This window comes from Zea mays, chromosome 6, assembly GCF_902167145.1.
Source record: "Zea mays cultivar B73 chromosome 6, Zm-B73-REFERENCE-NAM-5.0, whole genome shotgun sequence".
In the NCBI taxonomy this organism is placed as follows: Eukaryota; Viridiplantae; Streptophyta; class Magnoliopsida; order Poales; family Poaceae; genus Zea; species Zea mays.
The window spans coordinates 166,951,419-167,006,784 of NC_050101.1; the positions used below are offsets into that span (position 1 = coordinate 166,951,419).

Here is a 55,366-nt window from a genome sequence, read left to right on the forward strand (position 1 = left end):
TTTCGGCAGCATAGCGGCAGGAAAAAGATTATTTGGACGAACGAACGGACGAACGATCGAATGATCGGACGAACGAACGATCGGAATTTCGGCAGCATAACGGTAGGACAAAGATTATCTGGAAGAACGATGAATAGGGACTATGAACGAACGATGAACGATGAATAGGAACTATGAACGAACGATGAACGATCGAATGATCGAACGAACGAATGATCGGAATTTCGGCAGCATAACGACAGGAAAAAGATTATTTGGACGAACGAACGAACGATCGGACGAACGGACGAACGAACCATGAACGATCAGACGAACGATCGAACGATCGGACGAACGAACAAACAAACTAAGAACAGGGGACAAACGATCGAAGAACCACCGAACGATCCATGTGCTAGTGTGTGCTTATGTGGAACATGGAGTGGGTGTGGGTGTGGGGGGGAGAAGAGTTGCCATGAAATGGCTTGGGGTGGGATGAGAGGAGGCCCTTGCCCCTCTATTTATAGCCATGGTGGGGGATTAGGGGGAGGGATGAGAGGATTAGTGGGAGGATGAGAGGATTAGTGGGAGATTAGCATGTATTTGTCTTGTATAAGTGAGATTAGCTTGTAGAGCTCACCGTATGACACTGGAGGCATACATATACGTATGAGCATGAAGAAAGTTATGAAGAAAATATTTATAGGGACTTGAAAAAATGATTCTAAAGGTATTTCTCAAGAGGAAAATACTTGGAGATATATCGGTGGAATATTTGGACAATATTTCTGGAAAGAACTTGAAGGGGATTACTCGGGAAATATCTAGGCAGTATTTCTGGAAGAATTTGAGGGGGTCACTGGAGAAATATTTGCAGGATATTTTGAGGAGGATTTTAGAGAGAATATAGACCACTATACTTCATTTGTTGACATCAACTCGCAAACAAACATTTTGAAATGAAATTTGAAATTCATTTGGAATTTAGAGCAAGTTTGAGAAAATTTCAGGATTTGAATTTTTGGGATGCTACAGTTGAGGTGACTCCGGGGAGTCTGGCCGACCTGCCTGTCTCCCCAGAGCGGTCGCTCGTGCCGGCTGTACAGGAGGATGATCCTCGGGCCGTTGTGACGGCGCACGGGCAGGCCGTCCCTTCGGCGCCCCGGGCGCCCGAAGTGGGAACGGCGCCGAAGTCGGCAGCGGGGCGAACCTCGGCGGCGCCTGCGGGGACCGAGGCCCGAGGGGCCTCCCCGCAGGCACGATTGGCCTTGGTCCGGAGCGGGTAAGTATCTGAGGATACCTCTGTTCTGGCTCCTTCTTCGTGTGTCCTGATCCAGCTTCACCTTTTTCCTCTCAGCAAACGGAGGCACGGTTCAGCCGGTCTGGCTCCTAGGAAGGCCCTTAAGACTGTGTCGGCTTCTGCAGCCAGTGTCGCACCGCGCTATGCCGGTTGGCTGGCCTCCGCACAAGACGCCCTCAAGTGGGGGCCCCAGGCGGCACGAATTGCCATGGGGCAAGCCCCCCAGGCCGACCCCTCCGTCGGGCGGCCATCGTGCTGGGGGAGGCTGCTGGCGTGGCCGCGGCCCTGAGTCCACCTTACGCGTTGCCGGCGCCGGCCCTAGCTTCTGCTGAGGCCGTTGCTGTTTTGCCCGTGGAGCCACCCGTCGCCGCCGATGCTGGGATGGCTGAGGTGCCGCTGCTCGAGGCCGTCTCCGACCTTCCCAGTCTCAGGCATAAGGAGGGGGCGACCGCCGTTGCCGAGGTCGGTGATTGGAAGCCCACCCCCTTAGCCGAGGTGGTACCCGATGCGTCGACTGCAGGGGGTCTCGATGCCTTGGAGGAGGGGTGCGCAGAACCATGGCCCGTCTTAGGGAGCGGCAACCTCATCCCCGCGTGGCACGATCCCAACGAGCAGCGTGGGCAGGGGCTCCAGTTCTGGACCTGTGGTGCCTCGAAACCCCTCTTCATCCTTGACAACGAGCGGGAGGAGCAGTCTCGGGATGAGCTCCGTGAGTATGCCGAGGCAGCGATGGGGTCGCTTCGGTCGACCGTGGAGATCCTTTCTAGGGACGTTCCTAGGGTCCTCCAGGTGAGGGTTTCAGGCATACCTTTCGCGTGACCGGGGCATTCTTTGCGACACCCTGCTTCCCTTCTTCAGGATCTGACGGATCTGAGCACCGCCAAGTCGTTGTTCATCCGTCACGAGACTGGTGTCTGGGGTTCGCTGCGGTTCCTGAGGGCCGCTCTTGCCGAGGCTACCGAACACCTTGCCCAACGGAGCGCCGAGGCGGCGGACCTCCGGTTGCTCTGTGATGAGCTGGAGGTGGAGGCAGCGGCGGCGCGGGCAGAGGCAGCGTTGGCACGGATGGAGGCGCAGCAGCGGCAGCTGGAGCTTGGTCAGTCATTGGCGAGCGGGACCAATCTCGGAACCAAGCTGCCGAGGCTGTAGGTCGGGCCGAGACCCTTGGGGGCCAGCTAGCCGAGGTGTTCGCTCGGGTCGGAGCCCTTGCAGAGAACCTGGTCGTGGCGGTCGGGTCTGCCCAGTCTGCCCAAGCCGCAGCCTTGGAGCAGCGTGCCCGGGCTAAAGGTATGTTTCGGCCGCTTTGTGACTTTGATTCATCTTCATTCTTCAACTCGTGTCCGAAGAATTCTGTTTGGTTGTTTGCAGAGTTCGAGACAGCTCTCAGCGAGTCCGTCAAGGCTCTCGCCCAGGCGGCTGAGCAGAAGGAGGCCGACCGCGTGGCCATGTCTGAAGCTATCTCGGCCTTCTGCCAGGTCTTTGGCCTCAATGACGTCCCCTCGGGTAGCTCCCCACAGAGCCGCCTGCGGGCCTTGGGCGGCCGTGTGCGCGACAGACTCTGCGAGGCGCTGCATCACGGCGTTAGGCGGGCCTTCGCCGTGCTCGCCTCCCACTATGACGTGGATCTGGAGCGGGTCAGCAGGGGTACTGTCTACCCGACGAAGATGAGGCTGCCTTAGCCGAGGTCCAGAGGCTTGACACGGCCGTCGCGGGCCCAAGCGCGGTGCTGGCGTCCTCCTTCGAGGTGGAGATCCTTCCGCCCGTGTCGCCGTCCGAGGTCGGGCCAGATCTCCCCGAGGGTGGAGGTGGCGCCGAGGGTGGAGACGAAGCCGAGGGTGCCGCTCCTCCCGCGGGTGATGCCTAATTATGCTGGAGCAGTCTGTTTGGAGCATGCATGTGTCTTTCGTGGCTGCCGAGGCCCAAACACTTTGTTGTCGTGTTATAAAGATGTGTTTCTTTTCCTCTCGTTCCGAGTATCCGGACTTGTTCGTCAATAGCAAAATCGTTTGTCCGAGTAAGAGTTACTTTTCGCGTAAGGTGATGAGTGAGGTATCCGTATCCCGGAGGCGTAGGAGTCTCTCGGCTCGGTTGGCCTTGCCGCTTACGTGCGCTCTTACTCGTTCTGCTGTCGACGTAGTCGGAAAGCACGAAAGTCATTTTGGTAGAAAACTTTTCCGAGGAAAATTTTGACGCAGAGGGAATTCCCCCCTTCTAGCCCCCGAGGGAGGGTCGGGCTTTGCCGAGGCAAGGCTGACCCTTCCTTGATGGTTAGACTTTATTTGTGTATGTATAGAAAACGAGGTGTATGAACGACTTGAAAACATCTTAAGGGTAAAAGCGATGTAGCTGTCGTATGTTCCAAGCGTTGCTGTAGACCTCGCCTTGATTGTTGGCCAGCTTGTATGTTCCGGGCTTCAAAATCTTGGCGATGATGAATGGCCCCTCCCAGGGAGGAGTAAGCTTGTGGCGCCCTCGGGCGTCTTGCCGCAGCCGAAGCACCAAGTCTCCCACTTGGAGGTCTCGGGGGCGAACCCCTCGGGCGTGGTAGCGTCGCAGAGACTGCTGATATTGCGCCGAGTGTAGCAAGGCCACGTCCCGAGCCTCTTCCAGCTGGTCCAGTGAGTCTTCTCGGCTGGTCTGGTTGCTTTGGTCGTCGTACGCCCTTGTCCTCGGGGAACCGTATTCTAAGTCTGTGGGCAAGACAGCCTCGGCCCCATAGACTAGAAAGAACGGTGAGAAACCCGTGGCTCGGCTTGGCGTCGTCCTCAGACTCCAGACCACCGAGGGTAGTTCCTTCATCCACCGCCTGCCGAACTTGTTGAGGTCATTGTAGATCCTCGGCTTAAGTCCTTGCAGAATCATTCTGTTGGCACGCTCCACCTGCCCATTTGTCATGGGGTGAGCCACGGCGGCCCAGTCCACCCAGATGTGGTGGTCCTCGCAGAAGTCCAGGAACTTCTTGCCATTGAACTGGGTGCCATTGTCGGTGATGATGGAGTTCGGGACCCCGAAGCGATGGATGATGTTGGTGAAGAACGCCACCGCCTGCTCGGACCTGATGCTGGTTAGGGGTCAGACCACGATCCACTTAACCGGCTTCGATGCCCTTAACCAGAGACAATGCCCTTAACCGGTGATAATTCCCTTAACTGGCTTCAATGCCCTTAACCGGAGAGAATGACCTTAACCGGCTACAATAGCCTTAACCGGAGACAACGCCCTTAACCGGTGACAATTCCCTTAACCGGTGACAATTCCCTTAACCGGCTTTGATGCCCTTAACCGGAGACAATTGAGAGCACCTAGAGGGGGGTGAATAGGTGATCCTGTGAAACTTGAGACTTAATCCACAAAAACTTGATTAGGCGTTAGCACAATAATGCCAAGTGGCTAGAGAGGAGTCTCAACAAAACACAATAACCACAAGAGATCAATCACAGAGATGGCACAGTGGTTTATCCCGTGGTTCGGCCAAGACCAACGCTTGCCTACTCCACGTTGTGGCGTCCCAACGGACGAGGGTTGCACTCAACCCCTCTCAAGCGGTCCAAAGACCCACTTGAATACCACGGTGTTTTGCTTTGCTTTTTCTATATCCCGTTTGCGAGGAATCTCCACAACTTGGAGCCTCTCGCCCTTACACTTTGATGATCACAAAGAAGCACGGAGTAAGGAAGGGATGAGCAACACACTCAAGACAAGAAATCACAGCAACACCACGCACACAAGTCGCAACAAGAGCTCACAACACAACTCAATGAGTTCACAACTCAACTAGAGCTCTAATTGCTATCGCAAGGAATCAAAAGCGCGGAATCGATGTCTTAGTGCTTAGGAATGCTTAGAGAATGCTTGGTCTTCTCCTCCATGTGCCTAGGGGTCCCTTTTATAGCCCCAAGGCAGCTAGGAGCTGTTGAGAGCAATCCGGGAAGGCAATTCTTGCCTTCTGTCGCCTGGCGCACCGGACAGTCCGGTGCACCACCGGACACTGTCCGGTGTGGATTTCCTTCCTTATTTGGCGAAGCCGACCATTGGCAGCCTAGGAGCCGTTGGCGCACCGGACAGTCCGGTGCCCCCTCCCGACTGTTGGTTCGGCCACGTGTCTCGCGCAGATCGCGCAGCCGACCATTGGCCCGGCCAACCATTGGCTCACCGGACAGTCCGGTGCACACCGGACAGTCCGGTGAATTATAGTCGTACATCGTTAATTCCTTCCCGAGAGCGGCAAGTTCGCCTGAGCCAGCCTGGCGTACCGGACACTGTCCGGTGCACCACCGGACAGTCCGGTGCACCCAGACAGAGCTGGCTTTGACTGAAACAAGGCTATCTCTCTCCAATTTGTTTTCTCTTGTTTCCAGCACTTAGACACAATACATTAGTCTCTAAAACAATGTACTAAGTCCGAGAAACATACCTTTATACTTGATTTGTACTTTGTCCACCATTTGACACTTAGGCACTTGTGTTGGACACTAAATCACCAAAACACTTAGAAATGGCCCAAGGGCACATTTCCCTTTCAATCTCCCCCTTTTTGGTGATTTATGCCAACACAACATAAAGCAAATAGAGCAAGTACAAAATCAATTTAAATAAGATCTCAAATTTGTTTTGAATCATATTTGGCATATATGGATCATTCTTTGCCACCACTTGGTTTGTTTTTGCAAATCGACCTCAATTTCCTTACTCTAAGTCAAACACACTTGTAGAGACATAAAGAGAGTTGTTCCGATAGAAATTGATCACAGTATCAAAAACTCCCCCTATTTCCCATAATCCACCATTCTCCCCACAAGAGACTAACTTTTGATAATAAGAAGCAAATTAGAGTATTTTGACAAACAAAAACTCTAACTCTACTTTTTCAAAATTCTCAAGTGGTAGTTGATCCATTTATTGCTTTAGCCTTATTTTCTCCCCCTTTGGCATCAAGCACCAAAACGGGATCAATTTTGGCCCCTTTAACCCCATTGCCTCACCAAAATCTTCAACTAAGAGTAAAAGGCAATAAGAGTACTAAGATGAACTTGGAATAAGTTACCCTCTCATCGGAGTGCAGTGGAAGTCTTGCATGGTCCAAGTCCACCTTTTCCCTTTCAATCCTCCTTCGAGACTAAATCAAGCAAACTCAAGCACATTGTTAGTCTCATAGGGTCAAGTTGTAACACATCTCCCCCTAAATATGTGCATCACTTTGCAACAGACTTGTGAGGTCCGGGGAGTGCTTGTACAACTTGAGCACCATAAATAAGCAACGAAATGCATAAGGAACATGATCACCGGCATAAACACAAATATGCTATAAATCAATCCAAGTTCCGCGAATCTAAGACATTTAGCTCACTACGCAACTTGCAAAAGGTCTGCTCATCTAAAGGCTTGGTAAAGATATCGGCTAGCTGGTTCTCGGAGCTAACATGAAACACTTTGATATCTCCCTTTTGCTGGTGGTCTCTCAAAAAGTGATGCCGGATGTCTATGTGCTTTGTGCGGCTGTGTTCAACAGGATTATCCGCCATGCGGATAGCACTCTCATTATCACATAGGAGTGGGACTTTGCTCAGATTGTAGCCAAAGTCCCGGAGGGTTTGCCTCATCCAAAGTAGTTGCGCGCAACACTGTCCCGCGGCAACGTACTCGGCCTCAGCGGTGGATAGGGCAACAGAAGTTTGTTTCTTGGAACTCCATGACACTAGGGACCTTCCTAAGAATTGGCACGTCCCCGATGTACTCTTCCTATCGACCTTACATCCAGCATAGTCGGAGTCTGAATATCCAATCAAGTCAAAGGTAGACCCCTTTGGATACCAGATCCCGAAGCAAGGCGTAGCGACTAAATATCTAAGAATTCGCTTCACCGCCACTAAGTGACACTCCTTAGGATCGGATTGAGATCTAGCACACATGCATACGCTAAGCATAATATCCGGTCTACTAGCACATAAATAAAGTAAAGACCCTATCATAGACCGGTATGCCTTTTGATCAACGGACTTACCTCCTTTGTTGAGGTCGGTGTGTCCGTCGGTTCCCATTGGAGTCTTTGCGGGCTTGGCGTCCTTCATCCCAAACCTCTTGATCGAATCTTGTGTGTACTTTGTTTGAGAGATGAGGGTCCCATCCTTGAGTTGCTTCACTTGGAACCCAAGGAAGTAGCTTAACTCATCCATCATCGACATCTCGAACTTTTGAGTCATCACCACACGTGGTCGGGGTACCGTTCATCCTCGAAGCCAGGGGGTTGCTCCACGTACACCTCCTCCTTGATTGGCCCGTTAAGGAAAGCGCTCTTCACATCCATTTGGAACAACCTGAAAGAATGGTGAGCGGCATATGCTAGCAAAATACGAATGGACTCTAGCCTAGCCACAGGAGCAAAAGTCTCCTCAAAGTCCAAACCTGCGACTTGGGCATAACCTTTTGCCACAAGTCGTGCCTTGTTCCTTGTCACCACCCCGTGATCGTCTTGTTTGTTGCAGAACACCCACTTGGTTCCCACAACATTTTGCTTTAGACGAGGCACCAGTGTCCATACTTCATTTCTTTTGAAGTTGTTGAGCTCCTCCTGCATGGCCAACACCCAGTCCGGATCTAGCAAGGCCTCTTCTACCCTGAAAGGCTCAATAGAAGAGACAAAGGAGTAATGCTCACAAAAATTAACTAATCGAGACCGAGTAGTTACTACCTTGCTAATATCACCCAAAATTTGGTCGACGGGATGATCCCTTTGAATCATTGCTCGAACTGTGGTTGGAGGTGCCGGTTGCGCTTCTTCCTCCATTACATGATCATCTTGTGCCCCCCCCCCTTGATCACATGCCTCCTGTTCATCATCTTGAGTTGGGGGTTGCACCATTGTTGAGGAAGAAGGTTGATCTCGCTCATCTTGTTCTTGTGGCCGCACCTCTCCAATCGCCATGGTGCGTATTGCGGCCGTTGGAACTTCTTCATCATCTACATCATCAAGATCAACAACTTGCTCTCTTGGAGAGCCATTAGTCTCATCAAATACAACGTCGCTAGAGACTTCAACTAAACCCGATGATTTGTTGAATACTCTATACGCCTTTGTATTTGAGTCATAACCTAACAAAAACCCTTCTACGGCTTTGGGAGCAAATTTGGAATTCCTACCCTTCTTCACTAGAATGTAGCATTTACTCCCAAAAACCCGAAAATACGAAACATTGGGTTTGTTACCGGTTAGTAGCTCATACGACGTCTTCTTGAGAAGGCGATGAAGGTAGACCCTGTTGATGGCGTGGCAAGCCGTGTTCACGGCTTCCGACCAAAAGCACTCGAGGGTCTTGAACTCTCCAAGCATCATCCTTGCCATGTCTATAAGCGTCCTGTTCTTCCTCTCTACCACACCATTTTGCTGTGGTGTGTAGGGAGCGGAGAACTCGTGCTTGATCCCTTCCTCCTCAAGGTACTCCTCTACTTGAAGGTTCTTGAACTCGGACCCATTGTCGCTCCTTATCTTCTTCACCTTGAGCTCAAACTCGTTTTGAGCTCTCCTTAGGAAGCGCTTGAGGGTTCCTTGGGTTTCAGATTTATCCTGCAAAAAGAATACCCAAGTGAAGCGAGAAAAGTTATCAACAATAACTAGTCCATACTTACTTCCTCCTATGCTTAGATAGGCGACGGGTCCGAAGAGGTCCATATGTAGCAGCTCTAGAGGTCTTGATGTGGTCATCACATTCTTGCTGTGATGCGCTCCTCCCACTTGTTTACCTGCTTGACAAGCTGCACAAGGTCTATCTTTTTCGAAATGCACGTTAGTTAAACCTATCACGTGTTCTCCCTTTAGAAGCTTGTGAAGGTTCTTCATCCCCATATGTGCTAAACGACGATGCCACAGCCAGCCCATGCAAGTCTTAGCAATTAAACATGCATCTAGACCGGCCTCCTCTTTTGCAAAATCAACTAAATAAAGTTTGTCGTCTAGTACACCCTTAAAAGCTAGTGAACCATCACACCTTCTAAAGACAGACACATCTATATTTGTGAATAAACAATTATATCCCATTTTGCATAATTGACTAACAGATAACAAATTATATCCAAGAGACTCAACTAAAAACACATTAGATATAGAGTGCTCGGATGAAATAGCAATTTTACCTAACCCTTTTACCTTGCCTTGATTCCCATCACCGAATATTATTGAATCGTGGGAATCCTTGTTTTTGACGTAGGAGGTGAACATCTTCTTCTCCCCCGTCATATGGTTTGTGCATCCGTTGTCGATAATCCAGCTTGAACCCCCGGATGCATAAACCTGCAAGGCAAATTTAGGCTTGGGTCTTAGGTACCCAACTCTTGTTGGGTCCTACAAGGTTAGTACAAATATCCTTAGGGACCCAAATGCAAGTTTTGTCTCCCTTGCATTTTGCCCCTAATTTTATAGCAACTATCTTCCTATCCTTTCTACAAATAGCAAAGGAAGTATTTAAAGCATGATCAATTGTAGAAGGTTCACTACTTGTTTTCCTAGAAACATGAACAACATTCCTTCTAGACATGTGATTAATAACATTTCTCCTCGCTAAATTTCTATCATGCACAACATGGGAACTAGAAGCAGTCATAGCATATGAAACAACTTTATTGTAATGAACATTCCTAAAATATTTCCTATACAATATTGTATAAGAAAGCATGATTCTTTTGCACACTATTTGCCATAGGGGTCTTCCCTTTCTCCTTGATGGAGATGGGAGCCTTATGGCTTGTTAAGTCCTTGGCTTCCCTCTTGAAGCCAAGTCCATCCTTAATTGAGGGGTGTCTACCAATCGTGTAGGCATCCCTTGCAAATTTTAGCTTGTCAAATTCATTCTTGCTAGTCTTAAGTTGGTCATTAAGACTAGCCAATTCATCATTCAATTTGGAAATTGAAACTAGGTGTTCACTACAGGCATCAATGTCAAAATCTTTACACCTATTGCAAATCATAACATGTTCTACACAAGAGTTAGATTTACTAGCTATTTCTAGCTTAGCATTCAAATCATTATTTATGCTCCTTAAGCTAGAAATTGTCTCATGGCAAGATGATAGTTCACAAGAAAGCATTTCATTTCTTTTAACTTCTAAAGCATGAGATTTTTGTGCCTCTACAAATTTGTCATGCTCTTCATATATAAGGTCCTCTTGTTTCTCTAAAAGTCTATCCTTTTCATTCAAGGCATCAATCAATTCATTAATCTTATCTATTTTAGTTCTATCCAATCCCTTGAACAAACTAGAGTAATCTATTTCTTCATCACTGGACTCATCATCACTAGAAGAATCATAAGTGGCATTGTTTCGAGTACATACCTTCTTCTCCTTCGCCATGAGGCATGTGTGACGCTCGTTGGGGAAAAGGGATGACTTGTTGAAGGCGGTGGTGGCGAGTCCTTCATTGTCGGAGTCAGATGACGAACAGTCCGAGTCCCACTCCTTGCCAAGGTGTGCCTCGCCCTTAGCCTTTTTGTATGCCTTCTTCTTCTCCCTCTTGTTCCCCTGTTCCTGGTCACTATCATTATCGGGGCAGTTAGCGATAAAATGACCAATCTTACCACACTTGAAGCATGAGCGCTTCCCCTTTGTCTTGGTCTTGCTTGGCTGCCCCTTGTGACCTTTTAGCGCCGTCTTGAAGCGCTTGATGATGAGAGCCATCTCTTCATCATTTAGCCCTGCCGCCTCAACTTGTGCCACCTTGCTAGGTAGCGCCTCCTTGCTTCTTGTTGCTTTAAGAGCAAAGGGTTGAGGCTCATTGATTGGACCATTCAATGCGTCGTCCACGTATCTCGCCTCCTTGATCATCATTCGTCCGCTCACGAACTTCCCAAGAACTTCTTCGGGCGACATCTTGGTGTACCTAGGATTTTCACGAATATTGTTCACCAGATGTGGATCAAGTATAATAAAGGACCTTAGCATTAGGCGAACGACGTCGTGGTCCGTCCATCGCGTGCTTCCGTAGCTCCTTATTTTGTTGATGAGGGTCTTGAGCCGGTTGTATGTTTGGGTTGGCTCCTCGCCCCTTATCATTGCAAATCTCCCGAGCTCGCCCTCTACCAACTCCATCTTGGTGAGCAAGGTGACGTCGTTCCCCTCATGAGAGATCTTGAGGGTGTCCCAGATCTGCTTGGCATTGTCCAAGCCGCTCACCTTATGGTACTCGTCCCTGCACAAAGAGGCTAACAACACAGTAGTAGCTTGTACATTTTTATGAATCTGTTCATTAATAAAAATAGGACTATCCGAGCTATCAAATTTCATTCCATTCTCAACAATCTCCCATATACTTGGATGGAGAGAGAACAGGTGACTACGCATTTTGTGACTCCAAAATCCGTAATCCTCTCCATCAAAGTGTGGAGGTTTGCCAAGAGGGATGGAAAGCAAATGTGCATTTGAGCTATGCGGAATACGAGAGTAATCGAAAGAAAAGTTCGAATTAACCGTCTTTCTTTTGTCGTAGTCGTTGTCCTTTTGGGAAGAAGTGGACTCATCGCTGTCGTCGTAGTAGACGATCTCCTTGATGCGCCTTGTCTTCTTCTTCTTCCCATCTTTGCGTTTGTGGCCCGAGCCCGAGTCAGTAGGCTTGTCATCATTAGGCTCGTTGACGAAGGACTCCTTCTCCTTATCATTGATCACAATCCCCTTTCCCTTAGGATCCATCTCTTCGGGCGATTAGTCCCTTTCTTGAAGAGGACGACTCTGATACCAATTGAGAGCACCTAGAGGGGGGGTGAATAGGTGATCCTGTGAAACTTGAGACTTAATCCACAAAAACTTGATTAGGCGTTAGCACAATAATGCCAAGTGGCTAGAGAGGAGTCTCAACAAAACACAATAACCACAAGAGATCAATCACAGAGATGGCACAGTGGTTTATCCCGTGGTTCGGCCAAGACCAACGCTTGCCTACTCCACGTTGTGGCGTCCCAACGAACGAGAGTTGCACTCAACCCCTCTCAAGCGGTCCAAAGACCCACTTGAATACCACGGTGTTTTGCTTTGCTTTTCTATATCCCGTTTGTGAGGAATCTCCACAACTTGGAGCCTCTTGCCCTTACACTTTGATGATCACAAAGAAGCACGGAGTAAGGAAGGGATGAGCAACACACTCAAGACAAGAAATCACAGCAACACCACACACACAAGTCGCAACAAGAGCTCACAACACAACTCAATGAGTTCACAACTCAACTAGAGCTCTAATTGCTATTGCAAGGAATCAAAAGCGCGGAATCGATGTCTTAGTGCTTAGGAATGCTTAGAGAATGCTTGGTCTTCTCCTCCATGCGCCTAGGGGTCCCTTTTATAGCCCCAAGGCAGCTAGGAGCCGTTGAGAGCAATCCGGGAAGGCAATTCTTGCCTTCTGTCGCCTGGCGCACCGGACACTGTCCGGTGCGGATTTCCTTCCTTATTTGGCGAAGCCGACCGTTGGCAGCCTAGGAGCCGTTGGCGCACCAGACACTGTCCAGTGCACACCGGACAGTCCGGTGCCCCCTCCCGACCGTTGGTTCGGCCACGTGTCTCACGCAGATCGCGCAGCCGACCGTTGGCCCGGCCGACCATTGGCTCACCGGACAGTCCGGTGCACACCGGACAGTCTGGTGAATTATAGCCGTACGCCGTTAATTCCTTCCCGAGAGCAGCAAGTTCGCCTGAGCCAGCCTGGCGCACCGGACAGTCCGGTGCACCCAGACAGAGCTGGCTTTGGCTGAAACAAGGCTATCTCTCTCCAATTTGTTTTCTCCTGTTTCCAGCACTTAGACACAATACATTAGTCTCTAAAACAATGTACTAAGTCTGAGAAACATACCTTTATACTTGATTTGTACTTTGTCCACCATTTGACACTTAGGCACTTGTGTTGGACACTAAATCACCAAAACACTTAGAAATGGCCCAAGGGCACATTTCCCTTTCAACAATGCCCTTAACCGTGAGAATTCCCTTAACCGGAGACAAGGCCCTTAACCGGTGACAATAGCCTTAACCGGAGACAATGCCCTTAACCAGTGAGAATTCCCTTAACCGGAGACAAGGCCCTTAACCGGTGAGAATAGCCTTAACCGGAGACAACACCCTTAACCGGTGAGAATTCCCTTAACCGACTTCAATGCCCTTAACCGGAGAGAATGACCTTAACTGGCTACAATAGCCTTAAACGGAGGCAACACCCTTAACCGGTGACAAGTCCCTTAACCGGAGACAACGCCCTTAACCGGTGAGAATTCCATTAACCGGAGATAATGCCTTCAACCGGAGAGAATGACCTTAACCGGAGATAATGCCTTAACACTATTCCACGGTTAAGGGAATTGTCACCGGCTAAGGGCGTTGTCTCCGGTTAAGGCTATTGTAGACGGTTAAGGTCATTCTCTCTGGTTAAGGGCATTGAAGCCGGTTAAGGGAATTCTCACCAGTTAAGGGCATTGTCTCCGGTTAAGGGCATTGAAGCCGGTTAAGGGAATTGTCTCCGGTTAAGGGCATTGTCTCCGGTTAAGGCTATTGTCACCGGTTAAGGGCATTGTCTCCGGTTAAGGGAATTCTCATCGGTTAAGGGCATTGTCTCTGGTTAAGGGCATCGAAGCCGGTTAAGGGAATTGTCACCGGTTAAGGGCGTTGTCACTGGTTAAGGGTGTTGTCTCCGGTTAAGGCTATTGTAGCCGATTAAGGTCATTCTCTCCGGTTAAGGGCATTGTCACCGGTTAAGGGCGTTGTCTCCGGTTAAGGCTACTAGTGTATGTCGCGCGCCCTACGCGCGATATTAAATTTGTATATGAGAATTTAAATTATACACAAATATTATGTACAAAACCCCTGTCGTCTGTGTTTAGAACCCACCTAAAGAGGTTCATCGCGGTCTAGAGGCCATTTTGGAGAAGGGTTTACCTGGATCCCCTCTTAATGTAGTTGTCACACAAGTGTAGTGTACCGTACCGGCATGGCTACAAAACCAGCTAGAGTTGCCAATAACGCCTATGATTGCTGACAATTATTTTTCCTTTGTCAAGCCAACTACACGTCGGTACATGTCGATATAGTATGTATTGGCATGTATACCGATGTGTAGTTGGCTTGACAAAGGAAAAATAATCGTCATCAATAGGCGTTATTGGCAACTCTAGCTGGGTTTGTAGCCATTGCTACGTCGCAGTGAAGCACCACGTAGGTAGCAAAACCCTGTCGCTTGTGTTTAGAACCCACCCGAAGAGGTTCATAGCGGTCTAGAGGCCAATTTGGAGAAAGGGTTACAAAATCAGCCCAAAGATCGGGGGCTTGTGGGGGACGGATATCCCCCGGGTCCACCAGAAGGATAAAAGACCTCACGAAAGGCCCGTGGGCCCAATAATTCGCGAGGTCATCCCTTCGTGGGCCTGGGAAAGAACGCCTAGTGGAGTGGATCGACACAAGAACAGATCGACGCAAGCCCAGACGGCCCGACGATTTCGAGCAGTGATCACAACAATTACCCTACCTTCCCGCGCAGGAGCCCCGTACGTCGGAACTGAGCGAGGATGGGTCGGCTGAATTATAGGAAGATAGACTCAGTCAGTTCACTATTACTTAGGCACACGTTGTTATCATATCCACATGTAATGCCCCACGGTTGAGTATATAAGGCCTAGGGGGCACCCCTTCAAAGACATCGATCTCATTACTTAGCCATCCACCCGGTTCTCTACGTCCCCAACACTAGAGAGCCCCCTTGTAACCCACCACAAAAAGTACTCACGCTAGGACGTAGGGTGTTACGCATCTCAAAGCGGCCCGAACCTGTACACAACTGTCCACTGTTTCTCGTGCATCTGGCACGAACCATCAAGCTACAGTCGGTAACACCGTCCTACTCCAAAATGCACCTTGAGGGGCAACCCTGGGTGCGCGGTCGGACCCAAAACACCGATACTAACCACAGTTGCGTATCTTTGTCCACTGCTTTATGTGTATTTTCCTTCGATTCATGGAACAAGTCCTCGGGTGTGTGTTGGAAAGTGGAGAGATCAACACAAGTAGAATTGTAGACCAACAAAAAGAAGACAAGAACATGCTTGCACTTCACATTTTTAGGGAAATGGCGTGCCTTAGTAGAAAATAAGGGCACATATAATTGGTAGGTTGGAGTGGAATATTCATTCGTCCGAGAAAGAAATTTCCACTTATTTGCATTTTTAAAGAATTGAGAGGTATGTATATTATTATTTTTAGAAAACAAAAAACCAACTATAAATCTTCTAGAATATACCGCATAAATAAAATGAGCAATGTTGGTGTGTCAGGATTTGTAGTTTTACACTTGCTATGCTAACTCTGTTTCTCTAGAAATTCATGAGACGTTTCTACATTTTAGAACTTCAAAAATGTTTGAAAAATTTCTGAATTTACAGAAAAATCTTATTTAGTTTCTAAACTGGAATCTGCCTCAATATACAGAACAATGTACAGGGAGTAAGTAATATATGTCTAAATTAGCCCAATATTTTTAAAAAACTTGATGTATAGGGGTATGCCACAACAATCGAAAACAAGCACAGCTGACACCTGCTACACTAGGAGTAAAGCTTACCGAGTGAATACCAGACACACACATCTTTTGTATTATGTTCAGAGTGCATGCATCCTAGAAGTGCAGCAATCTTGTTCATGTCTGGACCTCCCCCTTCTGAAATTGCTCCTCTAATGCTTGATGACATCCATTCAATACAAAAGTTCTAAGTGATACAGGAAGACCGCTCTTTGGTAGTGAACTCAGAAGACGACAATCCTCGATAATCAGAATCCCAAGTGCATAAAACGAATGCATATCAGGCAGCAATTCCAACTCTAAGCATCTTGTAACCATAAGCTCACTAAGGGAGACAAGGCCTTGCAACTCTCTTTGTGATGATAGTGCATCACAAGATTTTATGACCAGTTCCTTCAATTTTGTCTGGTAGACAGCACTAGACAAACACATTACTTGAGGGCAACATCTCAGATGCAATTTCTCAAGAGATGGCATATCATTTAAATAGGCCTTCAGAGATGGAATTTTAGGGGCCCAAAAAAATGGGGACCATGTTCAATCGAACAGGTCGCACGTGCTTGTGCACGACCCTGTATGGAAACCAATGCTTCTGATCTCTTGAAAATGTGATCCAATCATATTTATAAAGGGTCACTTGTTTTAGTATCCTCATGTGCCACATGCTTACTGGTGGACAAGGCATCTCAATGATGTCACAATCGATTAGGCACAAAGTATCAAGTGATGAGAGTTTATTCAACTGCTTGGAGAAAGGGGATGGTTTTCTGGTAGCACTGCACTAACCGAAGGCTATTAAGTGATGAAGGAAACACAACCGACCCATTCTCATCCCACAAATTGGCAATCACAGAGTAATTCAGGTTTTCAAACACTTCTCTAGACATGCATACCACATGGTTATCAAAGATCTCCATATACCAAGATACAAAAAGTTATGAATATTCTAGCACTAGGAATAAAAGTCTTAAATTGATGTTTGTAAAACTGACCTTACCATGCTATGATCACCATGAGTCCATTCTCTCCCAAGATCTTATTGTTTGGTTCAGAGTGTTGATAAGTTCCAAATCGCATCAACATAATTTAAAATTCTCTAATGAAGCAATGCTCATTATATGTTTTGAAAGTGTTATCCAATATATTGAATTCATTCTTTTTTCCTGGCACTATAAAGTGTTGCATGTCCAGATGTTGTTCACTCGTCAGACTCAAGCTCTAACACATGTGCCTTCATACTATTTATTCTTTCTGCTACATGAATACAAATGTTCTATATTTGTCACAATACACATACACCACATGGTGCTATAGAAATGATATCAGTTACCTGCGAGTTAGGAAATTCATGTGAAAAATGAGACGATGATGCGTGGGATGATGCTATTATCTCTTGCATTTATGATTGCTCATATGTAACGTGCTCTTTACCAATGTCATAGCTTGGTGCACACCAATAGATTCCATTTTCGGTTGATAGTAATCTCTGGTTATGATTCGTTTCATGAGATTTCACAAACATTTTTCATGCTCATGCTTCTACAAGTGGATCGTGGTGCTCCGCTTTCGACAGGTGCGAATCAGCATCAATGTGTCTCGCTTCGGATCATGGATGTAGCCTTACCTACCTTATACTATGCATGTGAGTACCCACTTGACCTCAATGCGGGCACTAACAGGAAAACCCACTCTTTTGTATATAATAATCAAGCCTATGATGTTTAGGCCTTATGTCTTTTGGCTACATGGCTGTAAACTGTGTTACTCCTATTTAAGTATTTGTGTAACCAATATCTTGTGATGACCTAGAAGTATATTGTATTCCATAAATGACTTCGGAGCTACCACAATGCATAATTTGGCAGTGCTTGTCGTTCATTTGTTTCAGCAATATTACCTATGGTCATGTCGTGTTCATTTATATTACATGAATGGTAGAACGCCTGAGAGAGCACTTCCTATTCTAGTTAAAATAAAGAGCAATACGCACGAGTGCCAAAAATATGCTAGAAGCAATAAGCAATCTATCTAACTATTCAAGTGCAAAAAAACGCTATACCATTTTCAACCAAATAAATACAAATATTTTCCACTCATACGAATGATGATTATGATATTTTCTCTGATTTGTGCCGCAAATCCATCTGCTCTCTCCAATTCTAGAATACAGTACACTGACATACATAACTTGAGTACATGACCCGTCACCCGTCGCTGCGAACACCACGGTGGTGCGGTGCGCGTTCTTCTGCACGGCGACGGCACCGGCGAGTGCGCCGGAGTCACCCACAGCCTCTCACAGGAATCCGTCTCTGCGGTCTTGCTCCTCGGCCTCTCTGTTCGCCGTCTGCACGGCCTTGAACCACAGAAACGCCTGAAATATGGACACGGACACTCTTCAGTCAGCGACAAAGCAGGCGCTGCAATGGGGGGAGGCATGCGCGGCGCGTATCTGAGACACGTACGGAGGTCGGGATACCGGTGAAGACGAAGAAGCCCAGGAGCGGCGCGTACAGGGCGCTGTCGGGGCCGACGATCCCGAACACCGGCCGCTGGTTGGTGTACTCGAAGATGGAGCCGATCTGCGGAGCGGTTTCGTTTTCGTCAGTAGAGATTCTGCCGAGAGGACACGTACGCTCGGACGAGCGATGGCGACGAATGCGCTAAGGCATAGAGCGAAATGGAAAATGGGCTCCGGCAAGCGCACCGCGGCGATGGCGGTGATCGTAGACGCGAGCAGGTACGCGTAGAAGGGGACCTGCCGGGCCTCCTGTCCACGCGCGGCCCCGCCCTCGCGCTCCCAGGGTGGCGGCTCGTCCGCGCCGGGCTTGGCCCACGCGGGGACCTGCTCCTCCGCCTCGCCCGGCGTCTTGCCCGTCGCGGCCAAGGCCGTCTGCAGCCTCCGGCGCAGCGACGGCATGCCTAGGAGCGGACGGGCCTGGGGCCTCACGTTCGGACAGCCCGTGCTACGCCTTGAGGACGTGCACACGGAGGTGGAGATGGCCACCGCTGCGGCCGCCATGGAGACGAGACGAGCTTCTTCGCCCGGCGCGGCGCGGCGCTTGGAGAATCGATACGAGAGGTGGTCGGACTCGGACGGCTGGCAGATGGGGAAGTGGATAGGAGGTGGGCGGGCGGTGACTCGGCCCGCGTTCGTGAGTGGCTAGGACGCGGACGACGTGGCGTGTGGCACTGTGGCCTCTGCCAGACTGCCATTGGAGACGTCTACGAAGAAGCCAATGTTACCGGGGCCCCCATGCCCTCCGCTGAAGCTGACCCATAATCGGACGGTGATTCGAAGGACGGTGATGGACCTCGGCGAGCGCGTCGGGCAAGCTCACCCCCCGTCGGACCGTAGCTCAAGGTCCGACGAGCGCATTATAGCAGTCGTCAGATTGACCATTGCATCCATATGGAATAGTCTTTTAATTAAAGATCCTTTTCTGAGAATGTTATTGATAAATGCGATTAGAGGTGACAATGAACTATAAATTTTACACTATAAGATTTGAATATCGAATCAAATTAGGATCAGACCATATTTTTATTCATTTTAAACTAAAATTTGTTTAGTACCCTACCATTTTGTGAATAATCATTTGGATCATTATCCGTTACCACTCCTATTTCTTGTACAATCCATCTTCTCAGATGATATTTACTCTACAGAAATATATTTTCGTTACTTGCTTGCTTTTAGGTTTCATGTTGTTCCCTCCAATGAATGTTAATATTCCGTCTCTGCTTTATATTATTGTGTTGATATTATCTATTAAATGTGGGGGAGGGGGGGGATTTGTTGTCTTGGTGGCTCTTATGATAGTTGTTCGTTGCTCAAACTTCTTGTTGAGTTAGTTGAAAATTGGATTGTTGTTAGGTTGGTGGTCTCTAGAAATTTTGTTGAATGTGGTCGTAGCTGAATGTGAATGATCGATTTGGATGGGTTGTGTTGTTTCCATGGTGGAAGGGATAATATAATTGGTGAAGCGAAACTTGATCCTAGACGACGTGATTGGTTGTTTTTAACCGAGACATTGATTTTTCTTTCTTTTGTTCCTCTTTGATGCTTTTCTTTACTTTTGGACATATTTTTATGTGTGATTTTTCTCCTTTTCCATGTATTACACAAAACACGTCATCGAGTCTTAGTGGTTTGCGAGTTCGTCTACCTCTCTGTCCTTTGTAGCTTGTTTCATCATTTGAATGATCTGTCATTATGATGATATCTCTTTTGGAAGTTATTTTTAATTGTTGTTGCGCTATCGCTATCAGTGTGGTTTATTTTATGAAAAGAAGGGGTATTCGCTCTGAACCTATTGATCTAGGTTGATTGTGACTATGCTTGATTAGGGCTCGAGCGCTTGTTTCTTCTTCGACTCTTTTTGCATGTTTTGTGTCTAATTTACAGAATTTATTCATGACTTCATAGAGTTTAGAAATTGTTTTTGGTGGTTCTCTAGCAAATTGTGATGCACATTGATGACCATGTTGTCTTGTACATTGGGTACTTGTGCTTTGATTGAAATAAACCTTATGAAATATTGTGTTCAAGGTTCCTTTGGTTATTGTTTGCAGCTGAAAAGGACTACAATTGTAAGCCCCATTGGCTAAAATACTTGGAAGTCAATGAGAAGGTTGGCCTTCAATTGACCCAATATTATATTGACTTTAGGTGTAGCAAAGAATACCATTGTCGATTTGGTCTCTTGATTGACATGATAAATGGTTTTGCCAATATTGCTTCATCACCTTCCCCTAATATTACTGCTGCTTCGAAGCTCATTAGAAATTGTCTTAGATCAGATTGGCCATCATAAGTTAGAAGCATGTTACATTTGTAACCTAGAGGCCATTGTGCCATCTGCATGTTTGTTGATACTGAAGAGATTGGACCAATGGAGATGAATGGTTGTTGTGACCTTTTTTCTTGCAAATCTTTTGCTACAGACCCTAGGTTATCATCAAATATGTCATCTTGGCTAATATTGTGAATTATGTCTTTTAAGTGTCAAAGTGTGGCTTTGGCTTCCTGGATTCTTTGCTTTAATGGTTTTCCCTTGCTCTTCTTCGATAGTCTTTAAGTTTTGCCTGTTTGGCTTATAGATGGTTTTGCAATTCTCTAAGTCCTTGTTCTTCTGTTTTATCTTGATTTTGGTTTGTTTGGATAAAGTCTTGATTTTCAGGGTTGTTTTTATTTACACTAGATGGTGTCTTCTTCGAGAGTCTAGCCATAATGTTTGTGTTTGTGCACGGTGTTAGCGAGCGCACACAAACAGTGGATGCCAAATATTAGGAAACAAAGTAACTAGTCACGAACTAGTAGCTACAAACTTATTTGGATGAAAAAAAGTTATGTCCGTGAACAGTATATGCCGAGGGTATTTATAGGAGGCAACAACTAATATGGAATGAATGGTTGTTTTAGTGAATTGATATGTTCACTAAAAATAGGCGGAACAAACTTATTTTAGTGAATTGATATGTTCATCTTTTACTTCCTCGTTACTTTCGTTGCTTTGTCTAGCGCAAAGTTAATTTTGAAAGCTAATGTAAAACAATGAATGGTTGCTAGTTAGTTCCAAAGCATCGTGGGATACCTTTTCCTACGATAAAATCTTCAACAACCGGTTTTTTCTTGGTCATCAGAGAATAATAACGAAACAATGACCTATGGTCGGTGCACCGCACTCCTCTGGAGCGATCCAATCTGGGTGCAAAGACAGGCCATGATCCTTACCTGACCGTCGCAGTTAGCAATAATCAAAGGCAAAGCAGATCCAGCCGCTGGCATCTGTAGTATTCAAAAGGGAATCCACCAGGACTGCAGAAGCCGGAAGAGTAGAACAGGGTAACGGTAGCAGTATTAGGTCTTGTTCGGTTATTCTCATTATATATGGATTATATAGAATTGAAAAAAAAATTAGAAGAACTTTGATTTGATTGAGATTTAAACCCACTCAATTTCACTCAATCCACATGGATTGAGAGCTAACTAAACAAGTCATTAAGTGGCAGGGGACAGGAGCTGCACCAAAAAGCTTAGCGCTTATTCTCCCTGTCATCTGCGAAAGGCCAACTTGGTTCAACACCCTGGCACCATGGTTTTTTCCTGCTTGTTCATGAATAATTAGCGAGCAATGCAGAGGATCCGCTGCAATGGTGCCGTCCTCGGTTGCATCATTGTCAACTCCGATCACGATCAGAAGGGGGCTGACCAGCAACGAATTCCCATTTTGCATCGTAGTTCTTGTGCGGTGATTTCAACTTGGCGAATCATACACTATACCACGCATAGTGCTCTAAGCTTTGTTTGGAATATATACTGATATACATACCTTGTTTGGGATACACTGTAGCAGCATGCCACCGAAAGCTAATCCTATTCCTACCTCCAACAACAACGTTACTCGTCTCATCTAGCTCATATTATAAACTCAACTCTATAAACAATTCATTTATACAGTATTTTATACAGCCATATATACAGTCTGTTGGCCATAGGCCATAGCTTAACATAACGATGCAATGCAACATACACAATTACACACAGTGGCGGAGCTAGGGGCAGCGTCTTGCCACCCCGTGAAACCCCCCCACCCCCCCCACCCCCCCCCCCTCTCGTGTGGTGTATATAATATACAGAGAGGTAGAGAATGTATGAATTGTAGGGTTTTCGTTGAATAAATAATAATAATTTGTTAAAAAATTGACAGATTTTCTAAAATATCAAATACATTGCTAATAATAAAATATACAAATTTTAACTTAAGTTGACGAATTTTTATAGTTATCCGAGGCTAGTTGGATTTTTGAACTCAATATTTTGTTAGCCGCCTCATGAATACTAAAATTAATATATATATGGAAGTTGAATTTTATCAATCGAACATTTATAATTATATCGTCTTTATTATTTTGGTATTGTTACTATGCCACAACTTTAGTTTAATATATTAATTACATAGAAAATGAACCCATGGACCAGAAAAAATTATAAAGAACTAGAATTCTTATTCCATATTATAAGTACTTAAGCTTGATAACATCATATAGTACTAGGTGAGTGCCCGTACGTTGCAACGGAACCGTATAGATTAAGGCTCTTATTCGTCTCAATCCACATAGATTAAGATAATTTATGGTGTAAATTAATTCTATACATTCACTCGATCCACATAGATTAAGGCTCTTATTCACCTCAATCCACATAGATTAAGATGATTTATGGTGTAAATTAGTTCTATACTGGATGGTATTGAGTCGATTTAAATCTATAGAAGTCAAAGTCCACCCTAATCCACTCCCATTCACGTGGAATTAGAAGTGGAATTAGAATAATGAGTCTGAGAATACTTACAGCTCCTTATCTCCGTTCCCGTGAATAAATGTTGTACGAACCATTTTGAAATTAGATTTATATAAGCTTGTTCGTTGTGAAAGACAATTTTTTCACATGTGTCTTCCCAAGAACAATGGCATGACTTAAATACACAATTACACGAACACACATACTCTAGAAATATTTTACTTCATCCGTCTATAGATCGTGACAATACCCGAACAAAAAAGCTTCCATCCGTTCAATAGAACTCGTGATATAAGAACAATGCAATCAGTACCGAACAAGCGTCCTTGCTGCCGAAGCAGAGGAACACGACGCTCCGCTTGGGCTGCGCGTCCAGCCACGCCAGGCACTCGTGCCTCCCGCCGCTCCCCGCCGTGCTGCTGCCGTCGTTGACCAGTGGCCCGACGCAGAAGACCCTCGGCGTCGGGCGGCCGGGCACGCAGACGCCGTCGCCGAGCGCTCTCAGTGCCCTGGGCTCCAGCCAGGCGAAGCTGTTGACCAGCACGCCCCTCCCCTCCGGGATGCGGCAGAACTGGTACATCCGGACCTTGGTCCGGTCGCTGTCCCTGTCCTGCACCGTCAGCGACATGTCCATCGCCCGGACCGGCGGCATGCCGGGGCAGCGCACCAGCGCCTCGCCCATGTCCCTGAACGACGGCAGGGTGGGGTAGAGGTACGGCAGGTTGAGGAACATGGCGAGGTCCCCCGCCGCGGAGGCGAAGAAGAAGTAGGCCGGGACGCCGAGCTCCGCCGCGACGTCGAGCGCGTCGACGCAGAACATGTCGAGGATGAGCGCGGCGGCGGGCTGGGACCGGAGCAGGAAGTCCCGGAGCACGGGGTTGGCGAGCCGGAGCGTGTCCAGGTCGCGCTTCACCCAGTCCGCGCCGGCGTCCGGGCTGGCCGGGACCGGCAGGAGGCGGAACGCGATGGCCGGGTTGGCCGCCGCGAGGCGCTCCACCGCGGCGGCCGACACGGCGTCCGTGTCCGGCGGGTTGACCACGGCGATGAGCGCGCCGTGGCCGTGGCGCAAGAGGTGCTTGGCCAGCTCCACCATCGGGATCAGGTGGCCCACGCCCAGCGACGGGTAGAGCACGAACGTCCTCTTCTTTCCCGTGACCATGGTGGTGTTGGATCCTGACGTTGCTGGAGCTTGAATTCCCTCGGTGCAGGGAGAGGAGAGCGGGGCGGCGGGGACAGACGCGGGCAAGATCTAGGGGCGAGGAGAGTGGGGGCGCGGCGGGGATTGCGGCCTCGGTGCAGGGAGAGGAGAGTGGGGCGGGGGGATTGCTGCGGTGTCGGGTGGAGCCGTGGTGGACGCCCTCCTTGTGTCCTTATCCTTATAGAGTAGTAGAGATTGATGAATTAGTTGACCCTTTATATCATAATCCTAGCTCCACGCCTCCATACACAAAGACTTAAGACTAGCACAAAAGATCCAAAACCCTGGAAAATATGAGCTTCAACAAATCCTACAGGTGCAATAATGCAAGATAACATCACAATAAAAAGAAACCAGGTATCTGATGTCGCGTTCCCATGACTACACCGCCTAAACGGACCACTACAAGACATTACCACCTGCATGACACTGATGCGTACTCAAAGGGACATGACAAAGTACAGCTTGTGTGCCTGATAATTCGCTTCAATCCATAGATACTTATTTCACGGGGACCGCTCCTCACTTGGCCATCATAACCTTGACGAACTCCTCGTAGTTGATCTGGCCGTCGCCGTCGACGTCGGCCTCACGGATCATCTCGTCGACCTCCTCGTCGGTCAGCTTCTCGCCAAGGTTGGTCATGACATGGCGGAGCTCGGCAGCCGAGATGAAACCGTTCTGGTCCTTGTCGAAGACGCGGAAGGCCTCCTTGAGCTCCTCCTCTGAGTCCGTGTCCTTCATCTTCCTCGCCATCAGGTTCAGGAACTCCGGGAAGTCGATGGTCCCATTGCCATCCGCATCGACCTCGTTGATCATGTCCTGCAGCTCTGCCTCGGTAGGGTTCTGGCCAAGGGAGCGCATCACCGTTCCAAGCTCCTTGGTAGTGATGCAGCCTGCAGAGGGTGAGTAAACCAAACTTGGATTAGTATTGGGAAAAAACAATCTTCTCATCAAGGGGTCCATCAACATCACTGGTTTGTTTTAACAAAGTGCCAAATACAGTGGCGAATCTGTTAAGATTATGCGCAGCTCATAAAATGCACATTCTGGAGACACCATCATGAGACATGACAATAGTGGACATGTCACAATGTGACAGTCACTTTCAGCAGCCCATCCAAATCACTTGCATACTCTTATTAAACAAAAACTTACAGTAGCAGGAAAAAAATGGTAAACAGACATTGCTCCGGAGGGAGTCATCTAAACTAGCACAATGTTGCATTACAACAGAAGGATGAAAGTTATTTCAAACAAGTACATGAGGAAATAGTAAAGTGGCAGTCATTTTCACAAAATATCAATGATGTTGGTCATCCACTACCAAATACAAGCGGTCAATTTATGGATCTATATCACATAATATCATGAACACTTGGAGAAACAATATAGTAAAACCCATCATCCACCTAACGGTGTAAAATGAAGAGATTAATGCATCACAGCTTTAATAAACTCAATCCATTTCCTGACACTTTAATGAAGCACCATGCTTACCAACTATTAATGTGTAATACTCCCACCGTTCTTTTTATTTGTCGCGTTTTAATTCAAAAATGAACTAGCGAGCGACAAATTTTCGAGAACAGATGTAGATCAAAATAAAAATGATAACGTGTAATAGGTATGGCACAAATCATGCACTAGTTCAGCCTGTGTGTACAACTTGTTAGCACTATAGTAATTATTCAACAGAACAGTAAAAAGCTTCCAGAGATTATCAGTGATAGGAAGTGGCTAATAATGAGTGCTCCACAATCATGGGTTGGTCTAAGACTACACAGTAAGCACTTTACGACCAACTGGAAAGCTATCATATACCAAAACATACATTGATGAAACACAAACAAAGATACACATTTAAAGAAAATGTACAAAAGAAAAAAATCTAAAACAAAGAATGGCTACTGCTTAACGTACTAGTAGACAACAACCGGATTAACAACTTTATTTCAAGGCATAGCTAGAATCCACATCCTCAGCTATCTTGCTCCAACATCAACACATTCCCTGACTGCCTCCAGCAGCTTAATTATATGCCCGTGTAAAACACTATTTTGAAAAGTAGACTGCAGTGCAGCAGTGTTCGCAGAGTGGAGTTTGAATATAGGGATAGGGGATGGATAAGCTGCTTGCTCGAGATAGTCGTAGTCGATACATCTACTGGCACTAGATACGTAGATTATGCAACCACGCTGATAAGCTGACCCGCAAAGTTGAATTATCAGATCATGCTACGTTCGCTGTCCATTCCCTAGAATGCTTTACGAGACATTTGAATTCCAGCCCTGCTAGGGTAAGGCAATAAATTCTCGATCCCAAATCGTTCTCCCGCCGTGAGTAGAACTCCCAAAAACATCATTTTACTGCCCTGCCACCTGATGGTAAAATCTTAGACAATAAACAGCTGGTAGCCGTAAATAAATACATAACCAGGTGCTAAATCGCTGCACGCAAATACGCCCAAAATACCATCGAATGTCCTATCGAGTATCGACTCAGAGATCACCAAATCCTAAGCACCACAGCACACGGCCGACCGGATCTAGAGCCCTACCAGCAACAGCTCCTACACGAACCCCACAATTCGTGCTGTATCGGGGCGGGACGGGAGCTCGATCCCGATCCGGCCGCGAGATCAAGGAGCCTAGCAGGGAGGAAAAGGGAGGGGGCCAGGTGGGTACCGTCGCCATCCTTATCGAAGAGGCTGAAGGCCTCCTTGAACTCCGCGATCTGCTCGTCGGTGAGCTGGTCCGCCATGGCAGAGGTCTGCGGCGAGGGCACGCGGCGAGGAATAACCGAAGAAGGGAGGGGATGTGTGCTCGTGCTCGCGTCACTTCTGTTGATTGGCCTGAGCGGATGGGGAACGAGGTGGCCCGTCGCCCGGTCCGTGGGCCGGATTTTTATAGGCAGCGGTGAGTGTTATATTGTTTAAAGAGTTTAGGATATTAAAAATAAATTTAGTATATATTTTAGGAAGTAAATTATATTATTACGGAAGAACAGTATAGAAAATATTAGTAGGGTACTAAACTAAAAGCATCTTAAACTGGTGTCTTAAATTTGGTCAAAAAAATTATAAAGCATCACCTTAAATATATTATACCGTAGTGGTCTGCCCTATAATCTAGATTCAGATTTAAAGTTGTATCCCTTCCAGCTAAGAAACAAACAAGAGGATTTAGAATATCAAAAAAACATTCCAACGTTTCTGGTAAGACTATTCAGTAGCTTACTAATCCTCATTTTTATATTTAAACTCCATTTTATAAATAGTACAGTCAACAATATAAAATATTGCAAATGTAATATGAGATTAGATTCTTAACTTTTCATCCCATATTATTTTTTATTCTGAATGATTTGTCCTTTAAAATGATTAAATGGGTCCAAAGAGTTTGAGGGTCGTCTTTATTTGTCATGTGTGTAAGACAACAGTAACGATGAAGCCTATAAAGAGTCCTGCTGATCTCACACTCGTAAAAAATGTAATATTCTTTTAGATAACGTTGGGCGCGATATGGATAGTTGGAGTCTAGATAATTCACTTTCTGCTAGAGTTCATCGGAAGTACAAAGAGTGATCATCGGGTATTTTAGAATGTAAAAGTCTGGTATTTCTGCAATTAAGGCTCTAATGTTTTATCCAAATCTCTGTTGGTGTAATAGGTTCAATCTGAAGTTTGTTGTAATGAGATAAGAGTACGACTCGTTTCTTGGATTATCCATAAAAACAGGAGCCTAGGGGTCGACGGCTTAGGCCAATGCATTTGCTGCCAGCCAAAACCCTAGGCCAACACACCCACGCGATCCGATCTAGCACCCACGCTTGTAGTGAATGGAAGAGCTTTGACTAATGGCGACACCAACAGGCTCGGGGTTCGATCCTCCTCCTCTGCAAGACAATGGAGGCAACACCGGCGACAAGGATCCTCGACCACCATCGCGACAGAATATGGCAGGAGGAGGTGGGACTGTGATGCGATGCAAGATACCGTCGCAATCGTGAACAACAACTAATGTATGTTCACCAAAAACTCTCAGTAGATTAGATCTACTCATCGTCGAGGGTATTTACTAATACATATTGATATTTTAGGGGTTTAGGTGTGATCCTAGACACCCACAGTTTCTATCACAAAGAACATTTTCATAATGTTTTAAATGCAGTATGTGGAACATTTTCATGATATTTTAGTGGTTATTTCTGATATGCATGGGTAACATGGTTACACTGATAAGAAAGATAATTAGTTTTGGAACCTTCAAACTATAGGGTACTAGTTATCAACGTACTAGTGGTATAGTACAAATTAGGACACATATCAGCGCTTGATCATCAGTTTCTTCAATGGTTTTAGGGGAACCGACATAACAAAATGGTACATATGTTTGCATAGTGGGGGAGATGGAATTACAGCTGCTTGCCTAGAGGAGCTTTGATAACAAAATAGCATTACCTACTCACTATGAACTCAGAGGTTTCAATATCTTGGGCTTTCTTGGTGCTTGTATTAGCAGACAAGAGCCCCAAGAAGGCTGGCTACGTCGTCATCCTCGTGGAGTTCCTGCTGGCTCGGCTCCAGCTCCTCTTGCACTAGTAGTGAAGAAGGGTAGTGTCAAAATATTCAGAGATTGTTGTATATCCATCACCTCTAGTGTTAGCATAGCCGTATGCCAGCATTTTTGGTATTATCGTCTGTTGTCGGAAACCAAAGAGTTGATTTTTCATGGATAAAAGATGAAATATAGATACCGAGCTAGATGTTTTTGTCCCACCTAGATTTTTTGATTTTATCGGTACTTTTGAACTTTTGTGGTCTTGCCTTCCCGGCGGCGACCCATACGCAGACTAGCCAAAGAAACCTGAGTATGAGTACAACGGCTAGTTTGTCTCTTCCAATGTTGTGGCTTTTCTTATTTTAGATTTAAGTTTGTCATTGTTGTATGAATGTGTCACATTTAGGATAACAGAGTAATTATTATATATCTCATGGCCTATATTTAGTTATTTACTAGTGTCATTTTGAACCATAATAAATGGTTGTATGAACATGTCATGATTATGAAATTATCTATTTGCACTCAAACTAAATGCATGATGGAGCCACTCTATTCTTTTTCACTCTGAAACCAAAAACCGCTCCGTTTTGTTTTACTCAAACCAAACAAAAAGTAGAGCAATTCCGTTCTAACTCAGAATCTTGACCAAAACCGCTCCGTCCAAATAGACTCTGGAAACAAACACTACCATACTAAACGAACTACTCTGCAGAAGCTGGAGACAGGACGTAACATGTTGCCTAGCTGGCTGCATTGTGGATTACATGAAACGAAGACTATAAATAATGCCGAGTTCAGAAATAATTCAGAAATATGCCATAATCTTTTTTTTATCAACATAACTTCAGGAAGATCCAGGGGCGTGCCCTTTTCACAGCAAATATATTGCTTGTAAGCATGTTCTCTTTCTTGCTACATGGATCAACTCAGGGCCATTCCCTCGATGGAAATGCTTGCTAGAAACTCTGTAACACCATCCTCATAATTACAGGACTTGTTGATGGATACTACAGTGATAAGAATAACTGGACGTGGCTGAAGGGATCAGGTGCAGGGTCAAAAACCCGTACATTCTGTTGTTAAGATAATATATATTCACATGAGAATGCTCATCTCGTGGAGAGGTCAACTCTGAAAATTTTCTGTCAAGGTGAAGTTTGCCTTATGACTTGCTCATAGCAGGGCCTGCTTTGAACTCCTCCACTGGGAATGCAATGCCGTGATCCCACGGACCGATCAAATGGGATTCGAATTCAGGTTGTGTTGTATCGCGCTCTGAATCTGGTGATAATGCGTCTATCCTTGGTTTCTTGGGAGAAGGTTGCATGCTCTCTGGGTAGTCATCTAAGCTTGGAGGTGAATCAGAAAGCTTCTGATCCTCAGAAGCCTTAATTGATCCACCAAGCTTTTGTTGCTCCTCAATGATCATCTGCAAGTATCTTCCTTGTGCTTCAATTCTTAGTTGCAGTTGTCTTTGAACCTGAAAACGTAACTTATTCAGACAAGCAAAAGAAAGTTGGCAAGGAAAATTTAGATTGATCTTGAAGCTAAAAAGGACTCATAAACTACAAGCAATAAGACAAAACACAAGAACTGCCAACAAGAGATTATTGACAACTAAGCATTACTACAACCATGAGAAGAAACCACCCTTAGGTGTAACTTGACAATTAATTAGTGAATATTAAGAATGGGCCAAAATATCAGCTTGTAGAAGTAGCCCCCAGCTAAGTAGGACTGCCGGTCGTAGTAGGATTGTCAGTAAACTAAAATGATGTAAAAAAACAGAAATAAATTAACAGTTTTCAATAACAGACCTCGAGTTGCTCATGTAGTCGCTTCTGAACCTCCATTTGCATCTTTAGTGCCTCATTGATTTGCAATCCTCTGAACACATTTCAGAATATTTGTCAAGTGTGTAATTCATGAGAACCAGGCACCAGGCAGCATATGCTACAGGACACAAGTGAGTAAGGATCACTTACGGTGCCGAATCCGTGTTCGAGAGGGAATCACTCGAATCTTTCTTTTCGTCCTTGGAACCTACATGAGATGGCATCATAACAAAAGGCAAAAATAGCTGTTCAGTTCCAGTGTTTGACATAAGGAAAAGGGACAGGCAGAAGAATATACTTGAAGGCCACAACAATATTAACCTTCAGCAGGAGAGTCGGGTATATACTTTGCAAGGCGATACTTCTACACAAACAACAAGGAAATGAAAATATTAGTTGCAGACAGGCATCTTGAAATCTGTTTCCTTTGAAAGAAATTCTTCACCTGCAGATGGCTCTTCACATGATAAATTGTGATCCCTGGTACACCCATCACAGTGAGAACCCCTTTAGGTGTAGCTCCTGAAGAAATATGATAAGAGCCTTAGACACAGAGTACATGTAGCTGAAATCCACAAAACATCAAGTACCCTCATGATAACCTGCTAGCTTATCACAAGTCAAGTTTGTATTAAATTATTAATAATAGAGTCAGACTTGTGCCACATGCTACACTCAAAGCTGCCTCCCATGGACAAGGATTACAGTTCTCAAGGCATAAGCATTTTCCAATGTGATTGGATTTAATAATATAACACACACAGTTATAGAAGCTCATACAAATACTTAAATAGCATGCTCATAGAAATTTCGAAAAGTGTGCAGCAATCTGATCCTAAACGTTTACAGGGTCAATTTAATTGATTTTCCAGTTTGCCACACATATATGGCATTGATAATGTACACAATTGATGTGCAACACATATAGATGACTGTTTCAGCAATGCATCAAGTTCAACCACGCTGACAGATACTCACTGTCTGGTCCACCAAGCTGGGCGATGGCATCCACAAAGCGATTATGAAGATCCGATGTCCACCGTAGCCGTTGTTTCCCACTTCCTACAGGATTAGCAGGGTTGCTTATGTTGGGTCCACCAATACCTCCAATATTACTTGCATGCTCATTATCCTGTGCCCTCTGCGGAGCAAAGGGCACAGAAAAATTCTTCGCATGATACATCATGTGAATGCTGCAAGAATTAAAAGGAGATGTCATTCACCCAATTAAGGGCCAAGCATGGTGAGAAAATTAGGATAGTTGAGCTATAACCAGGTTACTGACGTTTATATCTCATCAAACATATCGGATTGATGATAAAATGAAAGGGAGAAAAACACATGAAATCGTTACGTAGTTTCGTTGTATTACCGTCCTAATTATGGCTAAAATATTTTGTTTTGCGATTCGAAATAAAATGTACATGCTTCAAATCTAAGCGTTACAACTATATACTACAAAACAGTTGCAAACATAGACATGAAAGGAAAATAAATATTCCAGATCACCCAAAGACAAGATTACGAGAGACGAGGATAGTCTAATGACTAAGCTCCAAATAATGGCAGATAGACCAAGTTTTGCAGGAAACAAAATCACAGCCCAGTATCAATAGCAGAACCGGGGGGACGTGGCAGCTGAATCTATACAACCTTGACGGAAATATAACGAATAACAGAATACTTGAGACAGCGAAGATGTCTAAGGCTAGAACCAATTTTGTTGTTCCAATATGCCCAAAGGTGTCTTGAACACCCACCCAAAGCAGGAGGCTCGTCCAAGCTGAGGTTTTGAAACGGATTAAGTATTCGCTGAAACGTTCTAGAGCAAAGACGAGAGAGCGTCCGAGCACACAATCAAGGCGGAAAGCAAGGTGGATCGGGACGCGATCCTGGGCTCTACGCAACAACAAAAAAAGATACCACAAAGTCCAAACTCCCCATCATCGATCGAGCTGGAGAAAGTTTCCCCGTCCGTAGATAGCTTGAAATCCAAATCCCATAGCAACCTGAGAAATGTAAGCAGGCTGTAACCGGAAGTCCGGAACCATTCCCACCTACCGGAGGACCTCAGCGTAAGCGTAACCGAGCAGCAGGGCGAGCCCACGATGAGCCTCAGACTAACCCCGACCAAAACCACATCCACGAGCAAAGGCTCCAACCAAAAAAGGAAAAAGGAACGATCCAGTATCCACCCACCCAAGCTCGGAAAACCAGATAGTACCACCAAGGTACAAGACCCTCCGGCGCCGCTTGCAGCTCCGCACGGCCGGAGACGCGGTGAACTCAGCAGCGGAGCTCAGCGGTAAACCTCGGGGGAGGAGAAGGGAGGCGGACTCACACTCACCGGCGGTTCCGGGAGCGCCGGGCGGGCGTGGGGAGGAGGCGGCGGCGTGGTCGTGGGGGGGCAGGGAACCGAGTATACCGCCGCAGGCCCTGGTGCGGATTCGTAACCGGGGTCAAAAAGGGGCGGAGGAGATGGGCGGCGAGGGGAGGGGAGGAGGGGAGGGGGAGGGGCGAGGGGAAAGCGGCAGGTGGTGGTGTCCGGCGAAAGCGACGCGGGGAGGGAGGCCTGAGAAATTTGGTGTTTTTTTTTTTTGACAGGTGCAGTCGGTTTTTTTTTGGTCGTGCCCCGTCAGTTAAAGGAAAGTGAGCTGATGAAACAAGTGGGTGAAGAAGGGAAGGGAAGGGCAGCCGTTGCCATTTCTATGTACAGTACTATGGTACAGACAGTGCAGTGCGTATTCTATTTATTTATTTATTTACCCCCCAAGCAAGAGAATCCATGGAGGAGCAGATGCCGTGTCCGTGTGGTGTGCTAGTGCTACTGCTACTGCTACCCCGGATCAAAATTGACCCTCGTCAGTTCCGACTTCCGAGCAGTGTTTCGTTCGTGCTCTTTTACCCATACTCCTCCTCCCCCTCCTCCATGCAGGAGAATCCGGGCGTCATTTCCAGTTCCAAGTTGCGATGCAAGTGCAGCTGCTGCGGCGTGACGTGCGGTGGTCTGCCGACGCGCTCAAAAGGAGAACGGGGAACCCAGACGGCCAGACCACTTTACTTCGAGTGCGTGCACGGGGCAGGTGCAGGAGCACAGAGAACAGGAAGGAGATGCGGTGCGCGCGCGCTGAAATCGAGCGGAAGCCCGGAGCTGAGAACCGGCCAGCAGCTGCAAGGCTCTCCTCCTCCTCCTGGTGGCTGGTGCTCCTGCAAAAAAGTTGTTGCGGGGGAGGGGCAGCGAGATCTGAAGAAGTATGAGCGACGCAAGCCATCCCGGGACAATCATGGCATTAGAGGAAAAAGGGGAGAGGGTGGAAGCCCGTCCATCATCGCCTTATCTCCCGGCAAAGAGAGGGAAATCATTGCGAGCACCTGCCTGCCTGCCTGCCTCCATAGAGAGAGATCACAGCAGTTTGAAGTAACCGATCGTTGTGATCAAGTTTTGTTTTTTGTTTTCTTTTAACAGTGGCCGCGTGAGCGCAGCGGGAGGGATGACAGACAGATCGTGCGATGTCTCTGTATCAATCAGCGCAGGGCAGGTGTGAGGATGGATGTGAGAGAGCATGGAGGGAGGGGAAAGCCTCAACCCAGGGGGCACTGGGCAGTGGGCAGTGGCCTGGCCTGCTGGCTGCTGCTGAGGCCTGAGGGACCCGGCCGGGCGTGGGATTCGGCCGGGACGGCGACGTTACCGACTTACCGGTTAGAAAAGCGTCGTGCAAAGCCGTCTCCGGCGGCATTGGACGCATATGCCCCTCTGTCTGTATGTCCCTTTCTGACGCCGAGCATATGGACATGGATGGGGGGTCCCTCCCTGGACTCGGATCGGATCCACCGAGAGTGCTCGACGCGAGAACAAAACAAGATGGCTGGCTCGCTCGGAGATAAAACCAAAGTTAAGCGCGGACGGGGACAACGCAAGGCGCAGCAGTGGCAGCGGCTGGCGGCCTAGCTTTTGTTGCTTCCGTTGTCGGATCGCAGATCCAAGGCCCGCCCCGCCCTTGTCCGCTGCGAAACGGGCGCGCCGCATCGTTGCTAGCTCTGTCTCTCTAGCTCTCTCTCTGTGTCCGAAGAGCATCGTTCTATGCGGCCTTGTTCTGTGTCCTTCTCCTTCCTTCGTCGTCTACAGCGCAGCCGGCCAGCGGGTGCTGCACTGCAACGGACGTGCGCGCGCCATCTCCCAGGCATCAATGTTGATGAGGCAGGCAGGCCCAGGCCGCCGTCGTTGAGATGCAAGTATGCAACGTAGAGTAGAGTAGGTAGGCCGTACGTACCGTAGGCGGAAACGGAGGAGGCCGTTGACACTGGCGCGACGTGGCGTGCGTGAGTTGTCGCTCGTCAGCTGTCCAGTCATCAGCAGTAGTGGACCAATGCAAAGGCCCCATATGCGCCCATGCATGCCCGTCTATCTACTACTACTACTACCCCCCTTCGCCCATGCCTCGTTGGTCAGAGTCAGAGCACGCATCCAAAACAAATCCTGTATTCCTTCCTCTGTACGTACCAGCGAGTGATTCTTTCTTTGGTCCGTCGCTCCATCCCCACCGCCCGGTCTCCGGCCATCCACCGTCTCCGTGCGAGCCAGGACGCCCAAGCTCTGCCACACCGATGCGGGTGGCATGTGCGCTGAATCTTCAGCTCCATATTATAATATGCCCCCTGTTTGTTTCAGCTTTTTAGAGCTTCTGGCCACTAAAAGCTGCTGTGTACTGCCAAACACTTAGGTCCTGTTTGGCAGTGTAGTATTTTTGCAGTTTTGAAACAATACTATGATATATTTGATGATACTATAGTATTAAAACTCAAAAGGTGTTTGGTTTGTGCAGGCAAAACATAGTTTTAAATATCATGGTTTACCTAAAACCGTGGTATTTTTTGAGTTTTCGAAACTCCACTCCGGACCTCAGTTTTCTTCTTTTCTCTCTATATATACTTTGTTTTTCCAATGGAACCAAACATATCTCGGTTTTAAGCAATACTGTGGTTTTACTGTGGTAAAGTAATACCGTAGTATTTGTGTCATGTACAATTGTAAACTATGGTATCTCAAAATTACAGTATTTCAAAACCGCATTTCCAAACATGCCCTTAGCTTTTCAGTCAGCTTCTATAAAATTCGTTTGGGTAAAAACCATTCAAAATCAACATAAACACATAATCGGTTGAGTCATTGCAACAGTAGGAATCCGTCACTTTGTAGATCTTAAGTCCTATGAACATCTTTATCTTCCTCCGCACGTAATCCTAATGATACTCAGATTCTCTACACAGCCAGATTCTTCCCACGGTCAGATTCTCAGAAAAGCTGGTCAGAAAAAACCTGAACTAAACAGGCCTTATATATTACGTACTATTAGGTAGGTATATGTAATATGACTACACGAGCGAGCGAAGCGATGATGGCAGCTCGGCGACGTACGGGCGGCCGGCCAGGGTCAAAAGCAGCTGTGCAAGCAAGCCCGCGCGCGCGTCAAACAAACATGTACGGGGAAACACAAGCACTGCACCAGCCGCGCGCGAATAATAACCAGCAGAATTCTCATGGCTCGCTTTCTCTGTTTCCCCTCAGGTTCCTTGCTCCTCCTCCTCTTCTTCTTCTCCTCGGGAGCAGCAAGTCAGGAATCCTCCACCCCGTCAACTTTGGAATCAGTTTCATCGACGGGACAGGCGGACAACTGACCTTTTTGGATTTTTATTATCTGCTGTTAGGCTATCCGCACTCATACTACCCTATTTCTCTATCCTAAAAGAAATATTCCATCCTGGTCAGCGAGATTTTTTACTCTATCTAACAATTCTCCGCGGTCACAATTACTCTATATATCTACCCTATACCAACTACCACATATTTTATTATTTATTTCCATCACTTTTCTATCCACACCCAAGTACCCAACTGCCTTCCGCGGTCCCACCTTGGCCATGCTGCTACGGACAGGCCACCCATGCGAGGAGAGAGATTTTCGAGTTGGATGGAAGCGTACGCTGTATTTAGGGTTCTCGAAGTTACATGCAAATTTAGAGTTAGCTTTCCAGTACACCACTGCAGCATATTTTTACTCTATACGATTACTTTATAGCTTTAGAGTTGCCTTCCGAAATGCGACTGCGGACAACCTTAGGCTCTACTTTTGTCACCACAGCAGCTCTCCCAAATTCAGATTCAACAAAAACAAAATAGGGTTACTTTGTCAAACGTTCAGCTATATGTCGAATTTCGATCCACCACAACGACGGTGATTCTAGAGCTAGATTTTGTGTGTGTAGCTCTTCAACGGGGTGTTACATAGAAATCTGTTTTGTACGTCCTCGTTAAGTTATGCGAAAATTAATTTTTGGAGAAATTTTTATAAATCCTAAAATATACTAGATTTTGGATATTACAGTCATCGCGCCCGCTATCGCCACACCAAATCGACCTGAAGCCTGCCATGGTCGTCCCCCCACCCCCTGTGGGTGTAACATGATACAGGTGAGGTATCGGTGATTGCTCGTGGCTGCGAATAGTCAGGAGGGTTGAGGCACATATATTTAGATATCGTCTATCCCAACGTGTTTATGACAAAAAAAGCTTTGTTGTTATTGTTGTCGTCGTTAATAAAAGGTAAATATGTATCTGATTTGGCATTTTTCATATCCATAGATTATTTTGTAGCTATGAATTTCTTTCGTCATTCACCTTGATTTTGGCGTGACCTCCACCACTAGATCTAACTAACTTAAGCACTTCACAAAACATCTATACTTATCATCAAGTGGTTTTCTGAGTACTTTGGTGTCTAGAGCTATATGAATATAGTCTCAACTCTCTTGTATTGTTTCTCAGCTTCCACACATATGGCCGGTTGGGGCATATTTATATCCCTCCATCTCCAAACTAGCAATTGGAAACGATACAAAATCTATGTGTGCTCACTAAACATGTCTGATGCTCTAGCGCGTACATGATAGTTAGCCGTTGGAACTAGTCATTGACGAGCATTAAGCTTCGGGTATCCTACGCGGTCACTTGTGCTACACCCAATAAGTCTAGTGCATGTAACCTAGCTCGGTTGTGTTTGCAACCCCTCTGAGTATCATGTCCGCGCGTGGAATCCGGTGTACCATCGGACATGTTCAATGCGTTGTAAACCTCCACGTACACGTTGTAGCCCTCTTTGGGTAACCTACCTGGTGTGGCATCCGATATGATATCCAGTGCATATCTGTGTATTCGGTGTACTCTAGTCTTAAGCACAGACACAATACTTGTTCGGTGCCTTATTCGGTGTACTACCGGACATGCATGGTGATGTTCTATAGGCTGTTTCTTCACGTTTTCGTCATTTGGGTTTGTTTCTTCGTGCTGTGTTTTAGGCTCTTGCATGATCTTCATGTGTCTTCAAAGAGTCATCTAATGTTTTGCTTTGATGCGTTGATCTTCTCTACCACGATGTTGCCTTCGTGATTTCGTCCAAGTTTACGCTGCATCCTTTGAATTATATTCATAAATACTAGCAAATGTTATTAGTCTAATTGGTTGTGATGACCACCAAACACTTAATTAAATGGGTCTTGGACCATTTCTTGATGACAACACAACCAAAATAAGCAAATAATTAAATACTGTCGGGGACCATAATTAGGGGTACCCCCAAGACTCCTAATCTCAGCTGGTAAACCCCATCAGCACAAAGCTGCGAAGGCCTGATGGGCGCGATTCAGGTCAAGGCTCCGCTCAAAGAACACAATCCCGCCTCGCCCGAGCCCGACCTCGGGCAAAGACAGCCGACCCCGGAAGATTCACGCCTCGCCCGAGGATCCCCTCAAGCAACGGACGCACCGTCGACTCGCCCGAGGCACAGCTCGGGTAGGCTTCGCGGAGAAGCAACCTTGGCCAAATCGCCACACCAACCGACCATATCGCAGGAGCATTTAATGCAAGGATCGCCTGACATCTTATCCTGACGCGCGCTCTTCAGTCGACAGGGCCGAAGTGACCGCAGTCACTTCGTCGCTCCACTGACCAACCTGACAGGAATACAGCGCCGCCTGTCCTGCTCCGACTGCCGTGCCACTAGCTAGAGTGAGGTCGACAGCGGCTAAGTCCAGCCTCGGGCGACATAGGAAGCTCCGCCTCGCCCGACCCCAGGGTTCGACCCCCGTCTCGGCCTCGGAAGATGGACTTTGCCTCGCCCGACCCTAGGGCTCGGACTCAACCTCGACCTCGGAGGAATCGCCACCTCGCCCAAACTCAGGCCCGGACCGGCCACGTCGCCAGGGGGGGCCATCATTACTCTGCCCCTAGCTAGCTCAGGCTACGGGGAACAAGACCGGCGTCCCATCTGGCTCGCCCCAATAAACAAGTAATGATGACACCCCGCACGCTCCATGACGACGGCAGCTCCCAGCTCCTTGCGTCAGCAAGGAGACGTCAGCAAGGATCCGACAGCCCCGACAGCTGTACTTCCGCAGGGCTCCAGCTCTCCTCTGACGGCCACGACATCACATGAACAGGACAGCAACACCTCTCCGACAGCCACGACGGCATGTACATAGGGCACTAGCTCCTCTCTGCTAGACACGTTAGCACATTTCTACACCCCCCCATTGTACACCTGGGCTCTTTCCTTACGTCTATAAAAGGAAGGTCCAGGGCTCTCATACAGAGGGTTGGCCGCGCGGGAGAACGGGCCGACGCATAAGGCTCTCGCTCTCTCTCTCTCTCCCACGCGAACGCTTGTAACCCCCTACTGCAAGCGCATCCATCCGCCCTGGGCGCAGGACAACACGAAGGTCGCGGTTTCCCCTTACTGTTCTCCCCCCTTTGTGTCCTGTCTCGCGCCGACCCATCTGGGCTGGGACACGCAGCGACAATTTACTCGTCGGTCCAGGGACCCCCCGGGGTCAAAACACCGACAGTTGGCGCGCCAGGTAGGGGCCTGCTGCGTGTTGACGAACAGCTTCCCGTCAAGCTCTAGATGGGTAGTCTCCAGGAACCTTTCCAACCCAGGACGATGCTCCGTTTTGGGAGTCTTGAGTTCATGTCCCTCGACGGCAGCTACGACATGATACTCCTTCCTCCGCCGCGCGACAGCGACAATGGAGGCCGTCAGCCCGCCCACCGGCGGTGGAGTCAACGACGTCTTCCCCACATGGCGGAAGAACAACATCCGGGTTTGTCCTGTCACCTCCCCCGCCGACGAAGGAGGAGGCGGGGCAACCATGGCCAAGCAAGAGGCGGCACCTCGTCGGCTGTCGAGCAAGTCGACGACGTCGGCGCCCCAGCGGGGGACACGTCGGGCTTCGACCTTGCGTCTGAGACGAAGACGAGCGCCGTTTCCCCGCAACACGCCAACCCCAAGCAAACGAACGACGCCAGCACGTTTGCGAAGGACTTGCTGGGCGTCGCCCTCGTACCTGAGACAACGGTGCAGTCCAGCCCTGACGCGACTTCGTCACCGCCCGTCGACCAAGAGGTACCGACCGATTCCCATCTCATGCCTTTTGGATTTAGCTTCGACCCACCAAGCGACCTCGCTTCGGTGGAAGCCTTCATAGAGGCATGTACCAACCCTCCAGGGTACCATATGCGGTCGCCCTGGGACAGACTGATGGCCGTCTCGACCTACGAACCCTCGGGTTCCGAGGAGGATGACGAGCCTGACTTTAGTTGGGATTTCTCCGGGCTCGGTAACCCCAGTGCCATGCGAGACTTCATGACCGCATGCGACTACTGCCTCTCCGATTGTTCCGATGGTAGCCGCAGCTTCGGCGATGAGGACTGCGGCCCGAGTCGTGAATGTTTCCACGTCGATCTAGGGGGTCCCGGCGAAGGCAACCATCTTGGTATGCCGGAGAGCGGCGATCCCCCTAGGCCTGCGCCTCGCGTTGACATCCTTCGGGAGCTAGCTGTGGTCCCAGTCCCTGCGGGGGGTCAGGATGCACCGCTCGAGCAAATCCGCGAGATGCAGGCCAGGCTCGACGAGGGAGCAGGAACACTTGAGCAGTTCCGGCGGAACATCAGGCAGGAATGGGCAGACCAAGCTCCGGCCGGAGAAGCGCGTCATCTACCCCAGGGCATCCAGCACCGCATTGCCGACGACGTCAGGGCAAGGCCGCCACCGGCTTCCAGTGGGGTCGGCCAGAACCTGGCTGCAGCAGCAATACTACTCCACGTGATGCCGGAACCATCGACCACCGAAGGGCGGCATATCCAGGGAGAGCTCAAGAATCTCCTGGAGGATGCCGCGGTCCGACGAGCCGAAAGCTCTGCCTCCCGAAGGCAGGGGTACCCCTCGGAGCATCGCGCCGTGACTTCCCGATTCGTGTGGGAAGCCTCGGTCCACACCGGGCGCACGCGCAACATGGTGCCTACGGCCCCGGGTCGCCTCGGCAACGAGCACCACCACCGCAACCGTCGAGCCCACCTCGACGAGAGGGTGCGCCGAGGCTACCACCCCAGGCGTGGGGGACGCTACGACAGCGGGGAGGATGGGAGCCCCTCGCCCGAACCACCCGGTCCACAGGCTTTCAGCTGGGCCATACGACGGGCGCCGTTCCCGACCCGGTTCCGAACCCCGACTACCATCACAAAGTACTCGGGGGAGACGCGGCCGGAACTGTGGCTCGCGGACTACCGACTGGCCTGCCACCTGGGTGGAACGGACGATGACAAACTCATCATCCGCAACCTCCCCTGTTCCTCTCCGACACCGCTCGAGCCTGGCTGGAGCATCTGCCTCCGGGGCAGATCTCCAACTGGGACGACCTGGTCCAAGCCTTCGCCGGCAACTTCCAGGGCACGTACGTGCGCCCTGGGAACTCCTGGGATCTCCGAAGCTGTCGCCAGCAGCCGGGAGAGTCTCTCCGGGACTACATCCGGTGATTCTCGAAGCAGCGCACCAAGCTGCCCAACGTCACCGACTCGGACGTCATCGGCGCGTTCCTCGCCGGCACCACCTATCGCGACCTGGTGAGCAAGCTAGGTCGCAAGACCCCCACCAGGGCGAGCGAGCTGATGGACATCGCCACCAAGTTCGCCTCTGGCCAAGAGGCGGTTGAGGCCATCTTCCAAAAGGACAAGCAGCCCCAGGGCCGCCAACCGGAAGACGTCCCCGAGGCGTCCGCTCAGCGCGGCACCAAGAAGAAGAACAAGAAGAAGTCGCAAGCGAAACACGACGCCACCGACGCGGACCTTGTCGCCGTCGCTGAGTACAAGAACCCTCGGAAACCTCCTGGAGGTGCCAATCTGAAAGGGAATTAGGCTTACACCTAGTTCCTAAATACTTTTGGTGGTTGAATTGCCCAACACAAATCTTTGGACTAACTAGTTTGCCCAAGTGTATATATTATACAGGTGTAAAAGGTTCACACTCAGCCAATAAAATAACCAAGTTTTGGATTCAATAAAGGAGCAAAGGGGCAACCGAAGGCACCCCTGGTCTGGCGCACCGGACTGTCCGGTGTGCCACCGGACAGTGAACAGTACCTGTCCGGTGCACCAGGGGACTCAGACTCAAACTCTTCACCTTCGGGATTTCTCGGAAGCCGGCGCGCTATAATTCACCGGACTGTCCGGTGTGCACCGGACATGTCTGGTGCTCCAAGGAAGCGCGGCCTCCAGAACTCGCCAGCCTCGGGTTCGCGTGGCAGCCGCTCCGCTATAATTCACCGGACTGTCCGGTGTGCACCGGACTGTCCGGTGTGCCAGCGGAGCAACGGCTCCCTGCGGCGCCAACGGCTCCCTGCGGAGCATTTAATGCGCGCACAGCGCGCGCAGAAGTCAGAATCGCCCATGCCGGTGCACCGGACATCAAACAGTGCATGTCCGGTGTGCACCGGACACCCAGGCGGGCCCACAAGTCAGAAGCTCCAACGGTCAGAATCCAACGGCAGTGATGACGTGGCAGGGGCACCGGACTGTCCGGTGTGCACCGGACTGTCCGGTGCGCCATCGCGCAGACGCCTCCAGCCAACGGTCAAGTTTGGTGGTTGGGGCTATAAATACCCCAACCACCCCTCCATTCATTGCATCCAAGTTTTCCACTTCTCAACTACTACAAGAGCTCTAGCATTCAATTCTAGACACATTCAAAGAGATCAAATCCTCTCCAATTCCACACAAGGGTTTAGTGATTAGCGAGAGAGATTTGCCGTGTTCATTTGAGCTCTTGCGCTTGGATTGCTTCTTTTCTTTCTCACTTGTTCTTGTGATCAAAACTCCATTGTAATCAAGGCAAGAGGCACCAATTGTGTGGTGGCCCTTGCGGGGAAGTTTTGTTCCCGGCTTTGATTTGAGAAGAGAAGCTCACTCGGTCCGAGGGACCGTTTGAGAGAGGGAAGGGTTGAAAAAGACCCGGCCTTTGTGGCCTCCTCAACGGGGAGTAGGTTTGAGAGAACCGAACCTCGGTAAAACAAATCCGTGTGTCACACTTCATTATTTGCTCGCGATTTGTTTTGCGCCCTCTCTCGTGGACTCGTTTATATTCCTAACGCTAACCCGGCTTGTAGTTGTGTTTATATTTGTAAATTCCAGTTTCGCCCTATTCACCCCCCCTCTAGGCGACTATCAATTGGTATCAGAGCCCGGTTCTTCATTAGAGCCTAACCGCTCGAAGTGATGTCGGGAGATCACGCCAAGAAGGAGATGGAGACCGGCGAAAAGCCCACTACAAGCCAAGGGAGCACTTCATCGGAAGAGTCCCGCACCAAAAGGAGGGAGAAGAAGAAGAGCTCCTCCAACAAAGGGAAGGAGAAGAAATCTTCTTCTCATCACAAAGAGAAGAAGGAAAAATCTTCTTCCCACAAGCCGCATCGGAAAGGCGACAAGCACAAGAGGATGAGGAAGGTGGTCTACTACGAGACCGACACTTCATCAACATCGACCTCCGACTCCGATGCGCCCTCCGTCACTTCTAAGCGCCAAGAGCGCAAGAAGTATAGTAAGATCCCCCTACGCTACCCTCGCATTTCCAAACATACACCCTTACTTTCCGTCCCACTAGGCAAACCACCAACTTTTGATGGTGAAGATTACGCTAGGTGGAGCGATTTAATGCGATTTCATCTAATCTCGCTCCACAAAAGCATATGGGATGTTGTTGAGTTTGGTGCGCAGGTACCATCTATAGGGGATGAGAACTATGATGAAGATGAGGTAGCCCAAATCGAGCACTTCAACTCACAAGCCACAACAATTCTCCTCGCCTCACTAAGCAAAGAGGAATATAACAAAGTACAAGGGTTGAAGAACGCCAAAGAGGTTTGGGATGTACTCAAAACCGCGCACGAGGGAGATGAGCTCACCAAGATCACCAAGCGGGAAACGATCGAGGGGGAGCTCGGTCGATTCCGGCTTAACAAAGGGGAGGAGCCACAACACATGTACAACCGGCTCAAGACTTTGGTAAACCAAGTGCGCAACCTCGGGAGCAAAAAGTGGGATGACCACGAAGTGGTAAATGTTATTTTAAGATCTCTCATTTTTCTTAATCCCACTCAAGTTCAATTGATTCGTGGTAATCCTAGATATACTAAAATGACCCCCGAGGAAGTTATCGGGCATTTTGTAAGTTTTGAGTGCATGATAGAAGGCTCGAGGAAAATCAACGAGCTTGGCGAGCCATCCGAAGCTCAACCCGTGGCATTCAAGGCGACGGAAGAGAAGAAGGAGGAGTCTACACCAAGTAGACAACCAATAGACGCCTCCAAGCTCGACAATGAGGAAATGGCACTCGTCATCAAGAGCTTTCGCCAAATCCTCAAGCAAAGGAGGGGGAAGGACTACAAGTCCCACTCCAAGAAGGTTTGCTACAAGTGTGGTAAGCCCGGTCATTTTATTGCTAAATGTCCTATATCTAGTGACAGTGATCGAGGCGACGACAAGAAGGGAAGAAGGAAGGAGAAGAAAAGGTACTACAAGAAGAAGGGCGGCGATGCCCATGTTTGTCGGGAATGGGATTCCGACGAAAGCTCAAGCGACTCCTCCGACGACGAGGACGCCGCCAACATCGCCGTCACCAAGGGGCTCCTCTTCCCCAACGTCGGCCACAAGTGCCTCATGGCAAAGGACGGCAAAAAGAAGAAGGTTAAATCCAACTCCTCCACTAAATATGAATCGTCTAGTGATGATAATGCTAGTGATGAGGAGGATAATTTGCGTATTCTCTTTGCCAATCTTAACATGGAGCAAAAAGAAAAATTAAATGAATTGATTAGTGCTATTCATGAAAAGGATGACCTTTTGGACTCCCAAGAGGATTGTCTAATTAAAGAAAACAAGAAACATGTTAAGGTTAAAAAGGCTTATGCTCTTGAAATTGAGAAATGTGAAAAATTATCTAGTGAGCTAAGCACTTGTCATGAGATGATTGACAACCTTAGAAATGAAAATGCTATTTTAAGTGCTAAGGTTGATACTCATGTTTGTAATGTTTCAATTCCCAATCCTAGGAATAATAATGATGATTTGCTTGCTAGGATTGAAGAATTAAACATTTCTCTTACTAGTCTTAGATTAGAGAATGAAAATTTGATTGCTAAGGCTAGAGATTTTGATGTTTGCAATACTACCATTTCCGACCTTAGAACTAAGAATGAAATGTTGCATGCTAAGGTTGTAGAACTTAAATCTTGCAAACCCTCTACATCTAATGTTGGGCATGTTTCTATTTGCACTAGATGTAGAGATGTTGATGTTAATGCTATTCTTGATCATATGGCTTTAATTAAACAACAAAATGATCATATAGCAAAATTAGATGCTAAAATTGCCGAGCACAACCTAGAGAATGAGAAATTTAAATTTGCTCGTAGCATGCTTTATAATGGGAGACGCCCTGGCATTAAGGATGGCATTGGCTTCCAAAGGGGAGACAATGTCAAACTTAATGCCCCTCCTAAAAATTTGTCTAACTTTGTTAAGGGCAAGGCTCCCATGCCTCAGGATAACGAGGGTTACATTTTGTACCCTGCCGGTTATCCCGAGAGCAAAATTAGGAGAATTCACTCTAGGGAGTCTCACTCTGGCCCTAATCATGCTTATATGTATAAGGGTGAGACATCTAGTTCTAGGCAACCAACCCATGCTAAGTTGCCTAAGAAGAAAATTCCTAATGCATCAAATCATCATGCCATTTCATTTAAAACTTTTGATGCATCTTATGTGCTTACTAGCAAATCCGGCAAGGTAGTTGCCAAATTTGTTGGGGGCAAACACAAGGGCTCCAAGACTTGTGTTTGGGTACCCAAAGTTCTTGTGTCTAATGCCAAAGGACCCAAAACCGTTTGGGTACCTAAAGTCAAGAACTAAAATTGTTTTGTAGGTTTATGCATCCGGGGGCTCAAGTTGGATACTCGACAGCGGGTGCACAAACCATATGACTGGGGAGAAAAGAATGTTCTCCTCATATGAGAAAAACCAAGATCCCCAACGAGCTATCACATTCGGGGATGGAAATCAAGGTTTGGTCAAAGGATTGGGTAAAATTGCTATATCTCCTGACCATTCTATTTCCAATGTTTTTCTTGTAGATTCTTTAGATTACAACTTGCTTTCTGTTTCTCAATTATGTCAAATGGGCTACAACTGTCTATTCACTGATATAGGTGTCACTGTCTTTAGAAGAAGTGATGATTCAATAGCATTTAAGGGAGTGTTAGAGGGTCAGCTATACTTGGTAGATTTTGATAGAGCTGAACTTGACACTTGCTTAATTGCTAAGACTAACATGGGTTGGCTCTGGCACCGCCGACTAGCCCATGTTGGGATGAAGAATCTTCATAAGCTTCTAAAGGGAGAGCACATTTTAGGATTAACAAATGTTCTTTTTGAGAAAGACAGGATTTGTAGCGCATGCCAGGCCGGGAAGCAAGTTGGAGTCCATCATCCACACAAGAACATCATGACGACCGACAGGCCGTTGGAGCTCCTACACATGGATCTATTCGGCCCGATTGCTTACATAAGCATCGGCGGGAGTAAGTATTGTCTTGTAATAGTGGATGATTATTCTCGCTTCACTTGGGTATTCTTTTTGCAGGAAAAATCTCAAACTCAAGAGACCTTAAAGGGATTCTTGAGACGAGCTCGAAATGAGTTCGGCTTGAGGATCAAGAAAATTAGAAGCGACAACGGGACGGAGTTCAAGAACTCTCAAATTGAAGGCTTCCTTGAGGAGGAGGGCATCAAGCATGAGTTCTCTTCTCCCTACACTCCACAACAAAATGGTGTAGTGGAGAGGAAGAATCGAACTCTATTGGACATGGCAAGAACCATGCTTGATGAATACAAGACACCGGACCGGTTTTGGGCCGAAGCGGTCAACACCGCCTGCTACGCCATCAACCGGTTATATCTTCACCGAATCCTCAAGAAGACATCCTATGAACTCCTAACCGGTAAAAAGCCCAACATTTCATATTTTAGAGTTTTTGGTAGCAAATGCTTTATTCTTGTTAAAAGAGGTAGAAAATCTAAATTTGCTCCTAAAACTGTAGAAGGCTTTTTACTTGGTTATGACTCAAACACAAGGGCATATAGGGTCTTTAACAAGTCCACTGGACTAGTTGAAGTCTCATGTGACGTTGTGTTTGATGAAACTAACGGCTCTCAAGTAGAGCAAGTTGATCTTGATGAGATAGGTAATGAAGAGGCTCCATGCATCGCGCTAAGGAACATGTCCATTGGGGATGTGTGCCCTAAGGAATCCGAAGAGCCTCCAAATGCACAAGATCAACCATCCTCCTCCATGCAAGCATCTCCACCAACCCAAAATGAGGATGAGGCTCAAGATGATGAAGGGCAAAATCAAGAAGATGAGCCACCTCAAGATAATGGCAATGATCAAGGGGGAGATGAAAATAATCAAGAAAAGGAGGATGAGGAAGAACCAAGACCGCCACACCCAAGAGTCCACCAAGCAATCCAACGAGATCACCCCGTCGACACCATCCTCGGTGACATTCAAAAGGGGGTAACTACTCGATCTCGGGTTGCTCATTTTTGTGAACATTACTCTTTTGTTTCCTCTATTGAGCCACACAGGGTAGAGGAAGCTCTCCAAGATTCGGATTGGGTGGTGGCGATGCAAGAGGAGCTCAACAACTTCACCAGAAATGAGGTATGGCATTTAATTCCACGTCCTAACCAAAATGTTGTAGGAACCAAATGGGTCTTCCGCAACAAGCAAGATGAGCATGGTGTGGTGACAAGGAACAAAGCTCGACTCGTGGCCAAAGGGTATTCACAAGTCGAAGGTTTGGATTTCGGTGAAACCTATGCACCCGTAGCTAGGCTTGAGTCAATTCGCATATTATTGGCCTATGCTACTTACCATGGCTTTAAGCTCTATCAAATGGACGTGAAAAGTGCCTTCCTTAATGGACCGATCAAGGAAGAGGTCTATGTTGAGCAACCTCCCGGCTTTGAAGACAGTGAGTATCCTAACCATGTTTATAGGCTCTCTAAGGCGCTTTATGGGCTCAAGCAAGCCCCAAGAGCATGGTATGAATGCCTTAGAGATTTCCTTATTGCTAATGGCTTCAAAGTCGGAAAAGCCGATCCTACACTCTTTACTAAAATTCTTAAAAATGACTTGTTTGTATGCCAAATTTATGTTGATGATATTATATTTGGGTCTACTAACGAGTCTACATGTGAAGAGTTTAGTAGGATCATGACACAGAAATTCGAGATGTCAATGATGGGGGAGTTGAAGTATTTTCTGGGATTCCAAGTCAAGCAACTCCAAGAGGGCACCTTCATTAGCCAAACGAAGTACACTCAAGACATTCTAACCAAGTTTGGGATGAAGGATGCCAAACCCATCAAGACACCCATGGGAACTAATGGGCATCTCGACCTCGACACGGGAGGTAAGTCCGTGGATCAAAAGGTATACCGGTCGATGATTGGTTCATTGCTTTATTTATGTGCATCTCGACCGGACATTATGCTTTCCGTTTGCATGTGTGCAAGATTTCAATCCGACCCTAAGGAATCACACCTTACGGCCGTAAAACGAATCTTGAGATATTTGGCTTACACACCTAAGTTTGGGCTTTGGTACCCTCGGGGATCCACATTTGATTTGATTGGTTATTCGGATGCCGATTGGGCAGGGTGCAAAATTAATAGGAAGAGCACATCGGGGACTTGCCAGTTCTTGGGAAGATCCTTGGTGTCTTGGGCTTCAAAGAAGCAAAATTCGGTCGCTCTTTCCACCGCCGAAGCCGAGTACATTGCCGCAGGACATTGTTGCGCGCAATTGCTTTGGATGAGGCAAACCCTGCGGGACTACGGTTACAAATTAACCAAAGTCCCTTTGCTATGTGATAATGAGAGTGCAATCAAAATGGCCGACAATCCCGTCGAGCACAGCCGCACTAAGCACATAGCCATTCGGTATCATTTTCTTAGGGATCACCAACAAAAGGGAGATATCGAGATTTCTTACATTAACACTAAAGATCAATTAGCCGATATCTTTACCAAGCCTCTTGATGAACAATCTTTTACCAGACTTAGGCATGAGCTCAATATTCTTGATTCTAGAAATTTCTTTTGCTAGCTTGCACACATAGCTCTTTTGAATACCTTTGATTATATCTCTTTTATGTACTATGACTAATATGTTTTCAAGTCTATTTCAAACCAAGTCATAGGTATATTGAAAGGGAATTGGAGTCTTCGGCGAAGACAAAGGCTTCCACTCCGTAACTCATGCTTCGCCATCACTCCGAGCAACTCTCTATTCCTTGGGGAGAAATGAGCATCAAAGAAAAGGACTTCATCCTTGGGGGAGAGAGTAAAAGCTCAAAAGCAAAAGGACCGGACTTCGTCTTTGGTATAATCTTAACTCATTCATTTATGACCAAAGAGGAAGAACTTACTTCGAGGGCTCTAATGGTTCCGTTTTTGGCGATTCATGCCAAAAAGGGGGAGAAATGAGCCCAAAGCAAAAGGACCGCACCACCACCAATTTCAAAACCTTAGTGTTTTCAAAGAAGTATTTATCAATTGGTATCCTATTGTGTTCAAAGGGGGAGCAAGTAGTATTTCAAAATGATATATCAAAACCCTCTTGAACACTAAGAGGTGGATCTCTTTTAGGGGGAGTTTTGTTTAGTCAAAGGAAAAGCATTTGATTCAGGGGGAGAAAATTTCAAATCTTGAAAATGCTTTGCAAACTCTTATTCATTTACCTTTGACTATTTGCAAAAGATCTTTTGAAATGGATTTACAAAAGAATTTGCAAAAACAAAACATGTGGTGCAAACGTGGTCCAAAATGTTACATAAGAAAGAAACATTCCATGCATATCTTGTAAGTAGTTACATTGGCTCAATTCCAAGCAACCTTTACACTTACATTATGCAAACTAGTTCAATTATGCACTTCTCCATTTGCTTTGGTTTGTGTTGGCATCAATCACCAAAAAGGGGGAGATTGAAAGGGAATTAGGCTTACACCTAGTTCCTAAATACTTTTGGTGGTTGAATTGCCCAACACAAATCTTTGGACTAACTAGTTTGCCCAAGTGTATATATTATACAGGTGTAAAAGGTTCACACTCAGCCAATAAAATAACCAAGTTTTGGATTCAATAAAGGAGCAAAGGGGCAACCGAAGGCACCCCTGGTCTGGCGCACCGGACTGTCCGGTGTGCCACCGGACAGTGAACAGTACCTGTCCGGTGCACCAGGGGACTCAGACTCAAACTCTTCACCTTCGGGATTTCTCGGAAGCCGGCGCGCTATAATTCACCGGACTGTCCGGTGTGCACCGGACATGTCCGGTGCTCCAAGGAAGCGCGGCCTCCAGAACTCGCCAGCCTCGGGTTCGCGTGGCAGCCGCTCCGCTATAATTCACCGGACTGTCCGGTGTGCACCGGACTGTCCGGTGTGCCAGCGGAGCAACGGCTCCCTGCGGCGCCAACGGCTCCCTGCGGAGCATTTAATGCGCGCACAGCGCGCGCAGAAGTCAGAATCGCCCATGCCGGTGCACCGGACATCAAACAGTGCATGTCCGGTGTGCACCGGACACCCAGGCGGGCCCACAAGTCAGAAGCTCCAACGGTCAGAATCCAACGGCAGTGATGACGTGGCAGGGGCACCGGACTGTCCGGTGTGCACCGGACTGTCCGGTGCGCCATCGCGCAGACGCCTCCAGCCAACGGTCAAGTTTGGTGGTTGGGGCTATAAATACCCCAACCACCCCTCCATTCATTGCATCCAAGTTTTCCACTTCTCAACTACTACAAGAGCTCTAGCATTCAATTCTAGACACATTCAAAGAGATCAAATCCTCTCCAATTCCACACAAGGGTTTAGTGATTAGCGAGAGAGATTTGCCGTGTTCATTTGAGCTCTTGCGCTTGGATTGCTTCTTTTCTTTCTCACTTGTTCTTGTGATCAAAACTCCATTGTAATCAAGGCAAGAGGCACCAATTGTGTGGTGGCCCTTGCGGGGAAGTTTTGTTCCCGGCTTTGATTTGAGAAGAGAAGCTCACTCGGTCCGAGGGACCGTTTGAGAGAGGGAAGGGTTGAAAAAGACCCGGCCTTTGTGGCCTCCTCAACGGGGAGTAGGTTTGAGAGAACCGAACCTCGGTAAAACAAATCCGTGTGTCACACTTCATTATTTGCTCGCGATTTGTTTTGCGCCCTCTCTCGTGGACTCGTTTATATTCCTAACGCTAACCCGGCTTGTAGTTGTGTTTATATTTGTAAATTCCAGTTTCGCCCTATTCACCCCCCCTCTAGGCGACTATCACAATCTCTTCGATAAGATGCTCAAGGAGCAGTGCCCCTATCATCAGGGGCCCGTCAAGCACACCCTTGAGGAGTGCGTCATGCTTCGGCGCCACTTTCACAAGGCCAGGCCACCGGCGGAAGGTGGCAGGGCCCACAACAACGACAAGAAGGAGGATCACAAGGCAGAGGAGTTCCCCGAGGTCCACGACTGCTTCATGATCTACGGTGGGCAAGTGGCGAACGCCTCGGCTCGACACCGCAAGCAAGAGCGTCGGGAGGTGATAGTTGCCTAGAGGGGGGGGGTGAATAGGGCGAAACTGAAATTTACAAATATAAACACAACTACAAGCCGGGTTAGCGTTAGAAATATAAACGAGCCCGCGAAGGAGGGCGCAAAACAAATCGCAAGCGAATAATGAAGTGAGACACACGGATTTGTTTTACCGAGGTTCGGTTCTCGCAAACCTACTCCCCGTTGAGGAGCCCACAAAGGCCGGGTCTCTTTCAACCCTTCCCTCTCTCAAACGGTCCCTCGGACCGAGTGAGCTTCTCTTCTCAAATCAAAAGCCGGGAACAAAACTTCCCCGCAAGGGCCACCACACAATTGGTGCCTCTTGCCTTGATTACAATGGAGTTTTGATCACAAGAACAAGTGAGAAAGAAAAGAAGCAATCCAAGCGCAAGAGCTCAAAAGAACACGACAAATCTCTCTCGCTAATCACTAAAGCCTTGTGTGGAATTGGAGAGGATTTGATCTCTTTGTATGTGTCTAGAATTGAATGCCTAGCTCTTGTAAGTGGTTGAGAAGTGGAAAACTTGGATGCCATGAATGGTGGGGTGGTTGGGGTATTTATAGCCCCAACCACCAAATGTGGCCGTTGGGAGGTTGTCTGTTCGATGGCACACCGGACAGTCCGGTGCCCCCTGCCACGTCATCACTGCCGTTGGATTCTGACCGTTGGAGCTTCTGACTTGTGGGCCCGCCTGGGTGTCCGGTGCACACCGGACATGTACTGTTTGCTGTCCGGTGTGCCAGCATGGGCGTTTCTGACCCCTGCGCGCGCAGAGCGCGCATTAAATGCGCGGCAGAGAGCCGTTGGCGCGGAGAAGACCGTTGCTCCGGAGGCGCACCGGACAGTCCGGTGCACACCGGACAGTCCGGTGAATTTTAGCGGACGAGCCGTTGGCGTTTCCCGAGGCTGGCGAGTTCCTGAGGCCGCTTCTCCATGGCGCACCGGACACTGTCCGGTGTACACCGGACAGTCCGGTGAATTATAGCGCGAGTGCCTCTGGAAATTCCCGAAGGTGGCGAGTTTGAGTCTGAGTCCCCCTGGTGCACCGGACATGTCCGGTGGCACACCGGACAGTCCGGTGCGCCAGACCAGGGGTGCCTTCGGTTGCCCCTTTGCTCCTTTGTTGAATCCAAAACTTGGTCTTTTTATTGGCTGAGTGTGAACCTTTTACACCTGTATAATCTATTCACTTGGGCAAACTAGTTAGTCCAAAGATTTGTGTTGGGCAATTCAACCACCAAAATTAATTAGGACTAGGTGTAAGCCTAATTCCCTTTCAATCTCCCCCTTTTTGGTGATTGATGCCAACACAAACCAAAGCAAATATAGAAGTGCATAATTGAACTAGTTTGCATAATGTAAGTGTAAAGGTTGCTTGGAATTTAGCCAATATAACTACTTACAAGATATGCATGGAATGTTTCTTTCTTATGTAACATTTTGGACCACGTTTGCACCACGAGTTTTGTTTTTGCAAATTCTTTTGTAAATCCTTTTCAAAGTTCTTTTGCAAATAGTCAAAGGTACATTAATAAGATTTGCAAAGCATTCTCAAGATTTGAAATTTTCTCCCCCTGTTTCAAATGCTTTTCTTTTGACTTAACAAAACTCCCCCTAAAAGAGATCCACCTCTTAGTGTTCAAGAGGGTTTTGATATACCATTTTTGAAATACTACTTTCTCCCCCTTTTGAACACAATAGGATACCAATTGATAAATACTTTTGGAAAGCACTAAGTTTTTGAATTTGGTGGTGGGTGCGGTCCTTTTGCTTTGGGCTCATTTCTCCCCCTTTTTGGCATGAATCGCCAAAAACGGAATCATTAGAGCCCTCGAAGTAATTTCTTCCCCTTTGGTCATAAGTAAATGAGTTAAGATTATACCAAAGACGAAATCCGGTCCTTTTGCTTTGGGCTTTTACTTTCTCCCCCAAAGACAAGGTCCTTTTCTTGGAGCGATGGCGAAGGATGAGTTACGGAGTGGAAGCCTTTGTCTTCGCCGAAGACTCCAATTCCCTTTCAATATACCTGTGACTTGGTTTGAAATAGACTTGAAAACACATTAGTCATAGCATATAAAAGAGATATGATCAAAGGTATTCAAATGAGCTATGTGTGCAAGCTAGCAAAAGAAATTTCTAGAATCAAGAATATTGAGCTCATGCCTAAGTCTGGTAAAAGATTGTTCATCAAGAGGCTTGGTAAAGATATCGGCTAATTGATCTTTAGTGTTAATGTAAGAAATCTCGATATCTCCCTTTTGTTGGTGATCCCTAAGAAAATGATACCGAATGGCTATGTGCTTAGTGCGGCTATGCTCGACGGGATTGTCGGCCATTTTGATTGCACTCTCATTATCACATAGCAAAGGGACTTTGGTTAATTTGTAACCGTAGTCCCGCAGGGTTTGCCTCATCCAAAGCAATTGCGCGCAACAATGTCCTGCGGCAATGTACTCGGCTTCGGCGGTGGAAAGAGCGACCGAATTTTGCTTCTTTGAAGCCCAAGACACCAAGGATCTTCCCAAGAACTGGCAAGTCCCCGATGTGCTCTTCCTATTAATCTTACACCCCGCCCAATCGGCATCCGAATAACCAATCAAGTCAAAAGTGGATCCCCGAGGGTACCAAAGCCCAAACTTAGGAGTATAAGCCAAATATCTCAAGATTCGTTTTACGGTCGTAAGGTGTGATTCCTTAGGGTCGGATTGGAATCTTGCACACATGCAAACGGAAAGCATAATGTCCGGTCGAGATGCACATAAATAAAGCAACGACCCAATCATCGACCGGTATACCTTTTGATCCACGGACTTACCTCCCGTGTCGAGGTCGAGATGCCCATTAGTTCCCATGGGTGTCTTGATGGGTTTGGCATCCTTCATCCCAAACTTAGCAAGAATGTCTTGAGTGTACTTCGTTTGGCTAATGAAGGTGCCTTCTTGGAGTTGCTTCACTTGAAATCCTAAGAAATACTTCAACTCCCCCATCATAGACATCTCGAATTTCTGTGTCATGATCCTACTAAATTCCTCACAAGTAGACTCGTTAGTAGACCCAAATATAATATCATCGACATAGATTTGGCATACAAACAAGTCATTTTCAAGAGTTTTAGTAAAGAGTGTAGGATCGGCCTTTCCGACTTTGAAGCCATTTGCAATAAGGAAATCTCTAAGGCATTCATACCATGCTCTTGGGGCTTGCTTGAGCCCATAAAGCGCCTTAGAGAGCCTATAAACATGGTTAGGATACTCACTGTCTTCAAAGCCGGGAGGTTGCTCAACATAGACCTCTTCCTTGATTGGTCCGTTGAGGAAGGCACTTTTCACGTCCATTTGATAAAGCTTGAAGCCATGGTAAGTAGCATAGGCCAATAATATGCGAATTGACTCAAGCCTAGCTACGGGTGCATAGGTTTCACCGAAATCCAAACCTTCGACTTGGGAGTATCCCTTGGCCACAAGTCGTGCTTTGTTCCTTGTCACCACACCATGCTCATCTTGCTTGTTGCGGAAGACCCATTTGGTTCCTACAACATTTTGGTTAGGACGTGGAACCAAATGCCATACCTCATTTCTAGTGAAGTTGTTGAGCTCCTCTTGCATCGCCACCACCCAATCCGAATCT

General features: G+C 47.5%; 4 protein-coding genes across 7 annotated transcripts; all 4 read right to left on the reverse strand.

Annotated features, from left to right (window-relative positions):
* Window positions 1-17,847: 17,847 nt before the first annotated feature.
* LOC103630530 (uncharacterized) lies at window positions 17,848-19,104 on the reverse strand. 2 transcript variants are annotated; one of them, XM_020539220.3, is made up of 3 exons: window positions 18,520-19,104; window positions 18,292-18,394; window positions 17,848-18,186 (listed from the first exon to the last, which is right to left on the reverse strand). In XM_020539220.3, the coding sequence occupies exons 1-3, from the start codon at window positions 18,832-18,834 to the stop codon at window positions 18,095-18,097; spliced, it is 510 nt and encodes a 169-aa protein (XP_020394809.1). In that variant the 5' UTR covers window positions 18,835-19,104; the 3' UTR covers window positions 17,848-18,094. The 2 variants fall into 2 exon arrangements, with proteins under 2 accessions (XP_020394809.1, XP_008649806.1); XM_008651584.3 differs by having other exon boundaries at window positions 18,278-18,394; window positions 18,520-19,081.
* Window positions 19,105-23,278: 4,174 nt separating this feature from the next.
* On the reverse strand, window positions 23,279-24,311 carry LOC103630531 (anthocyanidin 5,3-O-glucosyltransferase). The gene has a single exon (XM_008651585.2). It carries the CDS (start codon window positions 24,275-24,277, stop codon window positions 23,393-23,395), a length of 885 nt encoding a protein of 294 aa, XP_008649807.1. The 5' UTR covers window positions 24,278-24,311; the 3' UTR covers window positions 23,279-23,392.
* Window positions 24,312-24,522: 211 nt separating this feature from the next.
* On the reverse strand, window positions 24,523-27,195 carry LOC542415 (Calmodulin). 2 transcript variants are annotated; one of them, NM_001111985.2, is made up of 2 exons: window positions 27,004-27,195; window positions 24,523-25,212 (listed from the first exon to the last, which is right to left on the reverse strand). In NM_001111985.2, the coding sequence occupies exons 1-2, from the start codon at window positions 27,077-27,079 to the stop codon at window positions 24,839-24,841; spliced, it is 450 nt and encodes a 149-aa protein (NP_001105455.2). In that variant the 5' UTR covers window positions 27,080-27,195; the 3' UTR covers window positions 24,523-24,838. The 2 variants fall into 2 exon arrangements, 1 of the variants encoding a protein (NP_001105455.2); NR_163596.1 differs by having other exon boundaries at window positions 24,611-25,212; window positions 26,877-27,180.
* Window positions 27,196-29,643: 2,448 nt separating this feature from the next.
* Window positions 29,644-34,146, reverse strand: LOC100272524 (uncharacterized). Of its 2 annotated transcripts, none has more exons than NM_001146993.2 (7): window positions 33,064-33,318; window positions 31,695-31,909; window positions 31,162-31,238; window positions 31,038-31,080; window positions 30,867-30,924; window positions 30,699-30,768; window positions 29,644-30,361 (listed from the first exon to the last, which is right to left on the reverse strand). In NM_001146993.2, the coding sequence occupies exons 2-7, from the start codon at window positions 31,900-31,902 to the stop codon at window positions 30,044-30,046; spliced, it is 774 nt and encodes a 257-aa protein (NP_001140465.1). In that variant the 5' UTR covers window positions 31,903-31,909; window positions 33,064-33,318; the 3' UTR covers window positions 29,644-30,043. The 2 variants fall into 2 exon arrangements, with proteins under 2 accessions (NP_001140465.1, XP_020394416.1); XM_020538827.2 differs by having other exon boundaries at window positions 29,683-30,361; window positions 32,916-34,146.
* Window positions 34,147-55,366: the final 21,220 nt, after the last annotated feature.

Excerpts from the sequence above, each read along its gene's own strand:
- LOC103630530 (XM_020539220.3), bottom strand. The coding sequence starts at position 18,834 with ATGGCGGCCGCAGCGGTGGCCATCTCCACCTCCGTGTGCACGTCCTCA. Across the intron at positions 18,395-18,519 it reads CGATCACCGCCATCGCCGCG|ATCGGCTCCATCTTCGAGTA; the intron begins GTGCGCTTGCCG and ends ACCGCTCCGCAG. Across the intron at positions 18,187-18,291 it reads GGGCTTCTTCGTCTTCACCG|GCGTTTCTGTGGTTCAAGGC; the intron begins GTATCCCGACCT and ends TCCATATTTCAG.
- LOC103630531 (XM_008651585.2), bottom strand. The coding sequence starts at position 24,277 with ATGGTCACGGGAAAGAAGAGGACGTTCGTGCTCTACCCGTCGCTGGGC.
- LOC542415 (NM_001111985.2), bottom strand. The coding sequence starts at position 27,079 with ATGGCGGACCAGCTCACCGACGAGCAGATCGCGGAGTTCAAGGAGGCC. Across the intron at positions 25,213-27,003 it reads CTTCGATAAGGATGGCGACG|GCTGCATCACTACCAAGGAG; the intron begins GTACCCACCTGG and ends CACCCTCTGCAG.
- LOC100272524 (NM_001146993.2), bottom strand. The coding sequence starts at position 31,902 with ATGATGTATCATGCGAAGAATTTTTCTGTGCCCTTTGCTCCGCAGAGG. Across the intron at positions 31,081-31,161 it reads ATGTGAAGAGCCATCTGCAG|AAGTATCGCCTTGCAAAGTA; the intron begins GTGAAGAATTTC and ends TTGTTTGTGTAG. Across the intron at positions 30,362-30,698 it reads GACTACATGAGCAACTCGAG|GTTCAAAGACAACTGCAACT; the intron begins GTCTGTTATTGA and ends TTACGTTTTCAG.